The sequence below is a fragment of the Sorex araneus genome, chromosome 1 (assembly GCF_027595985.1).
Source record: "Sorex araneus isolate mSorAra2 chromosome 1, mSorAra2.pri, whole genome shotgun sequence".
Lineage (NCBI taxonomy): Eukaryota > Metazoa > Chordata > Mammalia > Eulipotyphla > Soricidae > Sorex > Sorex araneus.
The window spans coordinates 51,557,271-51,628,034 of NC_073302.1; the positions used below are offsets into that span (position 1 = coordinate 51,557,271).

The 70,764-nt window shown below is 45.0% G+C and overlaps 7 protein-coding genes across 7 annotated transcripts; 5 read left to right on the forward strand and 2 right to left on the reverse strand.

The window, feature by feature from the left end:
• Nucleotides 1–1,228: 1,228 nt before the first annotated feature.
• LOC129399608 (interferon omega-1-like) lies at nucleotides 1,229–1,816 on the reverse strand. The gene has a single exon (XM_055119914.1). The coding sequence runs from the start codon at nucleotides 1,814–1,816 to the stop codon at nucleotides 1,229–1,231; it is 588 nt and encodes a 195-aa protein (XP_054975889.1).
• Nucleotides 1,817–11,980: 10,164 nt separating this feature from the next.
• On the forward strand, nucleotides 11,981–16,928 carry LOC129401967 (interferon omega-1-like). The gene is made up of 3 exons (XM_055125566.1): nucleotides 11,981–12,506; nucleotides 14,864–14,883; nucleotides 16,533–16,928. Exons 1-3 carry the CDS (start codon nucleotides 11,981–11,983, stop codon nucleotides 16,926–16,928), a joined length of 942 nt encoding a protein of 313 aa, XP_054981541.1.
• A 3,165-nt stretch (nucleotides 16,929–20,093) lies between these two features.
• LOC129405908 (interferon omega-1-like) lies at nucleotides 20,094–20,681 on the forward strand. The gene has a single exon (XM_055143628.1). It carries the CDS (start codon nucleotides 20,094–20,096, stop codon nucleotides 20,679–20,681), a length of 588 nt encoding a protein of 195 aa, XP_054999603.1.
• Nucleotides 20,682–34,661: 13,980 nt separating this feature from the next.
• On the forward strand, nucleotides 34,662–35,249 carry LOC129399661 (interferon omega-1-like). Its single transcript, XM_055120397.1, has one exon. The coding sequence runs from the start codon at nucleotides 34,662–34,664 to the stop codon at nucleotides 35,247–35,249; it is 588 nt and encodes a 195-aa protein (XP_054976372.1).
• Nucleotides 35,250–45,367: 10,118 nt separating this feature from the next.
• LOC129401969 (interferon omega-1-like) lies at nucleotides 45,368–45,955 on the reverse strand. The gene has a single exon (XM_055125575.1). The coding sequence runs from the start codon at nucleotides 45,953–45,955 to the stop codon at nucleotides 45,368–45,370; it is 588 nt and encodes a 195-aa protein (XP_054981550.1).
• Nucleotides 45,956–57,596: 11,641 nt separating this feature from the next.
• Nucleotides 57,597–58,160, forward strand: LOC129401971 (interferon omega-1-like). The gene has a single exon (XM_055125583.1). The coding sequence runs from the start codon at nucleotides 57,597–57,599 to the stop codon at nucleotides 58,158–58,160; it is 564 nt and encodes a 187-aa protein (XP_054981558.1).
• A 7,526-nt stretch (nucleotides 58,161–65,686) lies between these two features.
• Nucleotides 65,687–66,274, forward strand: LOC129399705 (interferon omega-1-like). The gene has a single exon (XM_055120893.1). The coding sequence runs from the start codon at nucleotides 65,687–65,689 to the stop codon at nucleotides 66,272–66,274; it is 588 nt and encodes a 195-aa protein (XP_054976868.1).
• Nucleotides 66,275–70,764: the final 4,490 nt, after the last annotated feature.

The following is a 70,764-nucleotide window of genomic DNA, read 5'->3' on the forward strand; positions in this document are numbered from 1 at the left end:
TGTCAGGTGCCAGATCAGTAGGACAGCGGGTAAGGAAGAATGTTGTGGAGAAATGAAATGAGATGAAACAAAGCAGGACCAAGTCTGTTTTCAGCCTTAGTGGCTGTTCCTGTGCGATTTCTGACTTTTCCTTCTTGCTGCAACCATTTCATTTTTGCAGCAGCATTTTGTCAGGTAGCCAAAACGCTCCTAGACATTCACTCCTCAACACCTCTTTTTAACATTTTGAAAAAAACTAGAGCTCCCTTTTCACTGCATTCTCTCTGGATTTTGCTAAATAGAATCCTTGAAGCTAAAACTCACAAGAGATCAGACACACCTGTTTGCATGGGTAGTAAAGTGGGAGAGTGGAGAAGGAGAAATGGAGAGATGGATTCAGTAAATCAGTCTAGGAAAGAGTGGGAGAAAGAGTGCCAGGACTCAGGGTCTGCCAATAAAGAGCAGCCACCAGACCACTCCTCACTCAAATCTCACCACCTGAGCTGAAGACTGAGTGTAAATAAGTTTCACCTCCAACATAAGGGTAACTGTTTCTCATATTTTCCAAGATGCCTTGAATCCCATGAAACCCCAGATTTTGAAAGATGTTTAAGAGAAACGAACTACTCCACAGGACTTGAGACAAATGCTTTTCTGAGATGATTTAATTGAAATGCATAAGGATTTAAGTTTTAAAAAGAACACTAAGCTAGAGAGATGGTTAAGTATTTAAGACAATTGCTCTGCATGCACTCAATGGAGTTTCTATCAGAGGCACTCTGTTTGGTTCATGAGCACCACCAGCTGTGATCCCTGAGCACAGAACCAGGAATAAGCCCTGCATAACACCAGGTGTGGCCCTCCCCCCAAAAGAAATGAATAGTTTAAATTCAGTTAGCTTCTCTTTGACAATTTAATAAATAACACTATCATAGGTGAAATAATGTTCCAAATTATAATATATCATAATGACAAAATCTATTATATATTATGAAAATAACTATAAATATGGTCAGATTGGGAATAAAATTAATAATAAGTACATAAATAAATGACATTCTGGTAATCCTCTCTGAGGACGGATAAGCTGAGGCTGAATATTTTTTAACATGCATTCAACTAATAGCATGGATAAAGTCTTAACTGAATCTTTTCAATAAATTATATGATTAAGATTGATGTAAGAGTCATTTTAAATGTCCGTAGACATGTGCAATGTCTGATGACATGTTCCTGATTGAGGTGCAGTTCACGAAGACTCCAGGTCTTCATCCTTAATGCTCCACCTTCCTTGCAAGGCTGCCGAGAGCGTCAGGGATCTCATGATTTCCACTCTGACCACCTCCCACGCACACTCGCTGTATTTCTTCTCTCGCAGGTAGCGAGCGATGCCCCGGAAGTACCTCTTCATGGCCACGGTGGAGCCCCAGAGGCCAGGGGCAGAGCCCTCGTCTGCACTCAGCTGCACCAAACACGAGTCCAGGTCTTCCAGCTGCCGGTGCAGCCCCGTGCGCAGCGGCTCCAGGAGGGCCGGGCTCCAGGCGGCCGCCGAGCCCTCTCTCAGCAAGAGCTGCAAGAGCTGCTGGAGCATCTCGTGCAGCGCAGACAGGGCCGGGGCCTTCTGCAACTGGCCGTCGGCCACCGCCTCCCAGGGGAAGCCGAAGTCTCTTCTGTCCCGCAGACAGGACAACGGGGACACTCGCCTCATCTGGCCCAGCAGCTCCAGGTTCCTCCTGCTGACCAGGACGTGGTTGTGAGGCAGGACACAGCCCAGAGAGCCAGCAGGGCCCCAGCTGAGTGGCACCAGGGCCATGAGCAGAGGCAGCAGGAGGGCCATTGGGAGCGGGAGGAAGGCGCTGGTCTGGCTGAGCTGAGCTTGGGGTGAACCCTGGAGTCTGGGTTCTCTGAAGCCGTTCTCCCAGTATACCCCTTAAATAGGGTACCCAGATTTTCACTTTTGCCCTCTACTTTTGCCCTCTACTTTTACTTCCCATTTTCTGGTTTTCATTTAAGTTTTCTCCATGTGGCATGAAACAATGTCTTAAACCTTTTTGGGGGGGAGGGGGTTAGAAAAATGTAATTTTCCCAGGGAATGTTTATGATTCAATCTAAATATATGCTTAGTAGCCATTGAAAAAGTTATTTGTGTGTAAAACAGAAGTGTGTTTAGGTAGAAATAAGAGTATAGTCACTTTTTCTTTAATGATGTTTGTTCTATATTTTAGTAACAAAGTTTTAGACCTGTGTCTCCCACTGTCTACACACTCCCTAGTTGATGTAGGAAGAATTGTGGGTGTCTATGTGTTTGGGGAAACCAGCCCTCTCTTGCAATTATCTATTAAAAACAGATAGTTTTCATTTACATTTGATTTACTGTAGAGAGTGATGTATATTAACAAAGGAGCCTCTCTGATATTTCCCTCACATTCCTGTAGGTCCATGTGGTCTCTTCACCTGGGCCAGAAGATCAGATAAACAGAAACTATGCAAGAAAGAAAAACTCAACATGTGTATGGACACAACATAAATGTTGGCTACGAAGTCTATATACAGAAATTGGTCACACAGGTCAATGGTTGCAGCTTGTCACAAATGTGTGTGTGTATGTGTGTGTACACACGCGTGCAGGTGAGAGAGGAAGAGTAGTTAGGATTGAGAAGGGATCAGTATGAAAATAATAGTTAGAACAGATCACTCTGGACAAGAACCACTGAGTGTTTAAAGTTGGTAAAGGTATATACATGATAACCTTTCAGTATCTGTACTGAAAACCATAATGCTTAAAAGGAAAGAGAGAAAACAGAGAGAAGCAGAAGGAAGAGCAGGAGGAGGATGGAAGAGGAGGAAGGAGAAGGAGGAAGAGGAGGAAGAAGAAGGAGGAAGAAGAGGAGCAAGAAGAGGAAGGGGAGGGGGTGGGAGAAGAGGTGGAGGTGTAATCACTAAACTACTAGGAATCCTGAAGCTCTCTCTTCTGCCTGCATTTTGTAGTCTCCTGCCACTACCCCATCAAGGACCAATGCCATGGCAGACGAAGGAGGTAAGGAGGGCCAGCCTGGCTGGTGATCAGTTGCCATTTATTTTATTCTCCTCACATGCTTGTTCCAGTCTCATGAAGCTCATCATTCCCATCTCCTCCTGTCTGGATCATTCAGCTCGTCCCGCTCTGACTCAGCACCAAGGTCTCTGTCTAGTCTCTCCCAACTTCCAGCAATCAGGGTAGCAACCACACCAAGGTGGGGTAGCACAATCAACATATCAAAGCCCTTTCTGATTGCTTGCAGCCAGGAGGTCAGGCTCAAGAGCAAAACCCAGAGGTTTTCTCCTTTCATTAGTACAATAAACATTTAAACTTTTATCTTAATTAATAATATTAGTCATGACCCGAACACCTGAAGAATCTGCCGCCAGTACTCGTCAATACACTGGCTCAGCTCTTCACATGCTACCTGTTCGAATGCAAGGTTCTGTCCCAATGGAAAACCAGCAGGACCATCCTGTTGTGCAAGAAGGGAGACATCCACAAAATTGGCAGCTATCACCCAATCTGCCTGTTGTCCGTCATCTACAAGTTGTTCACTCGAGTCACCCTGAGTAGAATAGGCAGAACACTAGATGAAGGACAACCATGAGAGCAAGTCGGGTTCCGAAAAGGATTCAGCACGACCAACCATATCCACACAGTGACCAAGCTCATTGAGGTTTTGCAAGAGTTCAAGATGCTGCTCTGTCTAATGTTCATCAATTTAAAGAAGGCCTTTGATTCTGTTGAGACTGAAGCAGTCATCGAAGCCCTAGCCAAATAGGGCATTCAAACTCAGTACACCAAAATCCTCCATAAGTTGTATTACAGATTCACCACCAGGATCTCACCTTTCTACAAGGAAGTGATCATTGACATAAAGAGAGGGGATAGGCAGAGTGATATCATTTCACCCAAACTCTTCAGTGCCACCCTCGAGAACATCATGCGATGACTAGAATGAGAAGGAATGGGAGTGAAGATAGACAGTTGGCAACTACACCACCTCTGCTTCGCTAATAACATCATTCTCATAACACCAAACATTAGCCAACCAGCACAAATGCTGGCCAACTTCAACCATGAGTGTGGAAAGGTCAGACTACAGCTGAACCTCACCAAAACAATGTTCATGATAACAAACTAGTCCCTGATGTTCCATTTTCTCTCAATGGAATGGAGAAAACAAAAAATATAGTTTTGTTCACTATAGCTTTATAGTATAGTTTCAAGTTGGGTAAGGTGATACCACCCAGCTTTTTATTTTTCAGTATGACTTTGGCTATTCACATCTTCTGTGGATGCATACAAACTCTGCAGCACTGAGACAATGCCCCTATTGTTCATCAATTTGCTTGAGCGGGCACAAGTAATGTCTCCACTGTGAGACTTGTTGTTACAGTTTTTGGCATATCAAATATGCCACAGGTAGCTTGCTAGACTCTGCCATGCGGGTGGGATGCTCTCAGTAGCTTGCTGGGCGAATGCAATCACTTGTATCACTTGTAGTCCCGTTGATCTTCGATTTGCTTGAGCGGGTGCCAGTAACGTCTCCATTTGTCCCTGTCGCGAGCTAGTGCAGCCCAATGATATCTGATCGCTCCAGGAACAGGAAAAGCCTCAAATCATTCATTCAGAGATATGACGAAGAAATCTGACCATCTAGTTGATGGGTGGCCATGAGGTCTTCTGACGTCCTGTGGAATCCAGTCGGTAACAGCTCTAGTCCAGCGGTCGTCTCTGAATCGCATTAGGTGACCAGCCCATCTGATTTTTGATGCCTTGGCAAATGAGATAGCATCTCTGATTTTTGACCGTCGACAGAGATCAGAACTACAGATTCCTTCTCTCACTTGAGTGAGACATGATATTCCCAGCATAGCTCTTTCGATTCCTCTTTGGGATACCTAATAGCATTCTCATCCTGTTTGCGTAGGGCCCAGGTCTCTGAGGCATATGTTAGTGCAGGAAGAACGGTGGAATAGAAAAGATGTGCCTGGAGCCGGAGATTCTTCGATCTCTTAACCACCTCTTCGACGCTCTTGAATGCATTCCACGCTGCTCTCTTTCTCCTGCACAGTTCTGCCACCAAGTCATTCCTCATGTTGATTTCTTGACCCAGGTACACATAGCTGCTGCATTCTGAGATGTTCATTCCATTGAGAGCAAATGGAGCTTCAGGGACTAATTCGTTTTCAATGAACATCGTCTTGTTGAGATTCAGCTGCAATCCTACCTTTCCACACTCGTGGTCGAAGTCGGTCAGCATTTGTGCTGCTTGGCTAATGTTTGGTGTTATGAGAACGATGTCATCAGCGAAGCAGAGGTGGTATAATTGTCAACCATCTATCTTCACTCCCATTCCTTCCCATTCCAGTCGTCGCATAATGTTCTCAAGGGCGGCACTGGAGAGTTCAGGTGAAATGGTATCACCCTGCCGCACCCCTCTCTTTACATCAATGATCACTTCCTTGTAGAATAGTGAGATCCTGATGGTGAATCCACAATACAGCTCACCGAGGATTTTGATATACTGAGTTTGGACGCCCTGTTTGGCCAGGGCTTCGATGACCACCTCAGTCTCAACAGAATTGAAGGCCTTCTTTAAGTTGATGAACATTAGACAGAGTGGCATCTTGAACTCTTGCAAAACTTCAATGAGTTTGGTCACTGTGTAGATATGGTCTATCGTGCTGAATCCCCATCGGAACCCAGCTTGCTCGCATGGTTGTCCTTCATTTAGTGTTCTGTCTATTTTATTCAGGATGACATGAGTGAACAACTTGTAGATGACAGACAGCAGGCAGATTGGGCGATAGTTGCTGATGTTGTGGATGTCTCTCTTCTTGTACAACAGAACGGTCCTACTGGTTTTCCACTGGGATGGAACCTTGCATTCAGACAGGTAGCGTGTGAAGAGTTGGGCCAGTGTATTGAAGAGTACTGGCGGCAGATTCTTCAGGTGCTCAGGTCTGACCTTGTCTGGACCAGGTGCTGTTCGAGTCTTTACCAGCAAAATGGCATGTCAGATTTCAGAAGGGAGAACGTTGGGAACGACATATCCATCCTGTGGAATTTGGTATGTGGGCAGGTAGACATGGCTGTCAAAGAGATCTGAGTAGAAGTCATGAATAATTTTCTCCATTGCCTTTCTGGAGGATATGATAGATCCATCGGGACGTCGGAGGGCAGTCATCTTGGTCTTGTAGTTGGCGAAGGACAGGCGAGCGTTGCGACTACTTTTCCTGGCTTCTGCTGCACTGGCCAACACTGCTGCTCCTCTTTCTTTGAGGTCTTCCTTTATCGCATTTCTGTACAGCTTTGTGAGCTCAGATGTTAGCTTGTGGTTGCCTGAGGCTCGCGCCAAACCACGTTGATGAATGAGCTCGAGAGTTTCCGAAGACAGGCGTTTGTTTGTGGCTTTCTCACTCTCAGCATTCTTCGCACAGACATGGAGGTGCTGAACCAGTCGATCGTATTTCTTGTCAATATTGTCACAGACGGCATCTTCCCACGTTGCTGCAACAGTGCCAAAGAGCTCCCAGTTGATGGTCATTCTGAAAGTTGTCTTCTTAAACTTAAATTTTGCAGACTTTTCTTCCCAGTCTGTGAAGTAGAATTTCGCATGAAGGAGACGGTGGTCTGATCCCGTTTGGAATTTGGGGACAACAGCAACATCGGTCAGGCATTTGATTGAATATGATGTGGTCAATTTCATTGTGGAACTGTCCACCGGTAGACTCCCATGTCCAGCGTTTAGATTCGGCCTTCTGGAACTGTGAGCTACCATGGATGGTCGACATGATGAATTCAGACAGTCTCTCGCCATGATCATTCCATTCTAGGCCATGTGTCCCAATATGGAGTTCTTCAGGCGACCTTCTCCGACATATCTTGGCATTAAAATCACCAACAATGATCTTGTAGAAGGTGTGGTCTTCTTTATAGAACTTCTCCAGTTCCATGTAGAACCTCTCAATTTCTTCTTCATCGTAGTTGGAAGTTGGTGCGTAGACGATGAAGATAGAAACTGCAGGCATTGAGCCACATCTATTCAAGCATAATTGTCCAATTCCGTTTGTTAGGCATTCGAATGAATTGATGCTTATGGCCAAGTTCGTGTTGACAAGGACACCAACGCCACCAACGCTGCTGTTGTCACATGTTCCGAGGAACAATTCTTCTCCAGTGTCGAAAATGGTGTGATGTGATTGATGTCTCCTTGTTTCGGTCAGACCAGTGATGTCGTACTTGATCTTCTGCTCTTGCACCATCAGGTCCTCGATGGATGCTTCTGATGCCAGTGTCCGTGCATTGAAAGTAGACAATCATTTTAGTCTTTCTTCATTTTGGCAGTCTAGTTCGTCCCTGAGATTTTTTCAGCCTCTCTTTGCTCATCTTTCTTAATGCTGCCATATTGGGGGCTCTTTCGGTGACAGGTGAATGAGGCCAATTGTTGTTACTGTTGTTGGCATATCGAATACGCGATGGGTAGCTTGCTAGGCTCTGCCGTGCGGGCTCAATACTCTCGGTAGCTTGCCGGGCTCTCCGAGAGGGTGAATGCAATAAAAACACTATTAGTTTTTATTTTTATTTTTGCTTTTTTTGGGTCACACCTGGCGATGCACAGGGGTTACTCCTGGCTTTGTACTCAGGAATTAATCCTGGAGGTGCTTGAGGGACCATTTAGGATGCTGGGACTGGAACCTGGATAGGCCATGTGCAAGGCAAACGCTCTACCCACAGTACTATCGCTCCAGCCCTCCTCTATTACAGTTTTAAGTCCTAGAAGAATGTTCTCTGAATTTGAATGGGCATTTCATTGAATCTACATGGTAGTTTGGGTAGGATGATAATTTTCACAATATTTATTTTTCCCATGCAAGAGAACAGAACACTTTTCCACTTCCCAAGTTCTCCTTTTAATTTTTTCTTAAGTGACATGTTTTTCATGGCCTAGATCTCCCATCTCTTTTGCTAAGTTGAATCTTAGGTATTGGATGTTTTTGGACACTATTTTGAACAGGATATACTGTTTGATCTCTCTCTCTCTCTCTTTCTCTCTCTCTCTCTCCTCTGATTCATATTTTCATATAGGAATGCGACCAATTTTTGCATATTGACTTTGTAGCCAGCCACTTTGTTATACTGGTGTTTTGTTCCAGGAGCTTTTTGGTGACCGTTTATAGTCTCCTATGTTTCTTATTATGTAACCTGCAAATTGCAATGTTCAAACTAATTTTTCAATTTGATTTTTTTGATTTCTTCTTCTTGCCTGATTGTTGTTGCTAGCAGGGGTTGTGATGACAAAACATAACTGACTGGGAAACTTTAATCAATATTAGAAATTGTTGCACACAGTTCTCGTGAGGGCAGGAATTACAAACTCATGGCTCCAGTACAGTTAAGGGAGGGCTCTCTTATACCTTAGACTGTCATGTTTGAATAATCTGGAAGTAGCTAGAAGTGTCTCTGAGGCTTTACTTAAGCCACTAATCTCCTTCCTGAGGTTGGGGGCTCCTGGGACGTAAGTACCTCCCCAAATGCCCCACTTACTAATACCATCATATCAGACACTAGGACTTGAACTTACAGATTTGGGGGAGAAGCATAACACACACATCCAGACTCTAGTATCTGCCATTTGAAGAGAAAGAGCCTACAGCTTAGAGGGATCAACTGCCTATGCAAAATGAGTCAGAATAGGAAATGACTCACTGTGCTTTGTGCATATGATTACAACCAGCATTCAACCCAGATGATAGCCACACTGGACAAACCCCTGCCAAGGTCTGCCTTAGTGTATTCTGGCTGTGCAGGTGTGATAGAACAGAGACAAAGCAAGACCAGTGAGTGTTGGAATTTGTTAAACCTTATAAGCAAGTAAAGACCTGGTCAATGCTTTACGCTTGATTAATAATTGCTATTTTATTCAACTAAACATAGTGTAATTCAGTGCAAGATTTGGACACTGTAAGGGCTTAATTTTTCTCCAATGCATTATGTCACTAACAATGTTTGCAATAAAAGCACAGGCCTATCTCAAGGTTCTAATCCAAAGGTTTCACTACTCAGTCCAGGTCCTGTTTGGCCCTCGCTGAGCTGGACTCTGCAAAGCTTTAGTTTATTCCTAGGATCCCAAGAAATCACAGAAGTCACAGTAACAACTTCCAATAAAAAAATCAGCCCTCAAAGGGTTAAAAATTACTTTATTACATGGTAGAAATTAACATCTTATTCAAGTCACACAAAATATATTCTTTTATGAGAACTTTTCAAAGAAAATCTGGGGTGTCTATTTACAAAGAGGACACCAAATCATCTACCTAGAATAGAGCAGATATTCTAATGAAAATGTAGGAAACATCACCATATTTTTGCCTGTGTAATTCTGTAATTCTTGTACTTTGCTAATTTCAGGATGTGATTTTGGCCTTGGACTGGAGCAATAGCACAGCAGTTGGGCTTTCAACTTTCACGCGGCCGCCCGGAGATCGATTCCTCCGCCCCTCTCGGAGAGCCCGGCAAGCTACTGAGAGTATGGAGCCCATACAGCAGAGCCTGGCAAGTTACTGTGCGTATTGGATATGCCACAAACAGTAACAATAAGTCTCTCAATGAGATATATTACTAGTGCCCACTTGAACAAATCGATGAGCAACGGGATGACAGTGACAGTGACAGTGAGTTTGGCCTTCGTCAGCTCAATTCCTGCTTTCCTTCTCATACCATTCAGACCTACATTTATTTATTCTTTGTGTCTACACAAAGAACTTTGTAGAACTTTGCTTTCTTAGAAAGTGAAATTAAAGAAAATTAAAGTCTAAGGTCTTGAAAATAAAAGAAAGAAATGGTGCAGCCCCTTTGTCTGTTTTAAATTCCTTTACTTGTATTTACCTCAGACCGAACCTTGACTCAATAGACCACAATTCAAGCAGAAATACTCAGAAAAATCTGTTTTTAATCCCTTGGTTTCTGGAGAAAAGGTGGGGATAGTGGAAGAGTCACCCTGAAAATGCAGAGACAAGGGGGAAGGTGCTGAAGTTTACCTTAGGAGGACAATGAAACAATTGCCCCTAGAATTGGAGAATTCTAGATTCTTTAGGTACTGCGATACATGTACCAAGTTTGGGCTGCAGTAAATGTAGCTTGAGAATTCTAACTCCAGAGGGATTGTGTTCCTAGATGCTATGTCTGCCTTGTGTATGAGGTAATGCTGGGCTTAGTATAAAAGGATGTAGGGATTAACCACTTCCCACCATTTCTACAATTTTCTGAGAAGAACCTGGATTCCTGCTGAGATCCCAGAATAGCCTGGGTGTCACCTCAGCTCTATAGTAAGAAAAGTTGAAAAAAGGATAAAGTATGTGTTATCCTGACCTTACGAGCCTATGAAAGAGAACCAATAGACATACACAAATGTCTCCAATAGGACAGTATCAGAGAAGCTCCTTTGTTAATATGCATCACCCTCTAAGTAAATCAGATTGTAAAGGAAAATGTCTCTGGTTTGTAAGGACCAAATTACAAGGGCAGGTTGGTTTCCCCAAACACAGTCACCTGCAAGCTTGGGAGAGACTGTCTTCCTACCTCATCTAAGGGTTGTGTACACAATGGAAGGCACAGGTCTGAAACTATGTTCCTTAAACATAGAAGAGCAAGAATCATAAAGAAAATAGTGAGTGCATACATATATCTACCTTTACACTGTATCACTGTATCACTGTCACCCTTTTGATCATTGATTTACTCCAGCAGGCACCAGGAATGTCTCTATTCCTCCCACCAGCCCTGAGATTTTAGCAGCCTCTTTTTGCTCATCTTACCCAACTATTGAAGGCTCTTTCAGGGTCAGGGGAATGAGACCTATTGTTACTGTTTTTGGAATATCGAATATGCCACGGGTAGCTTCCCCGTCTCTGCCTGTGGCAGTGGTATACTCTCGGTAGCTTGCCTGGCTCATTGAGAGGTGCATATATATGTGTATATATATATATTTATTCATTTTACTCTCTATGATTTATTGCCTACTGTCTGAGCTTCATCAAGTATGGTGTGGTAATTATGGAAAATGGGTAGGAAGTGTCTTATAATGTGTCCAGGAAAGCATCCTAGAGCATGTTGGTGGTTGGGTAGTGGAGGTCAGCTGCTGGGGCTCGGTCCTTTGAGTGGGGAGGGTTCTCACCCACCCCTTTCTGGGGCACCCTGAGTGTAAACAGTCTGGATTGTATCTGGTGGCATGGCTATGGGGGCCTCATTTAATACTTCCATCTGGGAGGAACAGCCATTGAGATCTGAAGGTGGTCTATGAGGAGATTATCTGGTGCCGGCAGGGTGTGGCAGGGTATGGTTTATGGGAGTGATCACTGGAGATTGGGGGATAGCAAGCAGAGGATCTCTGCTTCTAGGTCTGTTGAGTCCAGAGTCCAAGGTCACAAAGTTTCGCATTATCTGGGTTCCATGGGACTTCATTCATGCGTGAGGCTCGGCCAGAACATCCGGAAAGCGGCCTAGAGCGTGATGGCACTTGGGTAGTGGAGGTCGGCTGGCATGGCTGGTCCCTTGAGGTAGAGAGGTTTCTCACCCGCTCACCTCTGGGGTGCCCCGGGTGAAAACAGCCTGGTGTGGAGTCCGGTGGCATGGCTATGGGGGCCTTGTTTTATACTCCCATCTGTGAGGAGCAGCCGTTGAGAACCTATACACTAATGGCATGAAAACAAAGATTTTTCAATGGCTGCTGAACTTACTTTTGGGTTGAGTCATACACACTTCCTATTAATTTTGTGACTCACCAAAACAAATGTTTTAGCTCTTGCTTGAAGTCAATGAAGTGTCATTGAAGATACTTCTATGAAAAACCATAAAATGGATGTAAAACACAGCAGTGGGTAGCCTATTTGAGGGTGACACTCAGATAACATCATCAGAGAATCCAGACTCCAAGCTCAGCTCAGCCAGACCAGCGCCTTCCTCCCGCTCCCAATGGCCCTCCTGCTGCCTCTGCTCATGGCCCTGGTGCCACTCAGCTGGGGCCCTGCTGGCTCTCTGGGCTGTGTCCTGCCTCACAACCACGTCCTGGTCAGCAGGAGGAACCTGGAGCTGCTGGGCCAGATGAGGAGAGTGTCCCCGTTGTCCTGTCTGCGGGACAGAAGAGACTTCGGCTTCCCCTGGGAGGCGGTGGCCGACGGCCAGTTGCAGAAGGCCCCGGCCCTGTCTGCGCTGCACGAGATGCTCCAGCAGCTCTTGCAGCTCTTGCTGAGAGAGGGCTCGGCGGCCGCCTGGAGCCCGGCCCTCCTGGAGCCGCTGCGCACGGGGCTGCACCGGCAGCTGGAAGACCTGGACTCGTGTTTGGTGCAGCTGAGTGCAGACGAGGGCTCTGCCCCTGGCCTCTGGGGCTCCACCGTGGCCATGAAGAGGTACTTCCGGGGCATCGCTCGCTACCTGAGAGAGAAGAAATACAGCGAGTGTGCGTGGGAGGTGGTCAGAGTGGAAATCTTGAGATCCCTTGATGCTCTCAGCAGCCTTGCAAAGAAGGAGGAGCATTAAGGATGAAGTCATCCCTAATGAAGTCATCCCAGAATCATCTTGAACTGAAACTTAATCAGAAACTTGTCACAGCACTGTTGCACATGTCTATGTACATTTGAAAAGACTCTTAGATCAATTTTATTTTTTTAAATTTATTTTATTTGTATAAAGTCCATTATTGTTACTGTTACTGTTTTTGGGATATCGAATACGCTATGGGTAGCTTGCCAGGTTCTGCTGTGTGGACGGGATACTCTCAGCAGCTTGCCATGCTCTTCCAGAGCAACAGAGCTTTTTAGGGTGGCCTCTAATCGCCCTTACAGGTGCTCCAATTCTACCGAATGCAAGCATTTTTTTTCCAATAGCTTAATGCTTAGCTACATAAATTTTATTCTATTTCTCAGTTTATTTAATATTTTTCTTCATGAACCACACTAAACTCATAGGTTCTATTATTGCATTATAAAATAAGACCAGTAATTAAAAGTAAGACTAAAAATGAATTGTTATCCAAACTGGGAGATTTCTTAAATATAAAATGAATTAGTATAAAGTATATATGATAAACCTAATAATTGTATGTTAATTATAAAATTCAAATTGCATATTACATGTTTTATTTTCTACATATTAAGGCTGCAAATAGAACAAGAAAGTTGTATGTAAAAGAAAACAAGCTCCTAAAACTTCATACTGTCATCAATTATTGGAAATTGTATGACTACATGCTTAGCTATATAAATTTTATTTTTTATTTTTTATAGCTAAGAAGCAACCGGACTTTAAACTATACATACCTCTTTTTTTTTTTTTTTTTTTTTTTTGCTTTTTGGGTCACACCTGGCAATTCACAGGGGTTACTCCTGGGTTTGCACTCAGGAATTACCCCTGGCCGTGCTCAGGGGACCTTACGGGATGCTGGGATTTGAACCCAGGTCGGCCGAGTGCAAGGCAAACGTCCTACCCGCTGTGCTATCTCTCCAGCCCCTATACATATCTCTTTTTGGGAGGCAATACCTGGTGTTTTCCAGGGCTAACTCTGGTTCTGTGCTCAGAGAATCACTCCTGGTGGTGCTCTGTGAACTGTACAGGGTGCCAGCGATCAAATCTGGACTGGCTGCATGCAAAGCCAGTGCCTTAAACACTGTACCACCTCTCCATCAGATGCAGCAGCGTTTTAATTTTTAAAACTTAAATACTTAAGTGCTTTGATTAAATGACCTCAGGAGAGCATTTGTCTCAATTCCTGTGGAGTACTTCTATCTCTGGTCAATATCTTTCAAAATCTCGGGTTCCATGGAATTCAAGGCACCTGGTTTACTAGGGGAAATGGTTACCGTTTTGTTGGAGATGAAACTGACTTACACTTAATCTTCAGCTCGAGTGGGTGAGATTTTGTGTGAGGAGTGGTCTGCTAGAGGGAAGTGGGAAGGACAGCTACTCTATATTGGCAGATCCTGAGACTTGGTACTCTCTCTCCCAACCTCTCCTGGACTGATTTACTGAAGCCATCTCTCCATTTCTCCTTCTCCACTCCCTCCACCTTACTGCCCATGCACACAGGCATGTTTGATTTCTTGCCAGTTCTAGCTTCAAGGTTTCTATTTGGCAAAATCAGAGAGAAAGTGTAGTGAGAAGAGAGTCCTACATTTTTTTCAAAATGTTGAAAAGAGGTTTTGGGGAGTGAATGTTCTAGGGGTATGTTGGTGACCTGACAAAATGCTGCTGCAAAAATGAAATGGATGCAGAGTCAAGAAGGAAAAGGCAGGAATTGCACAGGGCCAGCTGTAAAGCTGAAAGCTGACCTTGTTCTGCTATGTTTCATCTTATTTCAATTCTCCACAATGTCCTTCCTTACCCACGGTCCTATGACTCAGGCACCTGAAATAAACTATTTGAAGAGAGTATATAGATCAAAAGGTATCACAAAACATGGTAAAGAAGAAGAGCCATTTTCAAAATATGATCAGTAGGTTGCTTCCATTGTAACCAAAAAATATGCAATTAAGGATATGTGCTATGTCAGGCTGGAGTGATCCTACAGTGGGCAGGGTGGTTGCATGCTATGGATGGCGATCATTTCCCAGCACCCCAATAGATTCCCCATGCCTCATCAGGAGTCATCCCCGAGTTTCCAATCAGGAGTAAGCTCTGAGCACTGCCAGGTAACCACAAACAAACGTCACAAGTATCACAAAGTGGGTTCAAGTGAAAAAATAATTTAAATTAAAGTTACAGAAATCTTTCCCTGAAGGAACAGAAAATATCCAATATGTCAAAACTCTCCGGGGGAAAGATTAAATTTGAAAGAGTAAATTTGAAAATATTAAAAAAAACCTGCTTCCACCAAATATCAAGAAAAATTTTATAGTTAAATGAATTTAAACATCTTCATCATCATCATCATCATCATCATCATCATCATCATCATCCTGTTGATAGTCAAATTTCTCAAGTGGTCTCAGTAACATCTCCCCATTCATCCTAGCCCTGAGATTTTAGAAGCCTCTCTTTGCTCGTCCTTTCCAGTAGTGCCACATTGGAGGCTCTTTCAGGGTCAGGGGAATGAGACCCATCATTGTTACTGGTTTTGGCATATGAATACGCCATGGGGAGTTTGCAAGGCTCTCCCATGTGGACAGGAAGCTCTTGGCAACTTGCCAGGTTCTCCCAGAGGGAGACCTAGGCTATAAGATGTCCTCTGGGAGCTTGGTTTTAAAGTCTCTGGATGTTGGCCGTTGGTGGGATTACATGGCGATGGGGGCAGTCCCTGAGTGTGACCTCCTAGCTACTGGAAGATGGGAAATCTGGGCGGAGGAGGCCCAGTCCCGATCTGAGCAGGCTTAGAGGTCTCAGGCCTGGGTCCCACATACCTGGGTTCCACTGCCGGTTCCTTCATGCGTGAGGCTCGTCTGAATGTGTGGAGAGGGGCCTTGAGCATGGCTATGGCTAGGCTATGGCTAGGCTCCGGAGGTCTTTGGTGGTGGAAACTCTGCTGGGGCAGGTAGGGAACCTGAAGCCCACCCCCTCCAAGGGCCCAGGGAAGACAGCCAGGCACAGGAACAAGAGACTCTCTGTACCACTCTTAAGGAGCTTGGTTTTAAAGTCTCTGCAAGTTGGTCTTGGACAAGCCTCACACATGAAGGAACAGGTCCCAGGTGTGTGGGACTTGGGGGCTGAGACCTCCAAGCCTGCTCTAATCGGGACTGGGCCTCTTCCACCCAGATTTCCCACCTTCCAGTAGCTAGAAGGTCATACCCAGGGACTGCCCCCAGTGCCGTGTAATCCCACCAAGGGCCATAAACATAAATATGAAATTTAATTACCCAAGTAAACATTATTTAAAGATTAGGGATAAAATATAGTTTTATGTAAGTATGAATTTTAATTTTGAATGTTTTGATTTTTTAAGTTTAATTTACTTAACATAAATATTATTAAAGCAAAAACTGCTCCAAGTTTCAATATCTAAATATTAAAAACTATATTAGAAATTAAGTCACTATTCATACAATTATTTAATCTCTACATGTTTGGACAGGCCTCATGCATGAAGGTACCGGCAGAGGAACCCAGGTGTGTGTAATCCCATCAACGGCCAACATCCAGAGACTTAAAAGCAAGCTTGGCCGCGCGATATCTTTAGCCTGCTTCTCCCTTTGGGAGAAACTGGCAGTCTTCTGAGAGTTTCCTGCCTACATGGGACAGCCTTGCAAGCTTCCCACGGTGCATTTATATGCAAAATCCAATAACAAGCTGGATCTCATTCCCCTGACCCTGAAGAGCCCCCAGTGCAACATCGTTGGGAGGGCCAAGTCCAGATGGACTTTTAAGATCTCAGGAAAGGACAAAATGAGATGTTACTGGGCCCGCCCGAGAAATCGGTGTTTAACGGGCTATCGTGATCGTGATTCAATTATTAATCATTAATGAAATTATTTGAAGTAGCCTAATACAACTTCGATTTTCATCGTTTAGTATTGCCCGCAATAAACTCTGGTGAGAGAGTCCCGGGACTGTGCCTGGCTGCCCCCAGCGCATCCTCCAGGACTTCTGGCCCCTGGGGTCGCGCCCGCCCTCACCCGGGGCCTTCCCGGGACCGCGAGGCGCTGCAGCTGTGCCCGCGCCTTGGCTCACAATTCGCACTCACGGCGCGGAAACGTCCGATTCTGCGCGAACCAACAACCACGCCCGGATCCTCAGTCTCCCCTCTCTCAAAAACCCCAACAGTTGCCTAAAAACGGTTTTGCTGGCGTTTCCGGGAGAGTCAAGCACCGAACCAGGCGGAGAGCAGCCGGGCAATCGTAGCGATGCGCGGGCGATGCGCATCTGCCCGGGCGATGCGCCGGCGAAGGAGCTGCGGCGGCGGCCGCGGCGGCGCTGGGCTTCAGTGCACTATTAAAGCTGCCGGCCGGCCGCGATGTCCACTCAGCAACGCGCCTGGGCTGCTAACTTGGACGCGTGCCAAAACGCCCAGAAACGGCACCCGCGCGCCCTCTCGTGGCCATCCGAAGGATCCCGCTTCCAGGGACCCAGAGAAAAGGCGCTGCCAGTAGAAATCACCGTGCCAGCGCGCCCCCTCGAGGACGCTCAGGGAAGCACTGAAGCTCGCCATGGTCCCCAAGTACTTGCTGATGGCAGGAGTGATGCTCTACCTCCTCCCTGCCTGCTCTCAAGAATGGAGCCAGACTCTGGAAAACAGTGAAAAGAGGGAAATCGCTAGGCTTCTGAGCCAACTGCAAAACATTCCGTCTCACTCATGCCTGAATGACAGAGCACACTTCCAATTTCCTTGGAAGAGAGGCAATAGCACCCCAATCCAGAAGAGTCAAGGCATCTGTTTCTACCAACTGATGCTCCAGCACATCTTCATGCTCTTCCGCACTGAGCACAGTCTCGCTGCCTGGACCCGCAGCGTCCTGGAGAAGCTACTCTCTAGCCTTCATCACAGCCTGGAACATCTAGAGCCCAGAGCACAGGGCAGCCCAGCTTGTCTCTCTTCGGGAATGAAAGAACTTGTGAGAAAGTACTTCCGAAGAATCAAGCTCTATCTGAATCAAAAGAAATATAGTGCATGTGCCTGGGAGATTGTCAGGGTGGAAATTCAAACCTCCTTTTTCCTCATGAAACAATCATCAAAGAGAATATAGCACACCAGAAGAAGGGTGTTATTTGGCATTCTCAAATCAATTCAAATGCGGTTAAGACCCCAAAGGAAAATAATATATGTATCATCAGGCAAATATTTGAGAGCCAACAGGTGGCATTATATTAGAAATATATTATCAACTATCTGTTAAAGAGAATAACATGATCAATTTTATTAAATAAATAATTTTTATAACTATAAATTGTATTGAAATTCTTGGGAATGTGGGTGGTAGCACCCATTCACAGTGCTTGCAAGGCACTCCCATGCCTCTGTGTTTATTTGTAAACTCTTTCTTTGTGCTCTACTTCCCTAACCAGTCAATCACCTTTACCTCCTAACCAGACTCTGTTAACTTGTAAATATTGCTTTTCTCTTCTCCTTATGTCCTTTGCATAGTTAATTCAGAGTAATCTACTTTTGTATTTTCTAAAACTGGAAGACAGTTAATGTTATACTTTTGTAAGCTGGGAATTAATTTATTCAGAAAGATATTCACTCCTGGGCATCTGTTTTCTCGACTTAAGCCTCAGTTGCCCTTACTTCCTAGCATTCAAAAGCAGGGTCCCTACGAGGGACTGAATGGACCCAGGGCAAGCTGTGACCTACTATGGCATTGAAATGGGCCAGGCCAAAGAGCCATAATAATTATAAGTTAAGAATATGGTCATGGACAAATTGTGTCATGATCCAAAAAGTAACAACTAGATTAGGACCCTGCTAGGGTTAGGAAAGATTAATCTGGCCTGAGCACTGTAGTCTGAGATCTCTCGCGAGATGTCCCCAAGAGAGCGTCCCCTACAAGCTTAATTTATTTCTTACTGTGTCCATACAACATGACTAATATTATTAATTAAGATGAATGTTTAAATGGTTATTGGACTAATGAAAGGAGAAAAAAAATCCCTGGGTGGTATTTCGCCCTTGAGCTGGATCTCCTGGCTGCAGGTGGTCAGAAGGCTTTGATATGTTGATTGTGCTACCCCACCTAGATGTGTGGTTGCTACCCCCAATGCTGGGAATTGGGAGAGACTAGAGAGAGACCAAGGCAGCGAGTCAGAGTGCAGAGAGATGAGCAAGGGAGACAGGAGGAGATGGGAATGAGGAGCTTAGTGAGATTGGGACAGGCATGAGGGGAGAATGAAATAAACAGCACCTTATCACCAGCCAGCCTGACCCTCTTTCCTCCTTCGTCCGTCCATGGCATTGGGCGTCCTGGATAGGGTAGTGGCATGAGACTACAGATTGCAGGTGGAGAGAGAGAGCTGTGGGATTCCTAGTTGTTTAGTGATTGCACTTCCTCCTCTTTCCCCTCCTTCTCCTCCTTTCTCCTCTTCCTTCGTCCTCTTCCTCCTCTTCCTCCTCCTCTTTCCCACTCCTCCACCTCCTCCTTCCACTTCTCCTTCTCCTCCTTCTCCTCCTCTTCTCTCGATCTGTTTTTCTAACTTTCCTTCTGAGCACTATGGTTCTCAATACAGAAGGTTATCATGTATATAACTTGACCAACTATAAACACTCAGTGGTTCTGTCCAGAGTGATCTATTCTAATTGTTATTGTCATACTGGTCTCTTATCAATTCTAACTGCTCTTCCCCTCTCACCTGCCCGGCGTGAGCACACAGACACACACAGACACAAAGACACACACATTTGTGACAAGCTCTAACCATTGACCAGTGTGACCAATTTCTGTATACAGACTTTGGAGCCAACGTTTATGTTGTGTCTACACACATGTTGAATTTTGCTTTCTTGCATAGTTTCTATTTATCCTGACCTTATGGCCCTAGTGAAGAGAACCACATGGACCTATAGGAATGTCTCTAATAGGGAATTATCAGAGAAGCTCCTTTGGTAATATACATCACTCTCTACGTAAATCAAAAGTAAATGAAAACTACCTTTGTTTTTACTAGAGAACTGCAAGGGAGGGCTGGTTTCCCCAAACACTTACAGACACCCACAATTCTTTCTACATCAACTAAGGAGTGAGTAGACAGTGGTAGACATAGGTCTAAAACTGTTTCTAAAAGATAGCAGAGCAAATATAATTAACAAAAAAGTAAGTATACTTTTATGCCTACCTTAACACACTTCTGTCGTTCAGAGAAAGAACTTTTTCAATGGCTGCCAAGCATACATTTGGATTGAGTCATACAAATTTCCTGGGAAAATTACATTTTTCTGCCCCCCAACCCCCCACCAAACGTTTAAGACATTGTTTCATGCCACATGGAGAAAACTTAAATGAAAACTAGAAAATGGGAAGTAAAAGTAGAGGGCAAAAGTAGAGGGCAAAAGTGAAAATCTGGGTACCCTATTTAAGGGGTATACTGGGAGAGCGTCTTCAGAGAACCCAGACTCCAGGGTTCACCCCAAGCTCAGCTCAGCCAGACCAGCGCCTTCCTCCCGCTCCCAATGGCCCTCCTGCTGCCTCTGCTCATGGCCCTGGTGCCACTCAGCTGGGGCCCTGCTGGCTCTCTGGGCTGTGTCCTGCCTCACAACCACGTCCTGGTCAGCAGGAGGAACCTGGAGCTGCTGGGCCAGATGAGGCGAGTGTCCCCGTTGTCCTGTCTGCGGGACAGAAGAGACTTCGGCTTCCCCTGGGAGGCGGTGGCCGACGGCCAGTTGCAGAAGGCCCCGGCCCTGTCTGCGCTGCACGAGATGCTCCAGCAGCTCTTGCAGCTCTTGCTGAGAGAGGGCTCGGCGGCCGCCTGGAGCCCGGCCCTCCTGGAGCCGCTGCGCACGGGGCTGCACCGGCAGCTGGAAGACCTGGACTCGTGTTTGGTGCAGCTGAGTGCAGACGAGGGCTCTGCCCCTGGCCTCTGGGGCTCCACCGTGGCCATGAAGAGGTACTTCCGGGGCATCGCTCGCTACCTGCGAGAGAAGAAATACAGCGAGTGTGCGTGGGAGGTGGTCAGAGTGGAAATCATGAGATCCCTGACGCTCTCGGCAGCCTTGCAAGGAAGGTGGAGCATTAAGGATGAAGACCTGGAGTCTTCGTGAACTGCACCTCAATCAGGAACATGTCATCAGACATTGCACATGTCTACGGACATTTAAAATGACTCTTACATCAATTTAATTTATATAATTTATTGAAATGATTCAGCTGGTACTTTATCCATGTTATTACATACATGAATACATGTTGAATACGTGTTAAAAAATATTCAGCCTCAGAAAGGTTCCTCAGAGAGGATCACCCAGATGTTATTTATTTATGTATTTATTATTTATTTGATTCTCAATCTGATATTTATTATTTTATATAATATATTTTGTTACTATAATGCATTAAAATTTGGAACATTATTTTACCTATAATAGTGTTATTTATTAAATTGTCAAAGAGAAGCTAACTGAATTTAAATTATTCATTTCTTTTTTGGGGTGGCCACCCTTGGTGTTACACAGGGCTTACTCCTGGTTCTGTGCTCAGGGATCACTCCTGGTGGTGCTCCCATGAACCAAACAGAGTGCCTCTGATAGAATCTCAGTTGAATGCATACAAGCAACTATCTTAAATGCTCAACCATCTCTCCAGCTGAGTGTTCTTTTTAAAACTTAAATCCTCATGCGTTTCAATTAAATCACCTCAGAAAAGTATTTGTCTTGAGTCTGGTGGAGTAGTTCATTTCCTATAAACATATTTCAAAATCTGGGGTTTCATGGGATTCAAGGCATCTTGGAAAATATGAGAAATGGTTACCCTTATGTTGGAGGTGAAACTTATTTACACTCAGTCTTCAGCTCAGGTTTGAGTGAGGAGTGGTCTGATGGCTGCTCTTTATTGGCAGATCCTGAGTCCTGGCACTCTTTCTCCCATCCTCTCCCGGACTGATTTACTGAATCCATCTCTCCATTTCTCCTTCTCCACTCCCTCCACCTTACTACCATGCACACAGGCATGTGTGATCTCTTGTGAGTTTTAGCTTCAAGGATTCTATTTGGCAAAATCCAGAGAGAATGTAGTGGATAGGGAGCTCTAGGCTTTTTCAAAATGTTGAAAAGAGGTTTTGAGGAGTGATTGTTCTAGGGGCATTTTGGCTGCCGGACAAAATGCTGCTGCAAAAATGAAATGGTTGCAGAATCAAGAAGGAAAAGGCAGGAATTGCACAGAAACATCAGTAAAGGCTGAAAGCCGACTTGGTCCTGCTTCGTTTCATTTCATTTCACTTCTCCACAACATCCTTCCTTACCCGCTGTCCTACTGATCTGGCACCTGACATAAATTATTCAAAGAAAGTACATAGGTCATAAGGTATCACTAAAACATAGCAAAGAAGAAGAGTCATTTTGAAAATATGATTGGTAAGTTTGCTTCTAGTATAACCAAAACATTTACAGTAAGAATGTGTTAATTAGGTAAGGCTGGACTGATCATACAGTGGGCAGGGTGCTTGCCTGCGGCAGACAGCGTTCAATTCCCAGCACCCCAAATGACTCCCCAAGCCTCACCTGGAGTCATCCCCGAATCTCCAGCCAGGATTAAGCTCTGAGCACTGCCAGGTGGCCTCAAACAACCACAGACAACATATAGAGGGTTTGAGTGAAAAAAATTTTAATGACCTGTGCCGGGAACCAATGCCTAAGAACAGCCAAAAACCCATGCCTGGGAACCAATATGTCAGTACAAACTGACGTGTAACTAGGAACAACCGCTTCTTGGGAAAGGTTGCAGAACAATGCCCAGGGAAACTGCCATCGGGGCCCACATCCAGTTTTGTTAAATGTTTGCATTCTTTGCTATTCTCCCATTCTGCCCACTTCCTCATATAATCAGTTATAAAAGACTAGCTTAGGAGAAATAAAGTTGGAGCTTTCTCCCTTTCTTGTGCCTGTCTGTGTCTGTCTCTTTCTCCTTTCGTCTGTCTCCTTTTCACTCTCGCACCCTCTCCCGGCTACCCACGTTGACCAAGTCCCGAGGGTCGGGACAGACCTGAAGTTAGATAAAAATGACATAAAGTTTCCCCTTGAGGCAACAGAAAATATCTAACATGTGAAATCTCTTAGGGGAAAACAGTAAACTTGAAAATATTAAAAAAAAAACTGGCTAGCTTTTAAAATATTGGATAGCAAGGTGATTTCATAATTAAATAAATATAACCTTAAATATGAAGTTTAATTACCGAAGTAAACATAATTTAAAGAGTAGGTATAAAATATTATTTTTTACTTAATGTTTTATTGAATCATCATGAGATACAGTTACAAAGCTTTTGTGATAAGACTTCAGTCATTCAATGTTCCAACACCCATCCCTCCAGTGTACAGTTCCCACCACGAATATTCCCCATATCCCTCCTGCCACCCCACCCGCACCACAGCCTGTCTCTATGTCAGTGGCTGAAATTGTTCTTCTGTCCTTCTCTCTCTCTCTCTCTCTCTCTCTCTCTCTCTCTCTCTCTCTCTCGGGAAGTTTGCTTGTAGGTCACATTTTACCAAGAAGTATATTTTTTTGGGGGAGGTCACACCCAGCGATGCTCAGAGGTTATTCCTGGCTCTGCATTCAGGAATTACTGCCAGCAGTGCTTGGGGGACCATATGGGATGCGCAGGATTGAACCCTGGTGGGCTGCGGGCAAGGCAAATGCCCCACCGCTCCAATCCCAAGAAATATAAATTTTAATCTTGAATGTTCTAATTTTTTAAGTTAAATTCACTTAACATAAACTGCTCCAAATTTCAATATCTAAATAGTAAAAATATATATTAGGAATTATTAAATCACTATTCATACAATTATTACTATTACTATTACTCATTAATAAAATTATTTGAAGTCTAATCCAACTTTGCTTTTTCAGCGTTTATTACCGCCCGCACTTAAACGCGGGTGTGGAGAGTCCGGGACTGTGCCAGGCTGCCGCCAGCGCATCCTCCAGGGCTTCTGGCCCCTGGGGTCGCGCCCGCCCTCACCCCGCGGGCATCCCGGGACCGCGAGGCGCTGCAGCTGTGCCCGCGCCTTGGCTCACAATTCGCACTCACGGCGCGGAAACGTCCGATTCTGTGCGAACCACCAACCACGCCCTGATCTTTAGTCTCCCCTCTCTCGTAGATGCCAAACGTTGCCTGAAACGCTTTTGCTGGCGTTTCTAGGCGAGAGTCAAGCACCGAATCAGGCGGCGGGCAGCCGGGCGATCACGGGCTCCTCTTCCGGGGAGATGCGGTGGCGAAGGAGTTGCCGCGGCCGCCGGGGTGGCGCTAGTCTTCAGGGAGATAAAGCAACCGGCAGAGCAACTGGGGCGGTAGTATAGTGGGTAGGACGTTAGTCTTACACGCAGCCGACTCGGGTTCGGTTCCCAGCATCCCATATCGCGAGTAACCCCTGTTGCATCGCCAAATTTCTTCCAATGTTTTTGAATTCGCGCCCGAACGCCCAGAAACGCCACCTGCGCGCCCTCCAGCAGAATCCCGCTTGCTGGGAACCAGCTAATAGAAAAACCCCCACCAGTTGCTGTCACCGTGCCAGCGCGCCCTCTCGAGGACGCTCAGAGAAGCACTGAAGCTCGCCATGGTCCCCAGGTACTTGCTGATGGCAGGAGTGATGCTCTACCTCCTCCCTGCCTGCTCTCAAGAATGGAGCCAGGATCTGGAAAACAGTGAAAAGAAGGAAATCACTACGCTTCTGAGTCAACTGCAAAACACCCCGTCTCACTCATGCCTGAATGACAGAGCACACTTACAATTTCCGTGGAAGAGAGGCAGTAGCACCCCAATCCAGAAGGGTCAAGGCGCCTGTTTCTACCAACTGATGCTCCAGCACATCTTCATGCTCTTCAGCACTGAGCACAGCCTCGCTGCCTGGACCCGCAGCGTCCTGGAGAAGCTACTCTCTAGCCTTCATCACAGCCTGAAACATCTAGAGCCCAGAGCACAGGGCAGCCCAGCTTGTCTCTCTTCGGGAATGAAAGAACTTGTGAGAAAGTACTTCCAAAGAATCAAGCTCTATCTGAATCAAAAGAAATACAGTGCGTGTGCCTGGGAGATTGTCAGGGGAGAAATTCAAGCCTCCTCTTTCCTCATGAAATAATCACCAAAGAGAAGGCAGCACCCCAGAAAGGTGTATTTGGCACATTCAAAGGTGTATTTGGCACATTCAGACCACCAATTTCTATATCAGCGGACAAGTATCTGAGAGCCAAAAGGTGGCTCTCAAATATTTAAAAATATATCATCTTTATTTTCATTACCATTATTTTAGAAATATTTCATCAAGTATCTGTAAAAGAGAAGTATGTCTGAAGCTTTACTTAAGCCACTAATCTCCTTCCTGAGGTTGGGGGTCCCTGGTATGTAAGCACCTCCCCAAGTGCCCCACTTACTAATGCCATCCTATCAGACACTAGGACTTGAACTTAAAGATTTGGGAGCGAAGCATATCACACACATCCAGACTCTAGCATCTGCCATTTGAAGAGAAAGAGCCTACAGCTTAGAGGGATCAACTGCCTATGCAAAATGAGTCAGAATAGGAAATGACTCACTGTGCTTTGTGCATATGATTACAACCAGCATTCAACCCAGATGATAACCACACTGGACAAACCCCTGCCAAGGTCTGCCTTAGTGTGTTCTGGCTGTGCAGGTGTGATAGAACAGAGACAAAGCAAGACCAGTGAGTGTTGGAACTTGTTAAACCTTATAAGCAAGTAAAGACCTGGTCAATGCTTTAAGCTTGATTTATAATTGCTATTTTATTCAACTAAACATAGTGTAATTCAGTGCAAGATTTGGACACTGTAAGGGCTTAATTTTTCTCCAATGCATTATGTCACTAACAATGTTTGCAATAAAAGCACAGGCCTATCTCAAGGTTCTAATCCAAAGGTTTCACTACTCAGTCCAGGTCCTGTTTGGCCCTCGCTGAGCTGGACTCTGCAAAGCTTTAGTTTATTCCTAGGATCCCAAGAAATCACAGAAGTCACAGTAACAACTTCCAATAAAAAAATCAGCCCTTGGGGCTGGAGTGATAGCACAGCGGGTAGGGCGTTTGTTTGCCTTGCACGCGACCGACCCAGGTTCAAATCCCAGCATCCCATATGGTCCCCTGAGCACCGCCAGGGGTGATTCCTGAGTGCATGAGCCAGGAGTGACCCCTGTGCATTGCTGGGTGTGACCCCAAAAAAGCAAAAAAAAAAAATCAGCCCTCAAAGGGTTAGAAATTACTTTATTACATGGTAGAAATTAACATTTTATTCGAGTCACACAAAATATATTCTTTTATGAGAATTTTTCAAAGAAAATCTGGGGTGTCTATTTACAAAGAGGACACCAAATCATCTACCTAGAATAGAGCAGATATTCTCAATGAAAATGTAGGAAACATCACCATAGTTTTGCCTGTGTAATTCTGTGTCTGCTCTTATTCTTCCCCTCTGTCATAATCTCTACTACCCAATTTCTTGTACTTTGCTAATTTCTGGATGTGATTTTGGCCTTGGTCAGATCAATTTCTGCTATCCTTCTCATACCATTCAGAACTACATTTATTTATTCTTTGTGTCTACACAAAGAATTTTGTAGAATTTTGCTTTCTTAGAAAGTTGAAATTAAAAAAAAAGTCTAAGGTCTTGAAAATAAAAGAAAGGAATGGTGCAGCTCCTTTGTCTGTTTTAAATTCCTTTACTTGTATTTACCTCAGACCGAACCTTGACTCAATAGATCACAATTCGAGCAGAAATTGTTGGAATATTTCCCCTTTTCCAGCTGCCTTCTGGAGTTTTGTCACAGAAACCTTTTGTCACAGAAACCTAGCTGATCTTTGACCCGCGGATCTAAGGTGCTATCCAGGCTTGATTTGACGTTGTAGATTCCAGGCTGCAGCCCAGCCTGGTCTTTGGGATGTAAATCCGAGTGCTTTCAGCCCAAAGAAGGCTTCGGTTTTGGTTTTGTATCTTCTTTCCGGGGGGGGGGGGGGGGGGGCTAGATTAACGGCCTGCAGATACAAGAGAATTATGTTGCCTCAACGTTTGTTCTTCCTGTAAGATCTTTTGGTGCCTTTGGTGACGTCAATGTATTGCGCCCTTTGGAAGGGCCATGATCAATAAAAGGGGTTCGGAGAGAAGGTGAAGGGGGGAAAGTGTATAGAGGTGGGAAAGTGTATAGAGGTGGAAAGTGTATAGGGGCGGAAAGTGTATAGAGGACGGAGAGTGTATAGAGGGAAGATTGGAATAAACTGCAAGTGAGACCAACCATCATGGCTCCGTTCCTTCCTTCGCCTGCCACATCTTCGCCATCAACCTCCCCGGGGTGGGGGAAGTGGCTGGAGGCTACCGAACTCGGGTGGCGGGAGAGACAGCTGCTGCCCTAGGCCCTGGGCCTGGCTCGGTGCGGTGAGGCGTCCCTTTCCTCGCCCGCGCCCTTTCTTTTTATTTTTATACAGAAATACTCACCATCTCAGTTTTTCATCCCTTGGTTTCTGGAGAAAAGGTGGGGATAGTGGAAGAGTCATCCTGAAAATGCAGAGACAAGGGGGAAGGTGCTGAAGTTTACCTTAGGAGGACAATGAAACAATTGCCCCTAGAATTGGAGAATTCTAGATTCTTCAGGTACTGCGATACATGTTTGGGCTGCAGTAAATGTAGCTTGAGAATTCTAACTCCAGAGGGATTGTGTTCCTAGATGCGATGTCTGCCTTGTGTATGAGGTAATGCTGGGCTTAGTATAAAAGGATGTAGGGATTAACCGATTCCTAACATTTCTACAATTTCCTGAGAAGAACCTGGATTCCTGCTGAGATCCCAGAATAGCCTGGGTGTCACCTCAGCTCTATAGTAAGAAAAGTTGGAAAAAGGATAAAGTATGTGTTATCTTGACCTTGTGAGCCTACAAAGCAGAACCAATAGACATGCACAAATGTCTCTAATAGGACAGTATCAGAGAAGCTCCTTTGTTAATATGCATCACCCTCTAAGTAAATCAGATTGTAAAGGAAAACGTCTCTGTTTGTAAGGACCAAATTGCAAGGGCAGGTTGGTTTCCCCAAACACAGTCACCTGCAAGCTTGGGAGAGATTGTCTTCCTACCTCATCTAAGGGTTGTGTACACAATGGAAGGCACAGGTCTAAAACTATGTTCCTAAGACATAGAAGAGCAAGAATCGTAAAGGAAACAGTGAGTGCATAGATATACCTACCTACTCACACTAATGCCATGAAAACAAAAGATTTTTCATTGGCAGTCATACACATTTCCTATTTATTTTGTGACTCACCAAATCAAAAGTTTAAGCTCTTGCTTGAAGTCACACGGAGAATACTTCTATGACAACCAGAAAATGGGATGCAATAGACAGCAGTGGTAGCCTATTTAAGGGTGACACTCAGATAACGTCATCAGAGAATCCAGACTCTTAAGCTCAGCTCAGCCAGACCAGCACCTTCCTCCCGCTCCCAATGGCCCTCCTGCTGCCTCTGCTCATGGCCACTCAGCTGGGGCCCTGCTGGCTCTCTGGGCTGTGTCCTTCCTCACAACCTCGTCCTGGTCAGCAGGAGGAACCTGGAGCTGCTGGGCCAGATGAGGAGAGTGTCCCCGTTGTCCTGTCTGCGGGACAGAAGAGACTTCGGCTTCCCCTGGGAGGCGGTGGCCGACGGCCAGTTGCAGAAGGCCCCGGCCCTGTCTGCGCTGCACGAGATGCTCCAGCAGCTCTTGCAGCTCTTGCTGAGAGAGGGCTCGGCGGCCGCCTGGAGCCCGGCCCTCCTGGAGCCGCTGCGCACGGGGCTGCACCGGCAGCTGGAAGACCTGGACTCGTGTTTGGTGCAGCTGAGGGCAGATGAGGGCTCAATTCAGAGACACACTAAAGAATCTCAGAACCCAGCAGCTCACTGCAGAGATTTCTCCAGCCCCTAATTTTCTAAAATTGTCGAAATCTAGGAGTATGTGGCCACTCTCGCAGCTGCTTGACATCTTTTGCTATTCATAACAAGCAGTACAAAATAAATTATCTAGCATCTGCCTGGTTTGGCAGGTTTAGTTGTGGTGGGAAAATTCAAAGTAATGGTGATGGGGAGGTATAATGGAGGTGGGACTGGTGTCAAAATATTGAATATAATCTTTTATTGTAAACAACTTTATGAAAACAAAATTTAATTAAAAAATTGCTAATATGTTGCTAAAGGTTGAACTTTGTGTGCTTATGTACATATGTATCTGTAAAAATGTTTTCCTCTAAGATTGGTTGTCTTCTACTTTAAACCCCATCTAATGTGGTGTGCTATTTTTGGAATATGAATGGTATGAGGTATGAGATGTCTTGGGCCACTCCTTGGCCGCATGGTCCAGGAATAGGTTTAGTCCTGAGTGAGGCTTGGCCCGAGCATGGAGAGCGGCTGTGAGCATGGCAGTGGTTGAGTTCTGGAGGTTTTTGGCTGCCAGAGCTGGGTCCCGTGAGGCGAAGAGGGACCTTACCTACACTCCTCTGGGGTACCCCTAATGAAACAGCCTGGTGCGGGTCCGATGGCATGGCTATGCTGTGTCCTGTTCTTTTATGCTCTCTTCCAAGAGAGGACAATGAGGATTATAGCCATTGTCTTACATCAAATTTAAGAGAATAATTTTTTAAGAAAATAATTTATTTAAATAATTCAGCTAATAATTGATCCATGTTATTTGTTGAATAGCACTGTAGCACTGTCATCCCGTTGTTGATCAATTTGCTCGTGCGGGCACCAGTAACGTCTCCATTGTGAGACTTGTTACTGTTTTTGGCATATTGAATATGCCACTGGTAGCTTGCCAGGCTCTGCCATGCGGGCTGGATACTCTTGGTAGCTTGCAGGGCTGTCAAGAGGGATGGAGGAATCGAACCCAGGTCGGCCATGTGCAAGTGCCCTACCCACTGTGCTATCACTCCAGTTCATACATGTTAAAAAATATTCAGCCTCAGGGTTCCCTATTCCTCAGAGATGATGACCCAGAATATATTTATCATTAATTTTATTTCCAGTCTGACCATTTTTATAGTCATTTTGCATAATAGATTTTTTCTATTATGTACTAAAATTTGGAACATCATTTCACCTATAATAGTGTTATTTATTAAATTCTCTTGGAGAAGGAACCTTAATTGAAAATTTTCATTTCTTTTTTTTTGGGAGGGGGCACATCTGGTGTTGCTCAGGGATTTCTCCTGGTTAGGTGCTCAGGGAATCACTCACTCCTGGAAGTGCTCGTAATCCATGCAGGCTACTATAGATTGAGCCTTGGTTGAGTGCAAGCAAAGCGAATATTTAAAATTCTCAACCATCTCTCCAGCTAAGTGCTCTTTTTAAAAACTTAAACCCTTTTGCATTTCAATTAAATCACCTCAAAAAAGCATTTGTCTCGAGTCCTGTGGAGTAGTTCTATCTCTAGTCAATATCTTTCAAAATCTGGAGTTCCATGGAATTCAAGGCATCACAAACTATAAAGTCCATAGGTCACACGATATCACAAAATATAGTAAAGCAGAAGAGTCATTTAAAATATATGACAGTGAGTTTGCTTCTATTATAACCCAAAAATTTACAATAAAAATGTGGTTTAGGCTAGGCTGGAGTGACCAAACAGTGGTCAGGGTGCTTGCATGCTGCAGACAGCATTCGATGCTCAGCGTCCCTAATATTCCCCAAGGCTCACCAGAAGTCTCCAGCCAGGAGTAAGCTCGGAGCAATGTCAGGTGGTCCCAAATAAAAACCAAACAAATACAAAAGTAGATTCCTATGAAAAACAATTTCAGTGGCCTGCTGTTAAATAAAAACGACACACTTTTCCCTAAAGCAACAGGAAACATTCAACAGGTCAAATCTCCAGGGAAAATAGTAAACCTGAAAAATATTAATAAAAACTTGCTACCACTAGATAGCGAGATGAATTTTATAGTTAAATAAATTTAAACTTAGATATGAAATTTAATTGCCTAGTACACATAAAGACTAGGTATAAAACATAGTTTTAGGTAGGTTATACTCACTAAGAGGTATGATTTTAATTCAGAATGTTTTAAGTTTAATTTACTTGACATAAATGTAGTAAGACCAATAAAATTGCGTCAAAGTTTCAATGCCAAAATATTAAAAACGTATATTAGAATAAAATTATTTAGTCACTATACAATTATTTAATTATTAACTAATTAATAAATTTATTTAAAGAAGTTTAATACAAATTTCCTTTCCAGAGTGTCGGCATTGCCCGCAATAGGACGCAGGTGGGAGAGTCCGGGACTGTGCCAGGCTGCCGCCAGCGCATCCTCCAGGGCTTCTGGCCCCTGGGGTCGCGCCCACCTCACCCCGCGGGCATCCCGGGACCGCGAGGCGCTGCAGCTGTGCCCGCGCCTTGGCTCACAATTCGCACTCACGGCGCGGAAACGTCCGATTCTGCGCGAACCAACAACCACGCCCGGATCCTCAGTCTCCCCTCTCTCAAAAACCCCAACAGTTGCCTAAAAACGCTTTTGCTGGCGTTTCCAGGAGAGAGTCAAGCACCGAATCACGCGGAAGGACAGCCGGGCAACCGTGGGCTCCTTTGCCCGGGCGATGCCGCCGCGGCGGCGCTGGGCTTCAGTGCACTATTAAAGCAGCCGGCCGGCCGCGGAGTCCGCTCAGCGACGGGCCTGGGCTGCTGACTTGGACCCGCGCCCCAACGCCCAGAAGCGGCACCCGCGCGCCCTCTCGTGGCCATTTGGAGGATCCCGCTTGCTGGGAACCAGCTAATAGAAAAAGCGCTGCCAGTAGCCGTCACCGTGCAAGTGCTCCCCCTCGAGGACGCTCAGGGAAACAGCGAAGCTCGACATGGCAGGAGTGATGCTTGACCTCTTCCCAGCTTGCTCTCAAGAATGTTGCCAGGCTCTGGAAAAGAGGAAAAGGAAGGAAATCACTACGCTTCTGAGTCAACTGCAAAACACCCCGTCTCACTCATGCCTGAATGACAGAGCACACTTACAATTTCCTTGGAAGAGAGGCAGTAGCACCCCAATCCAGAAGAGTCAAGGCGCCTGTTTCTACCAACTGATGCTCCAGCACATCTTCATGCTCTTCAGCACTGAGCACAGCCGCGCTGCCTGGACCCGCAGCGTCCTGGAGAAGCTACTCTCTAGCCTTCATCACAGCCTGGACCATCTAGAGCCCAGAGAACAGGGCAGCCCAGCTTGTCTCTCTTCGGGAATGAAAGAACTTGTGAGAAAGTACTTCCAAAGAATCAAGCTCTATCTGAATCAAAAGAAATATAGTGCATGTGCCTGGGAGATTGTTAGGCGGGAAATTCAAACCTCCTTTTTCTTCATGAAACAATCATCAAAGAGAATGTAGCACACCAGAAGAAGGGTGTTATCTGGCATTCTCAAATCAATTCAAATGCTGTTAAGACCCCAAAGGAAAACAATTTATGTATCATCGGACAAATATTTGAGAGCCAAAAGGTGGCATAATTTTAGAAATATATCATTCAATATCTGTTAAAGAGAACATGATCAATTTTATTAAATAAATAAGTTTATAGGTATAAATTGCATTTAAGTTCTTGGGAATGTGAGTGGTAGCACCCATTCACAGTGCTCCCGAGGCACTCCCATTCCTCTGTGTTTATCTGTAACTTCTTTCTTTGTGCTCTGCTTCCCCAACCAGTCAATCACCTTTACCTCCTAACCAGACTCTGTTAACTTGTATCACGGTATCACTGTCATCCTGTTGCTCATCGATTTGCTCGAGTGTACATCAGTAACATCTCCATTGTGAGACCTGTTGTTACTGGTTTTGACATATCAAATACGCCATGGTTAGTATGCCAAGCTCTGCTGTGTGGGTGAGATACTCTGGGTAGCTTGCTGGGCTCTCCGAGAGGGGCAGAGGAATCGAACTCGGGTCATCTGCATGCAAGGTAAACACCCTACCCGCTGTGCTATTGATCCAGTCCTATTAACTTGTACATATTGCTTTTCTCTACTCTTAATTCAGAGTAATGTCCTTTTTGTATTTCCTAACACAGGAACACAGTTTAATGCTATGCTTTTGTAACTTGGGATTTAATTGACTTCGAAAGATATTCACTCCTGGGCATCTGTTTTCTCGACTTAAGCCTCAGTTGTCCTTACTTCCTAGCATCCAAAAGCAGGGTCCCGATGAGGGACTGAATGGACCCTGGACAAGCTGTGAGCTACCCTGGCATTGAAATGGGTTAGGCCAAAGCATCATGTAATACTTAACTTTAAGTTAAGAGCATGGTCATGGACAAATTGTGTCATGACCCAAAAAGTAACAACTAGATTAGGATCCTGCTAGGGTTAGGAAAGATTAATCTGGCCTGAGCACTGTAATCTGAAATCTCAAGTGAGATGTCCCCAAGAGAGCCACCCTACAGCTAAATGTATTTCTTACTGTGTCTATACAACATGACTAATCTTATTAATTAAGATGGATGTTTAAATGGTTATTGGACTAACGAAAGGAGAAAAAACCCTGGTTGATATTTTTGCCCTTGAGCTTGATTTCCTGGCTGCAGGCAGTCAGAAAAGGCTTTGATATGTTGATTGTGCTACCCCACCTAGGTGTGGTTGCTACCCCCAATGCTGGGAGTTGGGAAAAACTAGAGAGAGACCAAGGTGGAGAGTCGGAATGTGAAGAGACAAAGGAGGGAGACAGAAGGAGATGAAAATGAGGAGCTTAGTGAGATTGGAACAGACGTGCGGGGAGAATGAAATAAGTGGCAACTGATTACCAACCAGCCTGGCTCTTGTTTCTTCCTTCGCCTGGTCATGGCTTCGGCCATCCTGGGTTGGGTAGCTGTACAAGACTACCGAATACAGGCGGCGAGAGAGACAGTTGCGGGATTCCTAGTCATTTAGTGGTTACACCTCCTCCTCTTCCTTCCTCCTCCTCCTTCTTCCTCCTTCATCCTCCTCCACCTCCTGTCCCTCCTTCTCCTCCTCTTCCTTCCTCCTCCTCCTTCTTCCTCCTTCATCCTCCTCCACCTCCTGTCCCTCCTTCTCCTCCTCTTCCTCCTCCTCTTTCTTCTCCTCCTCCCCCTCTATTGTTTTCTATCTCTGTTTTTCTCTCTTTCTTTTTTGGCATTATGGTTTTCAATACAGATACTGAAAGGTTACCATGTATATACCTTTACTGACTTTAAACACTCAGTGGTTCTTGTCCAGAGTGATCATTTCTAACTATTATGTCATACTGGTTCCTTCTCAATCCAAACTGCTCTTTCCCTCTCTCCTGCAAACACACACAAACACAAACACATACACACACATTTCTGAGAAGCTCCAACCATTAACCAGTGTGACCAATTTCTGTATATCGACTTTGTAGCTAACATTTATGTTGTGTCTACACACATATTGGGCTCTCTTGGATAGTTTCTGTTTATCCTGACCTTATGGCCCCAGTGAAGAGAACCAAATGGACCTATACGAATGTCTCTAATAGGGAAATATCAGAGAAGCTCCTTTGTTAATATACATCACTTTCTACATAAATCAAAAGTAAATGAAAACTATCTGGTTTTAGTAGATAATTGTAAGGGAGGGTTGGTTTCCCCAAATATATACAGACACCCACAACTCTTCCTACATCAACTAAGGAGTGTGTAGACAGTGGTAGACACAGTCTAAAAGTTTGGTTCTAAAATATAGAAGAAGAGCAAATATCATTAACAAAAAAGTAATTACACTTTTATGCCTATCTAAACACACTTCAGTCTTTGGAACAAAGAAATTTTTCAATGGCTACTAAGCATACACTTGGATTGAGTCATACAAATTTCCTGGGAAAATTACATTTTTCTGCCCCCCCAACCCCCCACCAAACATTTAAGACATTGTTTCACGCCACATGGAGAAAACTTAAATGAAAACCAGAAAATGGGAAGTAAAAGTAGAGGGCAAAAGTGAAAATCTGGGTACCCTATTTAAGGGGTATACGGGGAGAGCGTCTTCAGAGAGCCCAGACTCCAGGGTTCACCCCAAGCTCAGCTCAGCCAGACCAGCGCCTTCCTCCCGCTCCCAATGGCCCTCCTGCTGCCTCTGCTCATGGCCCTGGTGCCACTCAGCTGGGGCCCTTCTGGCTCTCTGGGCTGTGTCCTGCCTCACAACCACGTCCTGGTCGGCAGGAGGAACCTGGAGCTGCTGGGCCAGATGAGGAGAGTGTCCCCGTTGTCCTGTCTGCGGGACAGAAGAGACTTCGGCTTCCCCTGGGAGGCGGTGGCCGACGGCCAGTTGCAGAAGGCCCCGGCCCTGTCTGCGCTGCACGAGATGCTCCAGCAGCTCTTGCAGCTCTTGCTGAGAGAGGGCTCGGCGGCCGCCTGGAGCCCGGCCCTCCTGGAGCCGCTGCGCACGGGGCTGCACCGGCAGCTGGAAGACCTGGACTCGTGTTTGGTGCAGCTGAGTGCAGACGAGGGCTCTGCCCCTGGCCTCTGGGGCTCCACCGTGGCCATGAAGAGGTACTTCCGGGGCATCGCTGTCTACCTGCGAGAGAAGAAATACAGCGAGTGTGCGTGGGAGGTGGTCAGAGTGGAAATCATGAGATCCCTGACGCTCTCGGCAGCCTTGCAAGGAAGGTGGAGCATTAAGGATGAAGACCTGGAGTCATCATGAACTGCACCTCAATCAGGAACATGCCATCAGACATTGCACATGTCTACGGACTTTTGAGAAGCCGCTTACATAAATTTAAATTATATAATTTATTGAAATGATTCAGCTAGTACTTTATCCATGTTATTACATACATGAATACATGTTGAATACATGTTAAAAAATATTCAGCCTCAGGAAGGTTCCTCAGAGAGGATCACCCAGATGTTATTTATTTATGTATTTATTATTTATTTGATTCTCAATCTGACCATGTTTATAGTTATTTTATATAATATATTTTGTTACTATGATGCATTAAAATTTGGAACATTATTTCACCTATGCTAGTGTTATTTATTAAATTGTCAAAGAGAAGCAACCTGAATTTAAATTATTCATTTTTTTTTGTTTTGGGGCAACACCTGGTGTTGTCCTGGAATGGCTCTGGTTTTGTTCTCAGGGAATCACTCCTGGTGGTGCTCTGTGAACTGTACAGGATGCCAGCGATCAAATCTGAACTGGCTGCATGCAAAGCAGGTGCCTTAAACACTGTACCATCTCTCCAGCAGAATATTATTATTATTATTATTTGCTTTTTGGATCACACCTGGCGATGCACAGGGGTTACTCTTGGCTCATGCACTCAGGAATTACTCCTGGCGGTGCTTGGGGGACCGTAATGGATGCTGTGAATCGAACCCGGGTTGGCTGTGTGCAAGGCAAACGCCCTACAAGCTGTGCTATGGCTCCACCCCCAGTATTATTTATTAAAACTTATATACTTAAGTGTTTTGATTAAATCACCTCAGAATAGTATTTGTCTCAATTCCTGTGAAGTAGTTCTATCTCTTGTCAATAACTTTCAAAAGCTGGATTCCATGGAATTCAAGGCATCTGGTTTACTCAAGGTATCTGGTTTAATAGGGGAAACGGTTATCCTTATGTTGGAGGTGAAACTGATATACAGTCTTCAGCAATGGAGGGTGAGATTTGTGTGAAAAGGAGTGGTCTGCTAGAGGGAAGTGGGAAGGACTGCTGCTCTTTTTTGGCAGATCCTGAGACCTGGTACTCTTTCTTCCACCCTTTCCCGGACTGATTTACTGAATCCATTTCTCCATTTCTCCATCTACACTTCCCATTCACACAGGCATGTCTGATCTCTAGTAGTTTCTAGCTTCAAGGTTTCTATTTGATCGGCAAAATCACAGAGGAAGTGTAGTGAGAAGAGAGTCCTACATTTTTTCAAAATGTTGAAAAAAAGTTTTGGGGAGTGAATGTTCTAGGGGTATTTTGGTGACCTGACAAAATGCTGCTGCTAAAACGAAACGGATGTAGAGTCAAGAAGGAAAAGGGAGGAGTTGCACAGGGCCAGCAGTAAAGGCTAAAAGCCGACCTGGTTCTGCAATATTTCATCTTATTTTGCTTCTCCACAACAGCCTTCATTACTCATTGTCTATGATTCTGGCACCTGAAGAGAGTATATAGATAATAAGGTTTCACAAAACATGGTGCAGAAGAAGAGTCATTTTCAAAATATGATCAGTAAGTTGCTTCCATAATAACTAAATAATATACAATCAAGGGTATGTGCTAGGTCAGGTTGGAGTGCTAGTGCAGTGTGCAGGGTGCTTACATGCTACAGACAGCGTTCAATTCCCAGCACCCCAAATGACTCCCCAAGCCTCATCGGAAATCATGCCCAAGTCTCCAACCAGGAGTAAGCTCTGAGCACTGCCAGGTGGCCCCAAACAAACATCACAAATATCACAAAGTGGGTTCAAGTGAAAAAAAATTTTAGTGACCTCAAGTTAAATTAAAATTACACAAAATTTGGTGATCCCAGCGGCCTCTCCGCAGATGCACAAGCATGACTCCAGAGGCCAGCTAAACTACTTTTGGTATGTAGAATGTCTCCAGACTGAGAACTAAGCCTCGGCCAACTTGAACCCGGGCCGGAGAGAGGGAATGAGAGTTGAGTGGGCTAGGGAGGACTGCATGCAATATAAGGCATACAGCAAGCTTATTGAAATCCAAGCGGGTTTATATAGTCTTATTTTAGCAATGATCAGCAGGTTACATAAGTGGCATAAACATTATTCAAGCGGTGCAGGCAACTTTATTTTTGCCAATATTACTTGTTTTTCGGTTCCTTCTCTCAGCCTTGAGAAACATGGGAAAGCAGATGTGGCCTTGAGCATGGCCATGGCAGACGCGAGCCTATCCTCCCTTCAGCCTCCTCTCGAGTCCAGCTGCCAGAGCATGGTGGCCCTTCAACTTTTCTCACGAGGCAGGTAGCCAGAGCATGGTGGCCCTTCGGCCGCCTGTCAAGGTCGGCTGTCAGGAGATGAGTCGCCCTCATGCCACGTTTTTCCATACTCATTCCCGTTTACAGGAATTAAGGTAGGGAGTGCCTAGGCCCCCTCCTCACCCAATCCCTGTTTACAGGGACAGAGGCAGGGGGTGCCTAGGCCCATCCCCAACACTTCACAACAGGTCTGACTCTAGTGGGGAACTCCTAACAATAATAGTGAGGTTTTTGTTGAAATATTGAATGTAACCAAAGTAAAGAGAAAGTAAAGTGAAATTTATCAGTTGTGGGGGGGCGGGGTGGGAGGTATACTGGGTTTTTGGTGTTTTTTTTTTTTTTGGTAGTGAAATATGGGCACTGGTGAAGGGATGGTTGTTTCAGCATTGTATAACTGAGACTTAAACCTGAAAGCATTGTAATTTTCCACATGGTGATTCAATAAAATAAAAAATAAATAAATAAAATTACACAAAATTTTCCCCTGATGGAACAGAAAACATCCAACATGTCAAATCTCTCCGGGGGAAGGATTAAATTTGAAAGAGTAAATTTGGAAATATTAAAAAACTTGCTTTGACTAGATATAAAGAATAATTTCATAGTTAAATAAATTTAAACATAAATATGAAATTCAATTACCAAAGGAAACATTTAAAGGTTAGGGATAAAATATGTAGGTGTGCCAACAGCTAATTAGAGAGAGAGAAGAGAAGGGAATGCCTTGCCACAGTGGCAGGGTGGGGTGGGGGGGAGATGGGATTGGGGAGGGTGGGAGGGACACTGGGTTTACGGGTGGTGGAGAATGGGCACTGGTGAAGGGATGGGTTCCCGAACTTTGTATGAGGGAAATATAAGCACAAAAGTGTATAAATCTGTAACTGTACCCTCACGGTGATTCTCTAATTAAAAATAAAAAAAAAATATGTAGGTGTGAATGTTAAATTAAATGTTAAATTAAATGCTTTAATTTCTTAAGCTTAATTTACTTAACATAGATATTAGTAAAAAAATTACTCCCAGGTTCAATATCTAAGTATTAAAACCTATACATTAGGAATTATTAAATCACTATTCATAAAATTATTTAACTATTAATCATGAATGAAATTATTTGAAGTAGTCTAATCCAACTTTGCTTTTTTAAGCTTTTAGTGTTCTTGTATCTCCCGCACTTAAACGCGGGTGTGGAGAGTCCCAGAACTGTGCCAGGCTGCTCCCCCAGGGCTTCTGGCCCCAGGGGTCGCTCCCGCCCTCCCCCCGCGGGCATCCCTGGGACCTCAAGGCGCTGCAGCTGTGCCTGCGCCCTTGGCTCACAATTCCCTCTCCCGCTCAGAAACGTCCCATTCGGTGCCAACAAAAAACCACGCCCGGATCCTTAGCCTCCCCTCTCTCAAAAACCCCAACAGTTGCCCAAAAACGCTTTTGCTGACGTTTCCAGGAGAGAGTCAAGCACCGAATCACGCGGAAGGACAGCCGGGCAATCGTGGGCTCCTCTGCCCGGGCGATGCCGCCGCGGCGGCGCTGGGCTTCAGTGCACTATTAAAGCAGCCGGCCGGCCGCGGAGTCCGCTCAGCGACGCGCCTGGGCTGCTGACTTGGACCCGCGCCCCAACGCCCAGAAGCGGCACCCGCGCGCCCTCTCGTGGCCATCCACAAAATCCCGCTTGCTGGGATCTAGCCAAAAGAAAAAGAGCCACCAGTAGCTGTCACCGTCACAGTGCCAGCAGGTTCCCTCGAGGACGCTCAGGGAAGCACTGAAGCTCGCCATTGTCCCCAGGTACTTGCTGATGGCAGGAGTGATGCTCTACCTCCTCCCTGAGTGCACTCAAGAATGGAGCCAGACTCTGGAAAACAGTGAAAAGAAGGAAATCACTACGCTTCTGAGTCAGCTGCAAAACATTCCGTCTCACTCATGCCTGAATGACAGAGCACACTTACAATTTCCTTGGTAGAGAGGCAGTAGCAACCCAGTCCAGAAGAGTCAAGGCACTTGTTTCTACCAACTGATGCTCCAGCACATCTTCATGCTCTTCAGCACTGAGCACAGCCGCGCTGCCTGGAACCGTGTCTAGCTTGTCTCTTTTTGGGAACTGTTGTGAAAAGGTACTTCTGAAGAATCGAGCTCTATCTGAATCAAGAGAAGCACAGTGCGTGTGCCTGGGAGATTGGGGGGGGGCGGGAAGGGGCGGGGAGATTCAAGCTTCCTTTTTCTTCATAAAACAATCACCGAAGAAGAAAATTTAGTACACTTGAAGAAGGGTATATCTGGTATTCTCAAATTAATTCAAATGCTGTTAAGACCCCAAAGGAAACCAATTTATGTATCAGCGGGCAAATATTTGAGGGCCAAAGAATAGCATTATTTTATAAATATATCAAGTATCTGTTAAAGAGAAGAACATGGTCGATTTTATTAAATAAATAATTTTTATAACTATAAATGGTATTTAAGTCTTGGGAATGTGGGTAGTAGCACCCATTCACAGTGCTCCTTAGACACTCCCATTCCTCTGTGTTTATCTGTGCTCTGCTTCCCCAATCAGTCAATCTCCTTTACCTCCTAATCAGACTCTGTTAACTTGTAAATATTGCTTTTCTCTTTTCCTTATGTCCTTTGCACAGCTAATTCAGAGTAATGTCTTTTTTGTATTTCCCAACACAGGAAGACAGTTAACGCTGTGTTTTTGTAATTTGGGAGTTAATTGACTTAGAAAAATATTCACTCCTTGACATCTGTTTCCTTGACTTAATCCTCAAGGACTACTTCCTAGCACCCAAAAGCAGGGTCTCAATGAAGGACTGAATGGACCCAGGACAGCCTATGAGCTACCGTGGCATTGAAATGGGCCAGGTCAAAGCACCACAGTACTTAACTATAAGTTAAGAGCATGGTCATGAACAAATTGTGTCATGATCCAAAAAGTAACAACTGCTAGGGTTAGGAACAAGTAATCTGGCCTCAGCACTGTAGCCTGAGATCTCTAGAAGATGTCCTCAGGACAGCCACTCTACAAGCCTAATGTATTTCTTACTGTGTCCATACAACATGACTAATCACTTGTATCACTTGTCATCCCATTGCTCTTTGATTTGCTTGAGCGGGCACCAGTAATGTCTCCATTCATCCTTGTTGAGTGCTAGTATAGCCCAATGATATCTGTTCGCTCCAGGAACACCAAGAGCCTTAAACCATTTGTTCAAGGTTTTGACGAAGAAGTCTGACCATCTCATGGTGGGTGGCCATGTGGTCTTTTGATGACCCGTGAAATTCAGTTGGTATCAGCTCTAGTCCAGCGGTCATCTCTAAATCGCGTTACATGTCTGTCCTATCTGATTTTTGACACCTTGCTTAAATACAGTATATAGTCATACAAATGTTCATTTAATAAAATTGATCATGTTCTCTTTAACGGATACTTGACGATATATTTCTAAAATAATTATAATGAAAATAATGATGATATATTTCTAAAATGATGATATATTTCTAAAATATCTGAGATCTACTCTCAGATGTTTGTATCCGCTGATACAGAAATTGGTGATCTGAATGTGCCAAATACACCTTTGAATGTGCCAAGTACACCGTTCTGGCATGCTGCCTTCACTTTGGTGATTATTTCATGAGGAAAGAGGAGGCTTGAATTTCCACCCTGACAATCTCCCAAGCACACGTACTGTATTTCTCTTGCTTCAGATAGAGCTTGATTCTTCGGAAGTACTTTCTCACAAGTTCTTTCATTCCCGAGGAGAGACAAGCTGGGCTGCCCTGTTCTCTGGGCTCTAGATGTAGATGTTCCAGGCTGTAATGAAGGCTTGAGAGTAGCTTCTCCAGGACGCTGTGGTTCCAGGCAGCGCGGCTGTGCTTAGTGCTGAAGAGCACGAACATGTGCTGGAGCATCAGTTGGTAGAAACAGATGCCTTGACTCTTCTGGATTGGGGTGCTATTGCCTCTCTTCCAAGGAAATTGGAAGTGTGCTCTGTCATTCAGGCATGAGTGAGACGGGGTGTTTTGCAGTTGGCTCAGAAGCCTAGCGATTTCCCTCTTTTCACTGTTTTCCAGAGTCTGGCTCCATTCTTGAGTGCACTCAGGGAGGAGGTAGAGCATCACTCCTGCCATCAGCAAGTACTTGGGGACCATGGCGAGCTCCAGAAGTGCTTCTTTGAGGATGCGCTGGCACGAAGATGGCAACTGGCGGCGCTTTTTCTCTTAACTGGTTCCCACAAGCGGGATTCTGCTGGAGGGCGCGCAGGTGGCGTTTCGGCGCGAGTCCAAGCTAGCAGCACAGGCTTGCTTAATCTTTGGAAGAAATTTGGCGATGCAACAGGGGTTACTAGCGATATGTATGCTGGGAATCGAACCCGGGTCGGCTGCGTGCAAGACAAACGCCCTACCCACTGTGCTATCGCTCCAGGTATTCCGCCGACTGCTTTATCTCCCTGAAGACTAGCGCCACCGCGGCGGCCGCGGCAACTCCTTCGCCACCGCATCTCCCCGGAAGAGGAGCCCGTGATCGCCCGGCTGCCCGCCGCCTGATTCGGTGCTTGATTCTCGCCTAGAAACGCCAGCAAAAGCGTTTCAGGCAACGTTTGGCATCTACGAGAGAGGGGAGACTAAAGATCAGGGCGTGGTTGGTGGTTCGCGCAGAATCGGACGTTTCCGCGCCGTGAGTGCGAATTGTGAGCCAAGGCGCGGGCACAGCTGCAGCGCCTCGCGGTCCCGGGATGCCCGCGGGGTGAGGGCGGGCGCGACCCCAGGGGCCAGAAGCCCTGGAGGATGCGCTGGCGGCAGCCAGGCACAGTCCCGGACTCTCCACACCCGCGTTTAAGTGCAGGCGATAATAAACGCTGAAAAAGCAAAGTTGGATTAGACTTCTTCAAATAATTTAGCAATGGAAAACAAATTATCTAATGCTTCCTTTTCAGCAGGTCTGACTTTAGGGGACAGACTCTCCAAACAATAATAGTGAGTTTTGTTGAAATATTGTATGCAATCAAAATGAAAGTAAAGTGAAATTTATTAGTTACACAGGCGGGGGGCGGGGCTTAGGGTGGGGGGCTAGGGGGTGTGGGGGGTTTGGGGTGTGAGGGGGCGGGGTGGAGCTATACTGGGATTCTTGGTGGTGGAATATGAGCACTGGTGAAGGGATGGGTATTCGAGCATTGTATAACTGAGATTTAAACCTGAAAACTTTGTAACTTTCCACATGGTGACTCAATAAAAAATTAAAAAAAGAGTAATAATTAAATAATTGTATGAATAGTGATTTAATAATTCGTAATATATATTTAATATTTACATGTTGAAATTTGGAGCAGTCTCCTTTATTAATATTTATGTTAAGTGAATTCAACTTAAAAAATTAAAACATTCAAGATTAAAATTCATACTTCTTGGGCCTGGAGCAGTAGGGCATTTGCCTGCACGCAGTCACCAGGGTTCAATCCTGCGCATCCAATATGGTCCCCCAAGCACTGCTAGCAGTAATTCCTGAATGCAGAGCCAGCAGTAACCCCTGAGCATCGCTGGGTGTGACCCCACCTCCCCCCCAAAATTATACTTCTTGATAAAATGTGGCCTACAAGCATACTGCCCAAAACAGGAAGAGAGAGAGGGAGGGGAGAAGAAAAATTTCAGCCACTGACATAGAGACAGGCTGGGGTGCGGATGGGGTGGCAGGAGGAATATGGGGAATATTCGAGGTGGGAACTGTACACTGGATGGATGGGTATGGGAACATTGTATGACCGAAGCCTTATCACAAAAGCTTTGTAACTATCTCATGATGATTCAATAAAACATTAATTTTAAAAAATTTTTATACCTAGTGTTTAAATTATGTTAACTTTGGTAATTAAATTTCATATTTAAGATAGCACAATGGTTAAAGCGTTTGCCTTGCACGTGGCTGACCCGGGTTCAATTCCTCTGCTCCTCTTGAAGAGCCCGGCAAGCTACCGAAAGTATCTCACCCACACGGCAGAGCCTGGAAAGCTACCCGTGGCGTATTTGATATGCCAAAAACAGTAACAAGTCTCACAATGGAGATGTTACTGGTGCCCACTCGAGCAAATTGATGAGCAACAGAACGACAGTGATACAGTGAATTTTACATTTATTTAGTTATGAAATCATCTTGCTATCCAATGGTAGCCAATTTTTTAATATTTTCAGTTTACTGTTTTCCCCTAAGAGATTTCACATGTTGGATATTTTCTGTTACCTAAAGGGAAAATTTTATGTCATTTTAATTTAACTTCAGGTCATTAAATTTTTTTCACTCAAACCCTCTATGTGTTGTCTATGTTTGTTTGGGGGCCACCTGGCAGTGCTCAGAGCTTTCTCCTGGCTGGAGATTTGGGGATGACTCCAGGTGAGGCTTGGGGAGTCATTTGGGGTGCTGGGAATTGAACGCTGTCTGCAGCAGGCAAGCACCCTGCCCACTGTACGATCAGTCCAGTCTGAACTAATTAACACATTTTTATTGTAAATGTTTTGGTTATAATAGAAGCAAACTTACTGATTATATTTTCAAAATAACTCTTCTTTGCCATGTTTTAGTGATACCTTATGACCTATGTACTTTCTTTGAATAATTTATGTCAGGTGCCAGATCAGTAGGACAGCGGGTAAGGAAGAATGTTGTGGAGAAATGAAATGAGATGAAACGAAGCAGGACCAAGTCTGTTTTCAGCCTTAGCGGCTGTTCCTGTGCGATTTCTGACTTTTCCTTCTTGCTGCAACCATTTCATTTTTGCAGCAGCATTTTGTCAGGTAGCCAAAATGCTCCTAGACATTCACTCCTCAACACCTCTCTTCAACATTTTGAAAAAAAACTAGAGCTCCCTTTTCACTACATTCTCTCTGGATTTTGCTAAATAGAATCCTTGAAGCTAAAACTCACAAGAGATCAGACACACCTGTTTGCATGGGTAGTAAAGTGGGAGAGTGGAGAAGGAGAAATGGAGAGATGGATTCAGTAAATCAGTCTAGGAAAGAGTGGGAGAAAGAGTGCCAGGTCTCAGGGTCTGCCAATAAAGAGCAGCCACCAGACCACTCCTCACTCAAATCTCACCACCTGAGCTGAAGACTGAGTGTAAACAAGTTTCACCTCCAACATAAGGGTAACTGTTTCTCATATTTTCCAAGATGCCTTGAATCCCATGAAACCCCAGATTTTGAAAGATGTTTAAGAGAAACGAACTACTCCACAGGACTCGAGACAAATGCTTTTCTGAGATGATTTAATTGAAATGCATAAGGATTTAAGTTTTAAAAAGAACACTAAGCTAGAGAGATGGTTAAGTATTTAAGACAATTGCTCTGCATGCACTCAATGGAGTTTCTATCAGAGGCACTCTGTTTGGTTCATGAGAGCACCACCAGCTGTGATCCCTGAGCACAGAACCAGGAGTAAGCCCTGCATAACACCAGGTGTGGCCCTCCCCCCAAAATAAATGAATAGTTTAAATTCAGTTAGCTTCTCTTTGACAATTTAATAAATAACACTATCATAGGTGAAATAACGTTCCAAATTATAATATATCATAATGACAAAATCTATTATATATTATGAAAATAACTATAAATATGGTCAGATTGGGAATAAAATTAATAAGTACATAAATAAATGACATTCTGGTAATCCTCTCTGAGGATGGATAAGCTGAGGCTGAATATTTTTTAACATGCATTCAACTAATAGCATGGATAAAGTCTTAACTGAATCTTTTCAATAAATTATATGATTAAGATTGATGTAAGAGTCATTTTAAATGTCCGTAGACATGTGCAATGTCTGATGGCATGTTCCTGATTGAGGTGCAGTTCACGAAGACTCCACGTCTTCATCCTTAACGCTCCACCTTCCTTGCAAGGCTGCCGAGAGCGTCAGGGATCTCAAGATTTCCACTCTGACCACCTCCCACGCACACTCGCTGTATTTCTTCTCTCGCAGGTAGCGAGCGATGCCCCGGAAGTACCTCTTCATGGCCACGGTGGAGCCCCAGAGGCCAGGGGCAGAGCCCTCGTCTGCACTCAGCTGCACCAAACACGAGTCCAGGTCTTCCAGCTGCCGGTGCAGCCCCGTGCACAGCGGCTCCAGGAGGGCCGGGCTCCAGGCGGCCGCCGAGCCCTCTCTCAGCAAGAGCTGCAGGAGCTGCTGGAGCATCTCGTGCAGCGCAGACAGGGCCGGGGCCTTCTGCAACTGGCCGTCGGCCACCGCCTCCCAGGGGAAGCCGAAGTCTCTTCTGTCCCGCAGACAGGACAACGGGGACACTCGCCTCATCTGGCCCAGCAGCTCCAGGTTCCTCCTGCTGACCAGGACGTGGTTGTGAGGCAGGACACAGCCCAGAGAGCCAGCAGGGCCCCAGCTGAGTGGCACCAGGGCCATGAGCAGAGGCAGCAGGAGGGCCATTGGGAGCAGGAGGAAGGCGCTGGTCTGGCTGAGCTGAGCTTGGGGTGAACCCTGGAGTCTGGCTTCTCTGAAGACGCTCTCCCCGTATACCCCTTAAATAGGGTACCCAGATTTTCACTTTTGCCCTCTACTTTTGCCCTCTACTTTTACTTCCCATTTTCTGGTTTTCATTTAAGTTTTCTCCATGTGGCATGAAACAATGTCTTAAACCTTTTGGGGGGGGGGAGGGGGTTAGAAAAATGTAATTTTCCCAGGGAATGTTTATGATTCAATCTAAATATATGCTTAGTAGCCATTGAAAAAGTTATTTGTGTGTAAAACAGAAGTGTGTTTAGGTAGAAATAAGAGTATAGTCACTTTTTCTTTAATGATGTTTGTTCTATATTTTTGTAACAAAGTTTTAGACCTGTGTCTCCCACTGTCTACACACTCCTTAGTTGATGTAGGAAGAATTGTGGGTGTCTATGTGTTTGGGGAAACCAGCCCTCTCTTGCAATTATCTATTAAAAACAGATAGTTTTCATTTACATTTGATTTACTGTAGAGAGTGATGTATATTAACAAAGGAGCCTCTCTGATATTTCCCTCACATTCCTGTAGGTCCATGTGGTCTCTTCACCTGGGCCATAAGATCAGATAAACAGAAACTATGCAAGAAAGAAAAACTCAACATGTGTATGGACACAACATAAATGTTGGCTACGAAGTCTGTATACAGAAATTGGTCACACAGGTCAATGGTTGCAGCTTGTCACAAATGTGTGTGTGTATGTGTGTGTACACACGCGTGCAGGTGAGAGAGGAAGAGTAGTTAGGATTGAGAAGGGATCAGTATGAAAATAATAGTTAGAACAGATCACTCTGGACAAGAACCACTGAGTGTTTAAAGTTGGTAAAGGTATATACATGATAACCTTTCAGTATCTGTACTGAAAACCATAATGCTTAAAAGGAAAGAGAGAAAACAGAGAGAAGCAGAAGGAAGAGCAGGAGGAGGATGGAAGAGGAGGAAGGAGAAGGAGGAAGAGGAGTAATAAGAAGGAGGAAGAAGAGGAGCAAAAGAGGAGGGGGAGGGGCGGGAGAAGAGGTGGAGGTGTAATCACTAAACTACTAGGAATCCTGAAGCTCTCTCTTCTGCCTGCATTTTGTAGTCTCCTGCCACTACCCCATCAAGGACCAATGCCATGGCAGACGGAGGAGGTAAGGAGGGCCAGCCTGGCTGGTGATCAGTTGCCATTTATTTTATTCTCCTCACATGCTTGTTCCAGTCTCATGAAGCTCATCATTCCCATCTCCTCCTGTCTGGATCATTCAGCTCGTCCCGCTCTGACTCAGCACCAAGGTCTCTGTCTAGTCTCTCCCAACTTCCAGCAATCAGGGTAGCAACCACACCAAGGTGGGGTAGCACAATCAACATATCAAAGCCCTTTCTGATTGCTTGCAGCCAGGAGGTCAGGCTCAAGAGCAAAACCCAGAGGTTTTCTCCTTTCATTAGTACAATAAACATTTAAACTTTTATCTTAATTAATAATATTAGTCATGACCCGAACACCTGAAGAATCTGCCGCCAGTACTCGTCAATACACTGGCTCAGCTCTTCACATGCTACCTGTTCGAATGCAAGGTTCTGTCCCAATGGAAAACCAGCAGGACCATCCTGTTGTGCAAGAAGGGAGACATCCACAAAATTGGCAGCTATCACCCAATCTGCCTGTTGTCCGTCATCTACAAGTTGTTCACTTGAGTCACCCTGAGTAGAATAGGCAGAACACTAGATGAAGGACAACCATGAGAGCAAGTCGGGTTCCGAAAAGGATTCAGCACGACCAACCATATCCACACAGTGACCAAGCTCATTGAGGTTTTGCAAGAGTTCAAGATGCTGCTCTGTCTAATGTTCATCAATTTAAAGAAGGCCTTTGATTCTGTTGAGACTGAAGCAGTCATCGAAGCCCTGGCCAAACAGGGCATTCAAACTCAGTACACCAAAATCCTCCATAAGTTGTATTACAGATTCACCACCAGGATCTCACCTTTCTACAAGGAAGTGATCATTGACATAAAGAGAGGGGATAGGCAGAGTGATATCATTTCACCCAAACTCTTCAGTGCCACCCTCGAGAACATCATGCGATGACTAGAATGAGAAGGAATGGGAGTGAAGATAGACAGTTGGCAACTACACCACCTCTGCTTCGCTAATAACATCATTCTCATAACACCAAACATTAGCCAACCAGCACAAATGCTGGCCAACTTCAACCATGAGTGTGGAAAGGTCAGACTGCAGCTGAACCTCACCAAAACAATGTTCATGATAACAAACTAGTCCCTGATGTTCCATTTTCTCTCAATGGAATGAACATCTTGTTCCTGGGTCGAGAACTCAACATGAGGAACGACTTGGTGCCAGAACTACACAGAAGGAAGAGAGCAGCATGGAACGCCTTCAAGAGCATCGAGAAAGTGGTTAAGAGGACAAAGAACCTCCAGCTCCAGGCATATCTTTTCAACTCCACTGTTCTTCCTTCTCTAATATACACCTCAGAGACCTGGGCCCTATGAAAACAGGACGAGAACACTCTTCAGGTATCCCAAAGAGGAATTGAAAGAGCTATGCTTGGAATATCACATTTCACTCAAGTGAGAGAAGGAATCCGGAGTTCCAACCTCCATCGACGATTAAGAATCAGGGATGCTGATTCCATTTGCTCTCAATGGAATGAACATCTCCAAATGCAGCAGCTATGTATACCTGGGTTGAGAAATCAACATGAGGAACGACTTGATGCCAGAACTGCGCAGGAGAAAGAGAGCAGCATGGAATACCTTCACGAGCATCGAAGAAGAGTTAAGAGGACGAAGAATCTCTGGCTCCAGGCACATCTTTTCGATTCCACCGTTCTTCTTGCACTAACACACGCCTCAGAGACCTGGGCTCTACACAAACAGTATGAGAATGCTATTTGGGTATCCTAAAGAGGAATTGAAAGAGCTATGCTAGGAGTATCATGTTTAACTCAAGTGAGAGAAAGAATCCGGAGTTCCAACTCCATCAATGGTCAAGAATCAGGGACGCTGTCTCGTTTGCCAAGGCGTCAACAATCAGATGGGCCGAACACGTAATTCGATTCAGAGACAACCACTGGACTAGAGCTGTTACCAACTGGATTCCAAGGGATGTCAAAAGATCGAGTGGCTGCCCACCAGCGAGATGGTCAGACTTCTTCATTAAAACCCTTAATGAACAACTTGAGGCTCTTCCTGTTCCTGGATCGAGCAGATATCACTGGGCTACACTAGCACTAGCACACAATAGGGACAAATGCAGATGTTACCGGCATCTGCTTGAGCAAATCGAAGATCAACGGGATGACAAGTGATACAAGTGATTAGATGTGCTGAGTGTGAATATTTCTCTCATTCACTTAGCAGTCATTTTGTTTTGCCCATGTATCCTTTGCCATGCCGAAACCCTTTAATTTGATGTTTTTGGATATTTTTGATTCTGTTGCTATTTCCAGTGGTATCATTATCACTGCAGATATCTCTGAGGTCCAAGTAATGCAGTGTTCTGCCTATATTTTCCTCAAAGTACTTAGAGATCCAGTCTGATGTCCAGGCCTCTGATGCACTTTGAACTGACTTTTGTGTAATGAGTAAGAATTGGATCAGCATTAATTTTTCCACATGGTTTTCTAGTTTCCCCAGTACCATTTGTGGGAGAGGTTGTCTTTACTCTATTTCATATTTTTAGTTCCTATGTAAATATTAGGTGTCATTAGATATGGAGACTTGTCTTTGGATATTTGATTCTGACCATTGGTCAGAATCATATTTATTATAGTAACATTCAGTTTTGTTCACTATAGCTTTATAGTATAGTTTCAAGTTGGGTAAGGTGATACCACCCAGCTTTTTATTTTTCAGTATGACTTTGGCTATTCACATCTTCTGTGGATGCATACAAACTCTGCAGCACTGAGACAATGTCCCTATTGTTCATCAATTTGCTTGAGCGGGCACAAGTAATGTCTCCACTGTGAGACTTGTTGTTACTGTTTTTGGCATATCAAATATGCCACAGGTAGCTTGCTAGACTCTGCCATGCGGGTGGGATGCTCTCAGTAGCTTGCTGGGCGAATGCAATCACTTGTATCACTTGTAGTCCCGTTGATCTTCGATTTGCTTGAGCGGGTGCCAGTAACGTCTCCATTTGTCCCTGTCGTGAGCTAGTGCAGCCCAATGATATCTGATCGCTCCAGGAACAGGAAAAGCCTCAAATCATTCATTCAGAGATATGACGAAGAAATCTGACCATCTAGTTGATGGGTGGCCATGAGGTCTTCTGACGTCCTGTGGAATCCAGTCGGTAACAGCTCTAGTCCAGCGGTCGTCTCTGAATCGCATTAGGTGACCAGCCCATGTGATTTTTGATGCCTTGGCAAATGAGATAGCATCCCTGATTTTTGACCGTCGACAGAGATCAGAACTACAGATTCCTTCTCTCACTTGAGTGAGACATGATATTCCCAGCATAGCTCTTTTGATTCCTCTTTGGGATACCCTAATAGCATTCTCATCCTGTTTGCATAGGGCCCAGGTCTCTGAGGCATATGTTAGTGCAGGAAGAATGGTGGAATAGAAAAGATGTGCCTGGAGTCGGAGATTCTTCGATCTCTTAACCACCTCTTCGACACTCTTGAATGCATTCCATGCTGCTCTCTTTCTCCTGCACAGTTCTGCCACCAAGTCATTCCTCATGTTGATTTCTTGACCCAGGTACACATAGCTGCTGCATTCTGAGATGTTCATTCCATTGAGAGCAAATGGAGCTTCAGGGACTAATTCGTTTTCAATGAACATCGTCTTGTTGAGATTCAGCTGCAATCCTACCTTTCCACACTCGTGGTCGAAGTCGGTCAGCATTTGTGCTGCTTGGCTAATGTTTGGTGTTATGAGAACGATGTCATCAGCGAAGCAGAGGTGGTGTAATTGCTGACCATCTATCTTCACTCCCATTCCTTCCCATTCCAGTCGTCGCATAATGTTCTCAAGGGCGGCACTGAAAAGTTCAGGTGAAATGGTATCACCCTGCTGCACCCCTCTCTTTACATCAATGATCACTTCCTTGTAGAATAGTGAGATCCTGATGGTGAATCCACAATACAGCTCACCGAGGATTTTGATATACTGAGTTTGGACGCCCTGTTTGGCCAGGGCTTCGATGACCACCTCAGTCTCAACAGAATTGAAGGCCTTCTTTAAGTCGATGAACATTAGACAGAGTGGCATCTTGAGCTCTTGCAAAACTTCAATGAGTTTGGTCACTGTGTAGATATGGTCTATCGTGCTGAATCCCCATCGGAACCCAGCTTGCTCGCATGGTTGTCCTTCGTTTAGTGTTCTGTCTATTCTATTCAGGATGACATGAGTGAACAACTTGTAGATGACAGACAGCAGGCAGATTGGGCGATAGTTGCCGATGTTGTGGATTTCTCTCTTCTTGTACAACAGAACGGTCCTACTGGTTTTCCACTGGGATGGAACCTTGCATTCAGACAGGTAGCGTGTGAAGAGTCGGGCCAGTGTATTGATGAGTACTGGCGGCAGATTCTTCGGGTGCTCAGGTCTGACCTTGTCTGGACCAGGTGCTGTTCGAGTCTTTACCAGCAAAATGGCATGTCAGATTTCAGAAGGGAGAACGTTGGGAACGACATATCCATCCTGCGGAATTTGGTATGTGGGCAGGTAGACATGGCTGTCAAAGAGATCTGAGTAGAAGTCATGAATAATTTTCTCCATTGCCTTTCTGGAGGATGTGATAGATCCATCGGGACGTCGGAGGGCAGTCATCTTGGTCTTGTAGTTGGCGAAGGACAGGCGAGCGTTGCGACTATTTTTCCTGGCTTCTGCTGCACTGGCCAACACTGCTGCTCCTCTTTCTTTGAGGTCTTCCTTTATCGCATTTCTGTACAGCTTTGTGAGCTCAGATGTTAGCTTGTGGTTGCCTGAGGCTCGCGCCAAACCACGTTGATGAATGAGCTCGAGAGTTTCCGAAGACAGGCGTTTGTTTGTGGCTTTCTCACTCAGCATTCTTCGCACAGACATGGAGGTGCTGAACCAGTCGATCGTATTTCTTGTCAATATTGTCACAGACGGCATCTTCCCACGTTGCTGCAACAGTGCCAAAGAGCTCCCAGTTGATGGTCATTCTGAAAGTTGTCTTCTTAAACTTAAATTTTGCAGACTTTTCTTCCCAGTCTGTGAAGTAGAATTTCGCATGAAGGAGACGGTGGTCTGATCCCGTTTGGAATTTGGGGACAACAGCAACATCGGTCAGGCATTTGATTGAATATGATGTGGTCAATTTCATTGTGGAACTGTCCACCGGTAGACTCCCATGTCCAGCGTTTAGATTCGGCCTTCTGGAACTGTGAGCTACCATGGATGGTCGACATGATGAATTCAGACAGTCTCTCGCCATGATCATTCCATTCTAGGCCATGTGTCCCAATATGGAGTTCTTCAGGCGACCTTCTCCGACATATCTTGGCATTAAAATAACCAACAATGATCTTGTAGAAGGTGTGGTCTTCTTTATAGAACTTCTCCAGTTCCATGTAGAACCTCTCAATTTCTTCTTCATCGTAGTTGGAAGTTGGTGCGTAGACGATGAAGATAGAAACTGCAGGCATTGAGCCACATCTATTCAAGCATAATTGTCCAATTCCGTTTGTTAGGCATTCGAATAAATTGATGCTTATGGCCAAGTTCGTGTTGACAAGGACACCAACGCCACCAACACTGCTGTTGTCACATGTTCCGAGGAACAATTCTTCTCCAGTGTCGAAAATGGTGTGATGTGATTGATATCTCCTTGTTTCGGTCAGACCAGTGATGTTGTACTTGATCTTCTGCTCTTGCACCATCAGGTCCTCGATGGATGCTTCTGATGCCAGTGTCCGTGCATTGAAAGTAGACAATCATTTTAGTCTTTCTTCATTTTGGCAGTCTAGTTCGTCCCTGAGATTTTTTCAGCCTCTCTTTGCTCATCTTTCTTAATGCTGCCATATTGGGGGCTCTTTCGGTGACAGGTGAATGAGGCCAATTGTTGTTACTGTTGTTGGCATATCGAATACGCGATGGGTAGCTTGCTAGGCTCTGCCGTGCGGGCTCAATACTCTCGGTAGCTTGCCGGGCTCTCCGAGAGGGTGAATGCAATAAAAACACTATTAGTTTTTATTTTTATTTTTGCTTTTTTTGGGTCACACCTGGCGATGCACAGGGGTTACTCCTGGCTTTGTACTCAGGAATTAATCCTGGAGGTGCTTGAGGGACCATTTAGGATGCTGGGAATGGAACCTGGATAGGCCATGTGCAAGGCAAACGCTCTACCCACAGTACTACCGCTCCAGCCCTCCTCTATTACAGTTTTAAGTCCTAGAAGAATGTTCTCTGAATTTGAATGGGCATTTCATTGAATCTACATGGTAGTTTGGGTAGGATGATAATTTTCACAATATTTATTTTTCCCATGCAAGAGAACAGAACACTTTTCCACTTCCCAAGTTCTCCTTTTAATTTTTTCTTAAGTGACATGTTTTTCATGGCCTAGATCTCCCATCTCTTTTGCTAAGTTGAATCTTAGGTATTGGATGTTTTTGGACACTATTTTGAACAGGATAAACTGTTTGATCTCTCTCTCTCTCTCTTTCTCTCTCTCTCTCTCCTCTGATTCATATTTTCATATAGGAATGCGACCAATTTTTGCATATTGACTTTGTAGCCAGCCACTTTGTTATACTGGTGTTTTGTTCCAGGAGCTTTTTGGTGACCGTTTATAGTCTCCTATGTTTCTTATTATGTAACCTGCAAATTGCAATGTTCAAACTAATTTTTCAATTTGATTTTTTTGATTTCTTCTTCTTGCCTGATTGTTGTTGCTAGCAGGGGTTGTGATGACAAAACATAACTGACTGGGAAACTTTAATCAATATTAGAAATTGTTGCACACAGTTCTCGTGAGGGCAGGAATTACAAACTCATGGCTCCAGTACAGTTAAGGGAGGGCTCTCTTATACCTTAGACTGTCATGTTTGAATAATCTGGAAGTAGCTAGAAGTGTCTCTGAGGCTTTACTTAAGCCACTAATCTCCTTCCTGAGGTTGGGGGCTCCTGGGACTAAGTACCTCCCCAAATGCCCCACTTACTAATACCATCATATCAGACACTAGGACTTGAACTTACAGATTTGGGGGAGAAGCATAACACACACATCCAGACTCTAGCATCTGCCATTTGAAGAGAAAGAGCCTACAGCTTAGAGGGATCAACTGCCTATGCAAAATGAGTCAGAATAGGAAATGACTCACTGTGCTTTGTGCATATGATTACAACCAGCATTCAACCCAGATGATAGCCACACTGGACAAACCCCTGCCAAGGTCTGCCTTAGTGTATTCTGGCTGTGCAGGTGTGATAGAACAGAGACAAAGCAAGACCAGTGAGTGTTGGAATTTGTTAAACCTTATAAGCAAGTAAAGACCTGGTCAATGCTTTACGCTTGATTAATAATTGCTATTTTATTCAACTAAACATAGTGTAATTCAGTGCAAGATTTGGACACTGTAAGGGCTTAATTTTTCTCCAATGCATTATGTCACTAACAATGTTTGCAATAAAAGCACAGGCCTATCTCAAGGTTCTAATCCAAAGGTTTCACTACTCAGTCCAGGTCCTGTTTGGCCCTCACTGAGCTGGACTCTGCAAAGCTTTAGTTTATTCCTAGGATCCCAAGAAATCACAGAAGTCACAGTAACAACTTCCAATAAAAAAATCAGCCCTCAAAGGGTTAAAAATTACTTTATTACATGGTAGAAATTAACATCTTATTCAAGTCACACAAAATATATTCTTTTATGAGAACTTTTCAAAGAAAATCTGGGGTGTCTATTTACAAAGAGGACACCAAATCATCTACCTAGAATAGAGCAGATATTCTAATGAAAATGTAGGAAACATCACCATATTTTTGCCTGTGTAATTCTGTAATTCTTGTACTTTGCTAATTTCAGGATGTGATTTTGGCCTTGGACTGGAGCAATAGCACAGCAGTTGGGCTTTCAACTTTCACGCGGCTGACTGGAGATCGATTCCTCCGCCCCTCTCGGAGAGCCCGGCAAGCTACTGAGAATATGGAGCCCATACAGCAGAGCCTGGCAAGTTACTGTGCGTATTGGATATGCCACAAACAGTAACAATAAGTCTCTCAATGAGATATATTACTAGTGCCCACTTGAACAAATCGATGAGCAACGGGATGACAGTGACAGTGACAGTGAGTTTGGCCTTCGTCAGCTCAATTCCTGCTTTCCTTCTCATACCATTCAGACCTACATTTATTTATTCTTTGTGTCTACACAAAGAACTTTGTAGAACTTTGCTTTCTTAGAAAGTGAAATTAAAGAAAATTAAAGTCTAAGGTCTTGAAAATAAAAGAAAGAAATGGTGCAGCCCCTTTGTCTGTTTTAAATTCCTTTACTTGTATTTACCTCAGACCGAACCTTGACTCAATAGACCACAATTCAAGCAGAAATACTCAGAAAAATCTGTTTTTAATCCCTTGGTTTCTGGAGAAAAGGTGGGGATAGTGGAAGAGTCACCCTGAAAATGCAGAGACAAGGGGGAAGGTGCTGAAGTTTACCTTAGGAGGACAATGAAACAATTGCCCCTAGAACTGGAGAATTCTAGATTCTTTAGGTACTGCGATACATGTACCAAGTTTGGGCTGCAGTAAATGTAGCTTGAGAATTCTAACTCCAGAGGGATTGTGTTCCTAGATGCTATGTCTGCCTTGTGTATGAGGTAATGCTGGGCTTAGTATAAAAGGATGTAGGGATTAACCACTTCCCACCATTTCTACAATTTTCTGAGAAGAACCTGGATTCCTGCTGAGATCCCAGAATAGCCTGGGTGTCACCTCAGCTCTATAGTAAGAAAAGTTGAAAAAAGGATAAAGTATGTGTTATCCTGACCTTACGAGCCTATGAAAGAGAACCAATAGACATACACAAATGTCTCCAATAGGACAGTATCAGAGAAGCTCCTTTGTTAATATGCATCACCCTCTAAGTAAATCAGATTGTAAAGGAAAATGTCTCTGGTTTGTAAGGACCAAATTACAAGGGCAGGTTGGTTTCCCCAAACACAGTCACCTGCAAGCTTGGGAGAGACTGTCTTCCTACCTCATCTAAGGGTTGTGTACACAATGGAAGGCACAGGTCTGAAACTATGTTCCTTAAACATAGAAGAGCAAGAATCATAAAGAAAATAGTGAGTGCATACATATATCTACCTTTACACTGTATCACTGTATCACTGTCACCCTTTTGATCATTGATTTACTCCAGCAGGCACCAGGAATGTCTCTATTCCTCCCACCAGCCCTGAGATTTTAGCAGCCTCTTTTTGCTCATCTTACCCAACTATTGAAGGCTCTTTCAGGGTCAGGGGAATGAGACCTATTGTTACTGTTTTTGGAATATTGAATATGCCACGGGTAGCTTCCCCGTCTCTGCCTGTGGCAGTGGTATACTCTCGGTAGCTTGCCGGGCTCATCGAGAGGTGCATATATATGTGTATATATATATATATTTATTCATTTTACTCTCTATGATTTATTGCCTACTGTCTGAGCTTCATCAAGTGTGGTGTGGTAATTATGGAAAATGGGTAGGAAGTGTCTTATAATGTGTCCAGGAAAGCATCCTAGAGCATGTTGGTGGTTGGGTAGTGGAGGTCAGCTGCTGGGGCTCGGTCCTTTGGGTGGGGAGGGTTCTCACCCACCCCTTTCTGGGGCACCCTGAGTGTAAACAGTCTGGATTGTATCTGGTGGCATGGCTATGGGGGCCTCATTTAATACTTCCATCTGGGAGGAACAGCCATTGAGATCTGAAGGTGGTCTATGAGGAGATTATCTGGTGCCAGCAGGGTGTGGCAGGGTATGGTTTATGGGTGTGATCACTGGAGATTGGGGGATAGCAAGCAGAGGATCTCTGCTTCTAGGTCTGTTGAGTCCAGAGTCCAAGGTCACAAAGTTTCGCATTATCTGGGTTCCATGGGACTTCATTCATGCGTGAGGCTCGGCCAGAACATCCGGAAAGCGGCCTAGAGCGTGATGGCACTTGGGTAGTGGAGGTCGGCTGGCAGGGCTGGTCCCTTGAGGTAGAGAGGTTTCTCACCCGCTCACCTCTGGGGTGCCCCGGGTGAAAACAGCCTGGTGTGGAGTCCGGTGGCATGGCTATGGGGGCCTTGTTTTATACTCCCATCTGTGAGGAGCAGCCCTTGAGAACCTATACACTAATGGCATGAAAACAAAGATTTTTCAATGGCTGCTGAACTTACTTTTGGGTTGAGTCATACACACTTCCTATTAATTTTGTGACTCACCAAAACAAATGTTTTAGCTCTTGCTTGAAGTCAATGAAGTGTCATTGAAGATACTTCTATGAAAAACCATAAAATGGATGTAAAACACAGCAGTGGGTAGCCTATTTGAGGGTGACACTCAGATAACATCATCAGAGAATCCAGACTCCAAGCTCAGCTCAGCCAGACCAGCGCCTTCCTCCTGCTCCCAATGGCCCTCCTGCTGCCTCTGCTCATGGCCCTGATGCCACTCAGCTGGGGCCCTGCTGGCTCTCTGGGCTGTGTCCTGCCTCACAACCACGTCCTGGTCAGCAGGAGGAACCTGGAGCTGCTGGGCCAGATGAGGAGAGTGTCCCCGTTGTCCTGTCTGCGGGACAGAAGAGACTTCGGCTTCCCCTGGGAGGCGGTGGCTGACGGCCAGTTGCAGAAGGCCCCGGCCCTGTCTGCGCTGCACGAGATGCTCCAGCAGCTCTTGCAGCTCTTGCTGAGAGAGGACTCGGCGGCCGCCTGGAGCCCGGCCCTCCTGGAGCCGCTGCGCACGGGGCTCCACTGGCAGCTGGAAGACCTGGACTCGTGTTTGGTGCAGCTGAGTGCAGACGAGGGCTCTGCCCCTGGCCTCTGGGGCTCCACCGTGGCCATGAAGAGGTACTTTCGGGGCATCGCTGTCTACCTGAGAGAGAAGAAATACAGCGAGTGTGCGTGGGAGGTGGTCAGAGTGGAAATCTTGAGATCCCTTGATGCTCTCAGCAGCCTTGCAAAGAAGGAGGAGCATTAAGGATGAAGTCATCCCTAATGAAGTCATCCCAGAATCATCTTGAACTGAAACTTAATCAGAAACTTGTCACAGCACTGTTGCACATGTCTATGTACATTTGAAAAGACTCTTAGATCAATTTTATTTTTTTAAATTTATTTTATTTGTATAAAGTCCATTATTGTTACTGTTACTGTTTTTGGGATATCGAATACGCTATGGGTAGCTTGCCAGGTTCTGCTGTGTGGACGGGATACTCTCAGCAGCTTGCCATGCTCTTCCAGAGCAACAGAGCTTTTTAGGGTGGCCTCTAATCGCCCTTACAGGTGCTCCAATTCTACCGAATGCAAGCATTTTTTTTCCAATAGCTTAATGCTTAGCTACATAAATTTTATTCTATTTCTCAGTTTATTTAATATTTTTCTTCATGAACCACACTAAACTCATAGGTTCTATCATTGCATTATAAAATAAGACCAGTAATTAAAAGTAAGACTAAAAATGAATTGTTATCCAAACTGGGAGATTTCTTAAATATAAAATGAATTAGTATAAAGTATATATGATAAACCTAATAATTGTATGTTAATTATAAAATTCAAATTGCATATTACATGTTTTATTTTCTACATATTAAGGCTGCAAATAGAACAAGAAAGTTGTATGTAAAAGAAAACAAGCTCCTAAAACTTCATACTGTCATCAATTATTGGAAATTGTATGACTACATGCTTAGCTATATAAATTTTATTTTTTATTTTTTATAGCTAAGAAGCAACCGGACTTTAAACTATACATACCTCTTTTTTTTTCTTTTTTTTTTGCTTTTTGGGTCACACCTGGCGATTCACAGGGGTTACTCCTGGGTTTGCACTCAGGAATTACCCCTGGCCGTGCTCAGGGGACCTTACGGGATGCTGGGATTTGAACCCAGGTCGGCCGAGTGCAAGGCAAACGTCCTACCCGCTGTGCTATCTCTCCAGCCCCTATACATATCTCTTTTTGGGAGGCAATACCTGGTGTTTTCCAGGGCTAACTCTGGTTCTGTGCTCAGAGAATCACTCCTGGTGGTGCTCTGTGAACTGTACAGGGTGCCAGCGATCAAATCTGGACTGGCTGCATGCAAAGCCAGTGCCTTAAACACTGTACCACCTCTCCATCAGATGCAGCAGCGTTTTAATTTTTAAAACTTAAATACTTAAGTGCTTTCATTAAATCACCTCAGGAGAGCATTTGTCTCAATTCCTGTGGAGTACTTCTATCTCTGGTCAATATCTTTCAAAATCTCGGGTTCCATGGAATTCAAGGCACCTGGTTTACTAGGGGAAATGGTTACCGTTTTGTTGGAGATGAAACTGACTTACACTTAATCTTCAGCTCGAGTGGGTGAGATTTTGTGTGAGGAGTGGTCTGCTAGAGGGAAGTGGGAAGGACAGCGACTCTATATTGGCAGATCCTGAGACTTGGTACTCTCTCTCCCAACCTCTCCTGGACTGATTTACTGAAGCCATCTCTCCATTTCTCCTTCTCCACTCCCTCCACCTTACTGCCCATGCACACAGGCATGTTTGATTTCTTGCCAGTTCTAGCTTCAAGGTTTCTATTTGGCAAAATCAGAGAGAAAGTGTAGTGAGAAGAGAGTCCTACATTTTTTTCAAAATGTTGAAAAGAGGTTTTGGGGAGTGAATGTTCTAGGGGTATGTTGGTGACCTGACAAAATACTGCTGCAAAAATGAAATGGATGCAGAGTCAAGAAGGAAAAGGCAGGAATTGCACAGGGCCAGCTGTATAGCTGAAAGCTGACCTTGTTCTGCTATGTTTCATCTTATTTCAATTCTCCACAATGTCCTTCCTTACCCACGGTCCTATGACTCAGGCACCTGAAATAAACTATTTGAAGAGAGTATATAGATCAAAAGGTATCACAAAACATGGTAAAGAAGAAGAGCCATTTTCAAAATATGATCAGTAGGTTGCTTCCATTGTAACCAAAAAATATACAATTAAGGATATGTGCTATGTCAGGCTGGAGTGATCCTACAGTGGGCAGGGTGGTTGCATGCTATGGATGGCGATCATTTCCCAGCACCCCAATAGATTCCCCATGCCTCATCAGGAGTCATCCCCGAGTTTCCAATCAGGAGTAAGCTCTGAGCACTGCCAGGTAACCACAAACAAACGTCACAAGTATCACAAAGTGGGTTCAAGTGAAAAAATAATTTAAATTAAAGTTACAGAAATCTTTCCCTGAAGGAACAGAAAATATCCAATATGTCAAAACTCTCCGGGGGAAAGATTAAATTTGAAAGAGTAAATTTGAAAATATTAAAAAAACCTGCTTCCACCAAATATCAAGAAAAATTTTATAGTTAAATGAATTTAAACATCTTCATCATCATCATCATCATCATCATCATCATCATCCTGTTGATCGTCAAATTTCTCAAGTGGTCTCAGTAACATCTCCCCATTCATCCTAGCCCTGAGATTTTAGAAGCCTCTCTTTGCTCGTCCTTTCCAGTAGTGCCACATTGGAGGCTCTTTCAGGGTCAGGGAAATGAGACCCATCATTGTTACTGGTTTTGGCATATGAATACGCCATGGGGAGTTTGCAAGGCTCTCCCATGTGGACAGGAAGCTCTTGGTAACTTGCCAGGTTCTCCCAGAGGGAGACCTAGGCTATAAGATGTCCTCTGGGAGCTTGGTTTTAAAGTCTCTGGATGTTGGCCGTTGGTGGGATTACATGGCGATGGGGGCAGTCCCTGAGTGTGACCTCCTAGCTACTGGAAGATGGGAAATCTGGGCGGAGGAGGCCCAGTCCCGATCTGAGCAGGCTTAGAGGTCTCAGGCCTGGGTCCCACATACCTGGGTTCCACTGCCGGTTCCTTCATGCGTGAGGCTCGTCTGAATGTGTGGAGAGGGGCCTTGAGCATGGCTATGGCTAGGCTATGGCTAGGCTCCGGAGGTCTTTGGTGGTGGAAACTCTGCTGGGGCAGGTAGGGAACCTGAAGCCCACCCCCTCCAAGGGCCCAGGGAAGACAGCCAGGCACAGGAACAAGAGACTCTCTGCACCACTCTTAAGGAGCTTGGTTTTAAAGTCTCTGCAAGTTGGTCTTGGACAAGCCTCACACATGAAGGAACAGGTCCCAGGTGTGTGGGACTTGGGGGCTGAGACCTCCAAGCCTGCTCTAATCGGGACTGGGCCTCTTCCACCCAGATTTCCCACCTTCCAGTAGCTAGAAGGTCATACCCAGGGACTGCCCCCAGTGCCGTGTAATCCCACCAAGGGCCATAAACATAAATATGAAATTTAATTACCCAAGTAAACATTATTTAAAGATTAGGGATAAAATATAGTTTTATGTAAGTATGAATTTTAATTTTGAATGTTTTGATTTTTTAAGTTTAATTTACTTAACATAAATATTATTAAAGCAAAAACTGCTCCAAGTTTCAATATCTAAATATTAAAAACTATATTAGAAATTAAGTCACTATTCATACAATTATTTAATCTCTACATGTTTGGACAGGCCTCATGCATGAAGGTACCAGCAGAGGAACCCAGGTGTGTGTAATCCCATCAACGGCCAACATCCAGAGACTTAAAAGCAAGCTTGGCCGCGCGATATCTTTAGCCTGCTTCTCCCTTTGGGAGAAACTGGCAGTCTTCTGAGAGTTTCCTGCCCACATGGGACAGCCTTGCAAGCTTCCCACGGTGCATTTATATGCAAAATCCAGTAACAAGCTGGATCTCATTCCCCTGACCCTGAAGAGCCCCCAGTGCAACATTGTTGGGAGGGCCAAGTCCAGATGGACTTCAAAGATCTCAGGAAAGGACAAAATGAGATGCTACTGGGCCCGCCCGAGAAATCGGTGTTTAACGGGCTATCGTGATCGTAATTCAATTATTAATCATTAATGAAATTATTTGAAGTAGCCCAATACAACTTCGATTTTCAGCGTTTAGTATTGCCCGCAATAAACTCTGGTGAGAGAGTCCCGGGACTGTGCCTGGCTGCCCCCTGCGCATCCTCCAGGACTTCTGGTCCCTGGGGTCGCGCCCGCCCTCACCCGGGGCCATCCCGGGACCGCGAGGCGCTGCAGCTGTGCCCGCGCCTTGGCTCACAATTCGCACTCACGGCGCGGAAACGTCCGATTCTGCGCGAACCACCAACCACGCCCGGATCCTCAGTCTCCCCTCTCTCAAAAACCCCAACAGTTGCCTAAAAACGCTTTTGCTGGCGTTTCCAGGAGAGTCAAGCACCGAACCAGGCGGAGAGCCGCCGGGCAATCGTAGCGATGCGCGGGCGATGCGCATCTGCCCGGGCGATGCGCCGGCGAAGGAGCTGCGGCGGCGGCCGCGGCGGCGCTGGGCTTCAGTGCACTATTAAAGCTGCCGGCCGGCCGCGATGTCCACTCAGTGACGCGCCTGGGCTGCTAACTTGGACGCGTGCCAAAACGCCCAGAAACGGCACCCGCGCGCCCTCTCGTGGCCATCCGCAGGATCCCGCTTCCAGGGACCCAGAGAAAAGGCGCTGCCAGTAGAAGTCACCGTGCCAGCGCGCCCCCTCGAGGACGCTCAGGGAAGCACTGAAGCTCGCCATGGTCCCCAAGTATTTGCTGATGGCAGGAGTGATGCTCTACCTCCTCCCTGCCTGCTCTCAAGAATGGAGCCAGGCTCTGGAAAACAGTGAAAAGAGGGAAATCGCTATGCTTCTGAGTCAACTGCAAAACACCCCGTCTCACTCATGCCTGAATGACAGAGCACACTTCCAATTTCCTTGGAAGAGAGGCAATAGCACCCCAATCCAGAAGAGTCAAGGCGCCTGTTTCTACCAACTGATGCTCCAGCACATCTTCATGCTCTTCCGCACTGAGCACAGTCTCGCTGCCTGGACCCGCAGCGTCCTGGAGAAGCTACTCTCTAGCCTTCATCACAGCCTGGAACATCTAGAGCCCAGAGCACAGGGCAGCCCAGCTTGTCTCTCTTCGGGAATGAAAGAACTTGTGAGAAAGTACTTCCGAAGAATCAAGCTCTATCTGAATCAAAAGAAATATAGTGCATGTGCCTGGGAGATTGTTAGGGGGGAAATTCAAACCTCCTTTTTTCTCATGAAACAGTCATCAAAGAGAATATAGCACACCAGAAGAAGGGTGTTATTTGGCATTCTCAAATCAATTCAAATGCGGTTAAGACCCCAAAGGAAAATAATATATGTATCATCAGGCAAATATTTGAGAGCCAAAAGGTGGCATTATATTAGAAATATATTGTCAACTATCTGTTAAAGAGAATAACATGATCAATTTTATTAAATAAATAATTTTTATAACTATAAATTGTATTGAAATTCTTGGGAATGTGGGTGGTAGCACCCATTCACAGTGCTTGCAAGGCACTCCCATGCCTCTGTGTTTATTTGTAAACTCTTTCTTTGTGCTCTACTTCCCTAACCAGTCAATCATCTTTACCTCCTAACCAGACTCTGTTAACTTGTAAATATTGCTTTTCTCTTCTCCTTATGTCCTTTGCATAGTTAATTCAGAGTAATGTACTTTTGTATTTTCTAAAACTGGAAGACAGTTAATGCTATGCTTTTGTAAGTTGGGAATTAATTTATTCAGAAAGATATTCACTCCTGGGCATCTGTTTTCTCAACTTAAGCCTCAGTTGCCCTTACTTCCTAGCATTCAAAAGCAGGTTCCTACAAGGGACTGAATGGACCCAGGACAAGCTGTGACCTACTATGGCATTGAAGTGGGCCAGGCCAAAGAGCCATAATAATTATAAGTTAAGAATATGGTCATGGACAAATTGTGTCATGATCCAAAAAGTAACAACTAGATTAGGACCCTGCTAGGGTTAGGAAAGATTAATCTGGCCTGAGCACTGTAGTCTGAGATCTCTCGCGAGATGTCCCCAAGAGAGCATCCCCTACAAGCTTAATTTATTTCTTACTGTGTCCATACAACATGACTAATATTATTAATTAAGATGAATGTTTAAATGGTTATTGGACTAATGAAAGGAGAAAAAAAATCCCTGGGTGGTATTTCGCCCTTGAGCTGGATCTCCTGGCTGCAGGTGGTCAGAAGGCTTTGATATGTTGATTGTGCTACCCCACCTAGATGTGTGGTTGCTACATCCAATGCTGGGAATTGGGAGAGACTAGAGAGAGACCAAGGCAGCGAGTCAGAGTGCAGAGAGATGAGCAAGGGAGACAGGAGGAGATGGGAATGAGGAGCTTAGTGAGATTGGGACAGGCATGAGGGGAGAATGAAATAAACAGCACCTTATCACCAGCCAGCCTGACCCTCTTTCCTCCTTCGTCCGTCCATGGCATTGGGCGTCCTGGATAGGGTAGTGGCATGAGACTACAGATTGCAGGTGGAGAGAGAGCGCTGTGGGATTCCAAGTTGTTTATTGATTGCACTTCCTCCTCTTTCCCCTCCTTCTCCTCCTTTCTCCTCTTCCTTCGTCCTCTTCCTCCTCTTCCTCCTCCTCTTTCCCACTCCTCCACCTCCTCCTTCCACTTCTCCTTCTCCTCCTTCTCCTCCTCTTCTCTCAATCTCTGTTTTTCTAACTTTCCTTCTGAGCACTATGGTTCTCAATACAGAAGGTTATCATGTATATAACTTGACCAACTATAAACACTCAGTGGTTCTGTCCAGAGTGATCTATTCTAATTGTTATTGTCATACTGGTCTCTTATCAATTCTAACTGCTCTTCCCCTCTCACCTGCCCGGCGTGAGCACACAGACACACACAGACACAAAGACACACACATTTGTGACAAGCTCTAACCATTGACCAGTGTGGCCAATTTCTGTATACAGACTTTGGAGCCAACGTTTATGTTGTGTCTACACACATGTTGAATTTTGCTTTCTTGCATAGTTTCTACTTATCCTGACCTTATGGCCCTAGTGAAGAGAACCACATGGACCTATAGGAATGTCTCTAATAGGGAATTATCAGAGAAGCTCCTTTGGTAATATACATCACTCTCTACGTAAATCAAAAGTAAATGAAAACTACCTTTGTTTTTACTAGAGAACTGCAAGGGAGGGCTGGTTTCCCCAAACACTTACAGACACCCACAATTCTTTCTACATCAACTAAGGAGTGAGTAGACAGTGGTAGACATAGGTCTAAAACTGTTTCTAAAAGATAGCAGAGCAAATATAATTAACAAAAAAGTAAGTATACTTTTATGCCAACCTTAACACACTTTTGTCGTTCAGAGAAAGAACTTTTTCAATGGCTGCCAAGCATACATTTGGATTGAGTCATACAAATTTCCTGGGAAAATTACATTTTTCTGCCCCCCAACCCCCCACCAAACGTTTAAGACATTGTTTCATGCCACATGGAGAAAACTTAAATGAAAACCAGAAAATGGGAAGTAAAAGTAGAGGGCAAAAGTGAAAATCTGGGTACCCTATTTAAGGGGTATACTGGGAGAACGGCTTCAGAGAACCCAGACTCCAGGGTTCACCCCAAGCTCAGCTCAGCCAGACCAGCGCCTTCCTCCTGCTCCCAATGGCCCTCCTGCTGCCTCTGCTCATGGCCCTGGTGCCACTCAGCTGGGGCCCTGCTGGCTCTCTGGGCTGTGTCCTGCCTCACAACCACGTCCTGGTCAGCAGGAGGAACCTGGAGCTGCTGGGCCAGATGAGGAGAGTGTCCCCGTTGTCCTGTCTGCGGGACAGAAGAGACTTCGGCTTCCCCTGGGAGGCGGTGGCCGACGGCCAGTTGCAGAAGGCCCCGGCCCTGTCTGCGCTGCACGAGATGCTCCAGCAGCTCCTGCAGCTCTTGCTGAGAGAGGGCTCGGCGGCCGCCTGGAGCCCGGCCCTCCTGGAGCCGCTGCGCACGGGGCTGCACCGGCAGCTGGAAGACCTGGACTCGTGTTTGGTGCAGCTGAGTGCAGACGAGGGCTCTGCCCCTGGCCTCTGGGGCTCCACCGTGGCCATGAAGAGGTACTTCCGGGGCATCGCTCGCTACCTGAGAGAGAAGAAATACAGCGAGTGTGCGTGGGAGGTGGTCAGAGTGGAAATCATGAGATCCCTGACGCTCTCGGCAGCCTTGCAAGGAAGGTGGAGCATTAAGGATGAAGACGTGGAGTCTTCGTGAACTGCACCTCAATCAGGAACATGCCATCAGACATTGCACATGTCTACGGACATTTAAAATGACTCTTACATCAATTTAATTTATATAATTTATTGAAATGATTCAGCTGGTACTTTATCCATGTTATTACATACATGAATACATGTTGAATACGTGTTAAAAAATATTCAGCCTCAGAAAGGTTCCTCAGAGAGGATCACCCAGATGTTATTTATTTATGTATTTATTATTTATTTGATTCTCAATCTGATATTTATTATTTTATATAATATATTTTGTTACTATAATGCATTAAAATTTGGAACATTATTTTACCTATAATAGTGTTATTTATTAAATTGTCAAAGAGAAGCTAACTGAATTTAAATTATTCATTTCTTTTTTGGGGTGGCCACCCTTGGTGTTACACAGGGCTTACTCCTGGTTCTGTGCTCAGGGATCACTCCTGGTGGTGCTCCCATGAACCAAACAGAGTGCCTCTGATAGAATCTCAGTTGAATGCATACAAGCAACTATCTTAAATGCTCAACCATCTCTCCAGCTGAGTGTTCTTTTTAAAACTTAAATCCTCATGCGTTTCAATTAAATCACCTCAGAAAAGTATTTGTCTTGAGTCTGGTGGAGTAGTTCATTTCCTATAAACATATTTCAAAATCTGGGGTTTCATGGGATTCAAGGCATCTTGGAAAATATGAGAAATGGTTACCCTTATGTTGGAGGTGAAACTTATTTACACTCAGTCTTCAGCTCAGGTTTGAGTGAGGAGTGGTCTGATGGCTGCTCTTTATTGGCAGATCCTGAGTCCTGGCACTCTTTCTCCCATCCTCTCCCGGACTGATTTACTGAATCCATCTCTTCATTTCTCCTTCTCCACTCCCTCCACCTTACTACCATGCACACAGGCATGTGTGATCTCTTGTGAGTTTTAGCTTCAAGGATTCTATTTGGCAAAATCCAGAGAGAATGTAGTGGATAGGGAGCTCTAGGCTTTTTCAAAATGTTGAAAAGAGGTTTTGAGGAGTGATTGTTCTAGGGGCATTTTGGCTGCCGGACAAAATGCTGCTGCAAAAATGAAATGGTTGCAGAATCAAGAAGGAAAAGGCAGGAATTGCACAGAAACATCAGTAAAGGCTGAAAGCCGACTTGGTCCTGCTTCGTTTCATTTCATTTCACTTCTCCACAACATCCTTCCTTACCCGCTGTCCTACTGATCTGGCACCTGACATAAATTATTCAAAGAAAGTACATAGGTCATAAGGTATCACTAAAACATAGCAAAGAAGAAGAGTCATTTTGAAAATATGATTGGTAAGTTTGCTTCTAGTATAACCAAAACATTTACAGTAAGAATGTGTTAATTAGGTAAGGCTGGACTGATCATACAGTGGGCAGGGTGCTTGCCTGCGGCAGACAGCGTTCAATTCCCAGCACCCCAAATGACTCCCCAAGCCTCACCTGGAGTCATCCCCGAATCTCCAGCCAGGATTAAGCTCTGAGCACTGCCAGGTGGCCTCAAACAACCACAGACAACATATAGAGGGTTTGAGTGAAAAAAATTTTAATGACCTGTGCCGGGAACCAATGCCTAAGAACAGCCAAAAACCCATGCCTGGGAACCAATATGTCAGTACAAACTGACCTGTAACTAGGAACAACCGCTTCTTGGGAAAGGTTGCAGAACAATGCCCAGGGAAACTGCCATCGGGGCCCACATCCAGTTTTGTTAAATGTTTGCATTCTTTGCTATTCTCCCATTCTGCCCACTTCCTCATATAATCAGTTATAAAAGACTAGCTTAGGAGAAATAAAGTTGGAGCTTTCTCCCTTTCTTGTGTCTGTCTGTGTCTGTCTCTTTCTCCTTTCGTCTGTCTCCTTTTCACTCTCGCACCCTCTCCCGGCTACCCACGTTGACCAAGTCCCGAGGGTCGGGACAGACCTGAAGTTAGATAAAAATGACATAAAGTTTCCCCTTGAGGCAACAGAAAATATCTAACATGTGAAATCTCTTAGGGGAAAACAGTAAACTTGAAAATATTAAAAAAAAACTGGCTAGCTTTTAAAATATTGGATAGCAAGGTGATTTCATAATTAAATAAATATAACCTTAAATATGAAGTTTAATTACCGAAGTAAACATAATTTAAAGAGTAGGTATAAAATATTATTTTTTACTTAATGTTTTATTGAATCATCATGAGATACAGTTACAAAGCTTTTGTGATAAGACTTCAGTCATTCAATGTTCCAACACCCATCCCTCCAGTGTACAGTTCCCACCACGAATATTCCCCATATCCCTCCTGCCACCCCACCCGCACCACAGCCTGTCTCTATGTCAGTGGCTGAAATTGTTCTTCTGTCCTTCTCTCTCTCTCTCTCTCTCTCTCTCTCTCTCTCTCTCTCTCTCTCTCTCTCTCTCTCTCTCTCTCTCTCTCTCTCTCGGGCAGTTTGCTTGTAGGTCACATTTTACCAAGAAGTATATTTTTTGGGGGGAGGTCACACCCAGCGATGCTCAGAGGTTATTCCTGGCTCTGCATTCAGGAATTACTGCCAGTAGTGCTTGGGGGACCATATGGGATGGGCAGGATTGAACCCTGGTGGGCTGCGGGCAAGGCAAATGCCCCACCGCTCCAATCCCAAGAAATATAAATTTTAATCTTGAATGTTCTAATTTTTTAAGTTAAATTCACTTAACATAAACTGCTCCAAATTTCAATATCTAAATAGTAAAAATATATATTAGGAATTATTAAATCACTATTCATACAATTATTACTATTACTATTACTCATTAATAAAATTATTTGAAGTCTAATCCAACTTTGCTTTTTCAGCGTTTATTACCGCCCGCACTTAACCGCGGGTGTGGAGAGTCCGGGACTGTGCCAGGCTGCCGCCAGCGCATCCTCCAGGGCTTCTGGCCCCTGGGGTCGCGCCCGCCCTCACCCCGCGGGCATCCCGGGACCGCGAGGCGCTGCAGCTGTGCCCGCGCCTTGGCTCACAATTCGCACTCACGGCGCGGAAACGTCCGATTCTGTGCGAACCACCAACCACGCCCTGATCTTTAGCCTCCCCTCTCTCGTAGACTCCAAAAGTTGCCCGAAACGCTTTTGCTGGCGTTTCCAGCGAGAGTCAAGCACCGAATCAGGCGGCGGGCAGCCGGGCGATCATGGGCTCCTCTGCCCGGGCGATGCGTTGGCGGAGTTGTCGCGGCCGCCGCGGTGGCGCTAGTCTTCAGGGACATAAAGCAACCAGCGGAGCAACTGGGGCGGTAGCATAGTGGGTAGGACGTTAGTCTTACACGCAGCCGACTCGGGTTCGGTTCCCAGCATCCCATATCGCCAGTAACCCCTGTTGCATCGCCAAATTTCTTCCAAGATTTTTGAATTCGCGCCAGAACGCCCAGAAACGCCACCTGCGCGCCCTCCAGCAGAATCCCGCTTGCTGGGAACCAGCTAATAGAAAAACCGCCACCAGTTGCTGTCACCGTGCCAGCGCGCCCTCTCGAGGACGCTCAGAGAAGCACTGAAGCTCGCCATGGTGCCCAAGTACTTGCTGATGGCAGGAGTGATGCTCTACCTCCTCCCTGCCTGCTCTCAAGAATGGAGCCAGGCTCTGGAAAACAGTGAAAAGAGGGAAAATAGCTACGCTTCTGAGTCAACTGCAAAACACCCCGTCTCACTCATGCCTGAATGACAGAACACACTTCCAATTTCCGTGGAAGAGAGGCAGTAGCACCTCAATCCAGAAGAGTCAAGGCGCCTGTTTCTACCAACTGATGCTCCAGCACATCTTCATGCTCTTCAGCACTGAGCACAGTCTCGCTGCCTGGACCCGCAGCGTCCTGGAGAAGCTACTCTCTAGCCTTCATCACAGCCTGGACCATCTAGAGCCCAGAGAACAGGGCAGCCCAGCTTGTCTCTCTTCGGGAATGAAAGAACTTGTGAGAAAGTACTTCCGAAGAATCAAGCTCTATCTGAATCGAAAGAAATACAGTGCATGTGCTTGGGAGATTGTCAGGGGAGAAATTCAAGCCTCCTCTTTCCTCATGAAATAATCACCAAAGAGAAGGCAGCACCCCAGAAAGGTGTATTTGGCACATTCAAAGGTGTATTTGGCACATTCAGACCACCAATTTCTATATCAGCGGACAAGTATCTGAGAGCCAAAAGGTGGCTCTCAAATATTTAAAAAATATATCATCTTTATTTTCATTACCATTATTTTAGAAATATTTCATCAAGTATCTGTAAAAGAGAAGTATGTCTGAAGCTTTACTTAAGCCACTAATCTCCTTCCTGAGGTTGGGGGTCCCTGGTATGTAAGCACCTCCCCAAGTGCCCCACTTACTAATGCCATCCTATCAGACACTAGGACTTGAACTTAAAGATTTGGGAGCGAAGCATATCACACACATCCAGACTCTAGCATCTGCCATTTGAAGAGAAAGAGCCTACAGCTTAGAGGGATCAACTGCCTATGCAAAATGA

Coding starts and splice junctions, on each gene's coding strand:
- LOC129405908 (XM_055143628.1), top strand. CDS start 20,094: ATGGCCCTCCTGCTGCCTCTGCTCATGGCCCTGGTGCCACTCAGCTGG.
- LOC129401971 (XM_055125583.1), top strand. CDS start 57,597: ATGGCCCTCCTGCTGCCTCTGCTCATGGCCCTGATGCCACTCAGCTGG.
- LOC129399705 (XM_055120893.1), top strand. CDS start 65,687: ATGGCCCTCCTGCTGCCTCTGCTCATGGCCCTGGTGCCACTCAGCTGG.
- LOC129401967 (XM_055125566.1), top strand. CDS start 11,981: ATGGCCCTCCTGCTGCCTCTGCTCATGGCCCTGGTGCCACTCAGCTGG. Junction 12,507..14,863: donor GGAAATCTTGAGATCCCTTG/ATGCTCTCAGCA, acceptor ATTAAAAAAAAC/CTGCTTCCACCAAATATCAA. Junction 14,884..16,532: donor CTGCTTCCACCAAATATCAA/GAAAAATTTTAT, acceptor CTCTGGTGAGAG/AGTCCCGGGACTGTGCCTGG.
- LOC129399608 (XM_055119914.1), bottom strand. CDS start 1,816: ATGGCCCTCCTGCTGCCTCTGCTCATGGCCCTGGTGCCACTCAGCTGG.
- LOC129399661 (XM_055120397.1), top strand. CDS start 34,662: ATGGCCCTCCTGCTGCCTCTGCTCATGGCCCTGGTGCCACTCAGCTGG.
- LOC129401969 (XM_055125575.1), bottom strand. CDS start 45,955: ATGGCCCTCCTGCTGCCTCTGCTCATGGCCCTGGTGCCACTCAGCTGG.